Here is a 72,089-nt window from a genome sequence, read left to right on the forward strand (position 1 = left end):
GCCCTCAATAAAGCTGAATTTTTTTTTTTTTTCCTGCACCGTGCAGCATGTGGGATCTTATTTCCCTGACCAGGGATTGAACCCGTGCCCCCATGCAGTGGAAGCACAGAGTCTTAACCATTGGACCAACAGTGAAATCCCAAAGCTGAAGACACTTTAAAAAAATAAATGTGCCTTGTGCCTAAAACAGAAAAAGTTTCATTCTTTGATTTGTTTCTTCAGTATTTTCCAGATTTCAGTGTTACGTAATATTTATCAGTGATAGATGATTCTTACCTCTTTACTTGAACATGACCTTATCTTACATACTTATTTCTTTTTAAAAAAAAATTAATTTATTTTTGGCTGCCTTGGGTCTTCATTGCTGTGCAGGCTGTCTCTAGTTGCGGCGAGCGGTGGCTACTCTTTGTTGTGGTGCGCGGGCTTCTCATTGCGGTGGCTTCTCTTGTTGCGGAGCACGGGCTCTAGGCTCGCGGGCTTCAGTAGTTGTGGCGCATGGGCTTAGTTGCTCTGCGGCATGTGGGATCTTCCTGGACCAGGGCTCGAACCTGTGTCCCCTGCATTGGCAGGCAGATTCTTAACCACTGCTCCACCAGGGAAGCCCTAAGTACTTATTGCTTAATTTTGAGTTGCTACGTGAACTTTAAAATAAATTCTTTTCTGATTCTTTAAAAATACTTAAAATTTTGCGTTTTAAAAATTTGGACTTGCCTGTTACGCAAAATTTGTGAGTTTTGTTTGGCAAAACAAACTGACAGCCTCAGTTTTCATAAACTTCGGAACTTGTGTGCTCTTTTCCAGTCCATCCATTCTGTGTCAGGGGCAACAGTTTGTCTGTTTTGATCATATGTTAGTTTTCGTTTCTGAACTTCATACTAATGGAATCTTACAATGTATACACTTTTGCCTCTGGCCTTTTTCACTGGACATAGTGTTTTTGAGATTCACATATGTTGTTGCATGTGTCTTATTACCACTGAGTGAATATGCCACACTCTGTTGAGTCTCCTGTTGATATATTCTTGGAGCAGTTTCCAGTTTGGGGTTATTAAGAATAAATCTGCTATGAACATTCTTCTACAAATCACACTTTTCATTTTTCATGGGGAAAATATCTAGGAGTGGAGTTGCTGAGTGTAGGTATGTGTATGTTTCTTAGAAACAGCCAAGCAGTTTTCCATAGTCAGCTCGGCCTCGTACCCCTCGAGCAGTGATGGATCCTTGCCAGCGTCAGTGTTGTCAGTCATGTCAGTCTTCGCCATTATTGTGTGTGGAGGCATATCACTGTGGTTTAATTTACATTTCTCTGTACCTTCTGATGTCGAATACCTTTTCATATACTTTTGGCCATTCAGAGACCTTTTCTTGTGAAGTACATTTGCCCTTCTCTTAGTCACCATGCTCTTAATTGCTGTTTATAACTAGGTTGTGTGGTTTCATTACCGGCTGATGTAAGACTCACCGATCTATGTATAACCTATGATATTTTTTTAAAAAGATTAGGTAGCTTTATTAGAATTCTGAAAAGCCAGATAATATTGGGAATCCAAAATTGAATGTTCATATTGTGGATTTTTGTATAATACCAGCTGAAAGACGGAAGTTATTTATTACATAATTGAACTTGTGATATCTGGCAACTTGCGATAACTTGGGTGGAAAATCCATGGATTTGATAGAAAATCAAAGCCTTAGTTTGTTATTTTTATTGCAAATTTTCAACCCAAAAGAGTCATGTGAAAATTAAACATGTTGAGAAAATGTGTCTGCCTTCTAATTAATTAAGTTGATTGGAAGTATATATATATTTTTTAAATTTTTATTTATTTATTTATGGCTTGGGTCTTTGTTGCTGTGCGCGGCTTTCTCAAGTTGGGGCGAGCGGGGGCTACTCTTCGTTGTGGTGCGCAGGCTTCTCATTGCAGTGGCTTCTCTTGTTGTGGAGCATGGGCTCTAGGCACGCGGGCTTCAGTAGCTGTGGCTCGCGGGCTCCAGAGCTCAGGCTCAGTAGTTGTGGCACACATGGGCTTAGTTGCTCCGTGGCATGTGGGATCTTCCTGGACCAGGGCTTGAACCCGTGTATCCTGCATTGGCAGGCGGATTCTTAACCACTGCGCCACCAGGGAAGCCCCGATATTTTCTTATTTGTTCATCAGTTTAAGTTGTATTACATTGTATTACATCAAAAAGCAGGAAGAACTTGTAGTTGTATTAGCATGGGTTTTACAGGTTTACAGCTTTCATGGGTATTTTTTCAAGTTTCCTTGGGAAATGATGACTTGAATTTTTGGCCTTAATCTTTTTGATGTATTGTTCTCTTAGTCACAAACTATTTCTCTATATTCTTTGTTGCTTAAAGAGAATCTGTTGGGTAACAGAAAAGTAAAATTATTCCAGTGCAAAGTATACTGCATATTTTGGCTGTTGTGAATTGCCTGTAGTAATAGCATTTGGTTTATTTATTATTTTAGCAGCCGCTATTGTGGTCTGTGTCTTTGCCGTCAAGGCAGAGGGTCACATTCAGTTGTGAACACTGTTGTGTGTTGAAAGATCTCGGATGGTGACTTTGATCATGTGGACGTCCCCTCCCCCATACCTACAAATTTCAGAACTTGTTTCTCAGAAGGAGGCCCTGCTGCAGAACAAGCTAATAAAGAATGTGGTTCCTTTATGGTTCGATATCACGGGAGTCTGCTCCAGAGGAGATCATTACCTTTTAGGCTGATTTCTGGCAAGGTATTTTTCAATTTGAGTCATTATTAAAATCCTGTTTCTTGGGTTTTTACAATTCATGTGTTGTAATTGGAAGAGCTTTTGTAGAGTATTCCTCAGCCTCCATACTTGTTGAATTATGTAGTATTTATCTTTCATAGTTATTTCTTAGAGTGTACTTCTGTTACTTATATATAATTTATATTACATGATACAGACTATGTAGTTTGTTAATGATTGACTTGTGTACTCAGTGGAAAATGAGATATTAGGTACATTGGTACGTAGTTGACCATTAAGAATGTGCCTTCTGTAGTTTTAATGTTTTATTCTTTCAGAAAAGTCATCAGAAAAGTGCCTGTGGTATTGGCCGTTCACGTTTCTGACTATATGAAAAAAGTCTCAGGGTGTGGTTGGAGGAGCCTTTTCTTTTTTCATTTTTACCAACTATTTCAGATGTGTTGGCATGAGAGGGTAAAATCAAACATTAACTCACACAGTTCTTACTCAGTTTTATCCTAAAATTAATTTAAAACAGACTACTTTTGCCACATAGATTTTTTACAGTTATGGCTTAAGATTTCAGTTGAAGTCCTTTTCTTAAGGAATTCCCTGGCAGTCCATTGGCTAGGACTTGGCACTTTTACTGTCGGGCCTGGGTTCGATCCCTGATCGGGGAATTAAGGTCCTGCAAGCTGTGTGGCACAGCCAAAAAAAAAAAAAAGAAAACCTTTTCTTTAAATGCAGTTGTTGGTTGATTTTCATATTTGGGTGTTCTTGAGGATCAGAAAATAGGAAAGTGCATCAACTTTCTAGGCCTTCCCAGATTCTTAACTCCATATTACGAGCATCACTGAATGGGTGTGTATCAGCACATCCGTAACTGTCTTATTAGAGTTGGTTACAACCCAGTGCACAATAAACCTGGCCCCTTAGTTATAGTACCACCTCTTTAAACAGAACTCTAGTGATTGTTTTTTACTATTAAAGGATTAAGATAAGCTACCCTTTTAAAGACTCTTGGCAACTAGAAGTTCCTCAGTTCTGGAGATTACCTTCCTAGGTTTCAGCGTAGTTAGTGCTTTGTAAAACTTTCAGGTTCACATTTTTGAAAAGTTGAGAAGACCATTACAATTTTTAGTAGACCTGGTGTCATTGTGTCTTTAAGAATTAAGTAATCCAGTTGTCCAGTTTGATTTATGGTTCCATTTATTCTTCTTGTCCGTCCTTAACTTTACCAAAGGCAAAGTATATATAAGTGATACAGTTATAAAACCAGTGTAAGAATGCTAGTTGCAGATGGAAATAATAGGCGAGATAATTTTTGTTGATTTATGGCATGCTTTGCTTGAAAAAATATTTAAGGTTTTTAAAGTGGGACCATGGATCCTATTGGATCATTGTGGCATATTAGTGGAATCTATGAGTCTGATTAATTCACATGCAGAATTTTGTGTACATAATTTTTGCACATACTTTTTGGCGGGGGTGGGTCATACTTCATCCAATTCTTAGGTGAATTTGAGACCCAAATGAGTTTGAAAACTGCCAATTTAGGATAATTATTTCCAGTATCTTTGGGTCATGTACCCTCACTTTAAAAATATTGAGCCCAAAGCTGGGTATTTATTTCTCAGTTGTAATTGTGTATTACTGCGCTGATATTTCAGGCATGTTACAAAACACATTTCGTAGGCATGAGGTAACAGTAAACATAAACCTGGACCTCAGCAGAAAACCTGGAGTGCCTGCTGTCTGGGTAGGTAAGCAGGTCGTCTTCTGATGGAGCACAGCAGACACGTTTGTGTGCCCTACCTTGGTACAAGCAGAGTAAAATTTTGTACATAGGATAGGAATCAGGATCCTATGTAGGATTTTGGATTATAAGGGTCTTGGGCTGTGGTGTGCTGAGGGACCAGCAGTCCAGACGAGAGGACCTATGGAAAATAAGAGGGAGACTTTCAGCGTCGTGGATTTAACAGTGTTTCCTCTGATGCTGAAACAAAATTTAGCTGAATTTTAAGTCAGTTGATGTTCTTAGAGGAAATGAAAGGAAAATCCTTACTGAATGGACATAATCAGATGAGGTAAAGACTAAACGGCATCTTAAGGGAACTTGATTCCTGTCACGGACTGTAGGAAGTGAGTTATCGCTTGTGTTTTTTAATTGATCGTTGAAACTTGTTTTTAAGAGGCTAAGTCTGATTTTATTGTAATCCTAGGAGAAAAGAAAACATGGATGAAGCTACCTGAAATTTGGTTTCCGGGGTGAACCGAAGTCGAGAGACAGGAAACGCTGGAGTCTCCCTTCAGGTCAGCACCTGTTGTAGCAGCTCCCTCTGTCCTTCTTCCCGGTCCCCGTGTCAGAGTCAGTGGGATAACACTGCATAGCTCATGGCACAGTTGAAACCTCTGCTTCTCTGCCTGTCTTCTTATGCGGCTCCCAGTGTCACTGCCCTTTTCTTTGAGGAAGATTGGAGGGTATTTTTAGCTCCAAATTGCCCTTGTCTTTCCCCACTGGTAGTAATGTGTATATTGATTTGTCTTCTGGCAAAACTGGACTGGGAATAGAAATGATGTGTTACACAGGTCTTATGTATGAAGGGAAAAAAAAATCCCTCGTTTTTCAGTGATTCCAAGCCTAAAATTTTAGTCTTGTGGTCCTTTGGAAAGTGTGTGATCTTAAAATGGTTTAATATCATAAATTCAGATTCAAGCTAGGGACACTAGCTCCATTTCTCCTTTGCTGCTTCCCACCTTTTTAGAGGGTAACAGTTTTTCCATTTTATTGTTTTTTCCATTATTTCTTAAAGACATAAAATTCTTTAGAGTCATTTACACTATGTGATCTGTATGACAGAACTGTGATGATGGTGTGTTGTCACCCTAATAGATGCAAAAAGTATTATTTTATTTCTTCCCTACCCCCCCACCCCCTTACATGGTGATTCTAATCTATTCTTGTTACAGCTGTGGTCCTGGGAGCCAGGAGCATCAGCCTTTCCTGAGAGCTGCTCGCAAGGTGAGAATCTCGGTACACACAGGCTCATCGAATCAGACCGCCCAGTTTAACATGGTTCCAGAGGATGTGCGTCCACACTGAGTGAGAAGCACTGATAGGTACCATACCTTTGGGAAATGTCATCTTTTCAAAGTATCTGACGACTCATGGGCACAAAAATGTGACAGCTGTTTCTCACGCTATTATCCAGCTCTAGAAAATTAACGTTGGGTCGTGGCTCTCAAAGCTGGTCCCTGGATCCGCATCACTGTCACCTGGAAACTTGTTGAAAATGCAGATTCTTAGGTACATACTTGCTCTACTGAACAATAAAATCTTCAGGGGTGGGTGTTTGTGTGTGTGGGGGGGTGGGATCCAACAGTTTATTTTATTAAATTTTGGCCGTGCTGCACAGCTTATTGGATCTCAGTTCCCCGACCAGGGCTTGAACCCAGGCCACGGCAGTGAAGGCGCTGAGTCCTCACCACTGGGCCGCCAAGGAACTCCGCCCCCTCCAGCCCCCTTTTACTTTATCATGCTTTATTTTCAAAAGCTCTCCAGGTAATTCTGGTTTTTACGGATGAAATTATAATTGCCCTTTGAAATAGGTTTACAGAGAATCACTTTATATTCTTTGGACATTTTGTTGGTATTAAATTTTCCAAGTGTTTTGTTAAGTAGGTTCCTTACTTAAATAAAATTTGAAGAAATAATCTCAAAATATACGAATAAGGAAAAAAAACCCTAATGTACATAGGTGAATTGTGCTGTGATAGTGAAGCTGTGGTTTCATGTGGCCATCTTTTGGTTAACAGTATTCCGGGGTTTTTTTTGTTGTTTTGTTTTGTTTTTAGTTAAATAACTGCTTTTCATTCCAGATCTCATTTTCTGGTCAGTGAAAAGAAACTGTTCATTCCAGGAAGAGATTAACTTTATGAAAGTTAAATAAAATGCCAAATATATATTTAATTCTAGTAGAAGGAAGTAACTTGACAGTTTCCCCTTTTAGAAATCTTATTTAAAACGTTGGTTCTCATACTTTGAAGGTGCAGGAGAATCTCTTGTATCAGAACACAGACTGCTGGGCCCCCAGTCTGTGGTTTAAAAGCCCAGGAATTTTCATTTCTTAACAATGTGGTGCTGCTCTGGGTTGAGGCACAATGAAATACTAGCTGTAGAAGGTTTTATAGGCAGAATATACAAATTCAGGTCTTGAATATTTTTTAGGTTTCCTGATCAGTAATTCTAGCCCAGTAAATTATTTTCTTTATAACTGAAACCTCTTTGTTCTTCCTTTACAAAAATATGCAATATTACTTCCTGTTTTCTAACAATTAGTTTTTTCTTTTCAGGTCATTTTGTGGGAGAAAAAAATTTTTTTTAAATTATTTTTGGCTGCGTCGGGTCTTCATTGCTGCATGCGGGCTTTCTCTAGTTGCGGCGAGCGGGGGCTTCTCTTTGTTGCCGTGTGCGGGCTTCTCATTGCGGTGGCTTCTCGTTGCAGAGCACAGGCTCTAGGCGCGTGGGCTTCAGTAGTTGTGGTGCACAGGCTCCGTAGTTGTGGCTCGCGGGCTCTAGAGCGCAGGCTCAGTAGTTGTGGCGCACAGGCTTAGTTGCTCCGCGGCATGTGGGATCTTCCCGGACCAGGGCTCGAATCCGTGTCCCCTGCATTGGCAGGTGGATTCTTAACCTCTGCGTCACCAGAGAGGTCTGGGAGAAATGATTTTAATGACACAGGAGAAACAAGCCAGAAGAATCTTATTTTTTTAATTTATTACTTTATATAACAGTCTATGGATACATGAGCAGTTATGACACTTTGATCCAGGTTGTTTTCCTAAGTTATATACCGTCCCCCTGGCACACTTGCTGGCTAATGCTGGCAAATGTTATGGTCACAGAGCAACCAACCCTCCCCCCCCTCCCCAGTAAATGGAAACCACTGGAGGGTTTTCTTTTATCACCTCATGTAACCTGGAAGTTTGGGTCAGTCCTCAAGAAAGGAACTACTCAGAAGAAATTTGGCTTTGTTCAAGTGAGAAAAATCATGTTTTCGCTAACACATATAGCTTGGCCCAAGGGAATTAAATAATGGGGACATGAGTCAAGGCACAGACTGCGCGGTGGAGCAGCGGAGCTGATCGGGTTAGACTCCACCTGGGGCTGGCTCTCTGGGAGCTCAGATGACTGTTTCCCAATTTGTTTTAATTTGGTCCTGTCTGAATTGTGAACCTCATTGTTACTACCATTTTCCACCCCAGTAGCAAGGCTCTTCTGTACCAGGAGGGAGCAGTCAGGCCTGGAAATCCCAGATTTTGTTGGAAAGGAACACCGTCTGCAGGTGAGCAGAGGATGGAGGGAAGTGGTGTGGATTCCATCCGTTTTCTTCTGATCCTACTCAGTAAAGCTTTAGGATGTCAAAATAACTTCAGGGGTTTGTACTGTATTATGCTATGAAACATTAACTGCATGAAATATTAATTTTTTCTAAATTCTTACATATATGTTCTTGTACATATAAATTTATATACATTTTTTTTTGGCTGCACAGCATGTAGGATCTTAGTTCCCCAACCAGGGATCAAACCCACACTGCCCGCAGTGCAAGCGCAGAGTCTCAACCACTGGATCACCAGGGAAGTCCCCAGTTTTTCTAAATTCTTATTTCATTTTATAAATCACCTTGTGGTACTCTCCTTGTATCTGTGTCCTACTGTTACCTGGTCTTTGCTGATCATCCTCCTTGCACTTTTATGTTTTTCCCCGTTTTTATGCAAAGACACTGGAGTTTCATGGTTAATGCTTTACAAAGGTCTTGCTGTCAACGTTCTGGATGCTAAAACCTTGCCAGCAGCAGTAAATTACTACTAATGAACTAGTAAATTCTCATAAGGTAACTGAAAGCTCTCAGTGTAACCCTGCAGAGTAGAATTCTAAAAGCAGCACCTGAGCTTCAAACTGCAACCTCCTAACACTCCACTGAATACATTCTACAAATTGAAGAATTTAAGATGGGAATGACTTGAGAAGATAGTGTATGAAGTTGAGTAACTTGTATTCCTGGACTAAATCCAAACTCCTCATCCAACTGTAGTCCAACATTTATTGGCGGGTATTAGGTACTAGGCACTGCTCTTTGGTACTGGGTATTGTAGGCAAAAGGATGTGTAAGGTGCTTTCTACTGCAGCATACTAATTAGTGGTGACCAGATCTGGGTGGTATGGTTAGTAAGTTAAATTAATTGGATAACCCGACTACGCATCATGTCCTTACCTCAGTATACACCGGAAAGTAGTGATAGCTGAGGAGTGATGATTTTTCAGTGAGTCTGGATCAAAAGAGCCATGCATCCCGCTTGAAGTTATGGCCCCGCCCATGGCCTAGAGGGTGATGACGCTCGCATTCTGTACTGTGTGCCCGGTATAACTACACAAGCCACAAGGAGATGGCTTTGCTTTCCACAGGTAGTACTAGCCTATCTGCAAACCTTTGATAAGGTGCTGCTGGAGAATTGCTTTTTCAGGGCAGTCATTGTTCACACTTATTTAAATATCAAAGTAGCAGCATTAACTGAAGTATCTGATGCGATTGGCTGCCTTATCAAGTGGAGAAGTCCAAGACCTCATCATCCTGGTCAGAATTTCCCCACCCCAGGGCTATAGAGAAGCAAGTTCAGATGAAAAGACCTGTAATAAACTGCACAGCTCTACAAGGTTTTATTCCTAGTGCTCCTGTAAAGGTGTTACCTAGGCATGCTTTTGAGGTGATGGGAATGTTTTTTAAAAACCCATTTCTCTTACATGTATTGGACAGGGTGCACCACCGCTGAAATAGAGCTCGTGGCTGTGAGGTTAGATGCAGCAGGAGTACAGCATTCAGTATCGTTGAAAAGTCTAATCCCAGCCATTGTTTAGCTAAACTATACATTTCGTATCCACCTTGTTTTGAAGTCCTGAGACTTCAGAAAGAAACTAGCAAGACCAGCATTGTGGTATTTTATTGAGGAAAGTAGGAAAAGGCAGTTGTGCTCTGAAATACCTCTACAGTGTGTGTGGGTTAGCTCTTAGTATCCACAGACTCAACAAACCACAGATGGAAAATAACCGGGGAAGAAGAAAAATTTTCCAGCAAGTTCCAAAAAGCAAAACTTGAATTTGCTGCACACCAGGAACTCTTTACATAGAATTTACACTGTGTTTACAACTATTTACATAGCATTTACCTTGTATTAGGTATTGTAAGTTAATCCAGACATGAGTTATCAAGTATATGGGGTGATACTCAAGGGGTTAAATGCAAATATGACACAAGGACTTGAGCATCCTCAGATCTTGGTATCTGAGGGGGGTCCTGGAACCAATTCCCCATGGATGATGAGGGATGACGTATGTGACATTCTGAAATTTTTTCATTAAAATTGTAACTCATGCAATTATAAAACTAATCTGGAAATTAACAATTTTATAAATTTCCATAACCCAGACAGCTTGATTCATTAGTCTGCCAAATATTTCTTGAAAGAATATAAGCATTAGACCTGTGGGCAGTCACTCTTCTCAGGAGGCAGAGTGTGGCAAAGCCTGGCTGGCATTCCCAGTGTTCAAAATAAGTAACAAGATCTGGCTGTTCAAAATGACTTGATGGATTCCAAGAACAAAGATAAAGTCCACATGTAATATCCCCTTTTATGCTCATAATGTCTGGTTTCTGGGGTTTTTTTTTTTTTGCTATATCTCAGATTGATTTATTATCTTTTCAAACAATAAAGGGTAACCTGCAGATATATAAAGTTGTCACCTACTCGGGATCTGTGTCAGTGGCACGTTGGAAAGATCAGACCTCCTCCCTCAAACCCGCCTACCACCTTAGATTAGTCCTACTTCAAGGGATGCAAACTCACACATTAACTTAGTGCTAACATTCCCACTGGATTTTTTTTTTTTTTAAACACAAAAATTCACTAGGGCTAGTAAAAAATTTCAAGTTAAAAAAAAGTTTTAATTTTCTTAAATAATCCTCATATGAACCATTCCACACTGTGGAAAAACATACAGTCTGGACACAATATCTAGATTTCAGAACACTGGCACAGATACTTACATCTGTGTTTTATATGTTAGATGCACCATGCCCCATCTCTCAGACTGACAGGCCTTAAATGCAAGAGGCTTACAGAAGAAACTTTTAATTTGGAAGTGTGAGCTGTGCCAGAATTCCATACTGCTTTGAAGAGTGTTTAGAAATAGGTCTGAGAATAACTCTCTCCCAATTCTTTGGTCATTGCAGCTGTACTCTGTACGCACCTATTAGCAACTTAACCTGTTGAAAGAAAAAAAAGCATATATTTCAAGAGTTCCCCTTTGTTAGAAGAGGGGAAAAAAAGCACACACGGGCAAGACTTGTTTCCCTTCTTTGGCAATACTGTCAAATTGGTTATCAGTGTGGGTTGTTAGACTACCATTATTTTAATTAAAAAGTCCAATTGAGGGATTTCCCTGGTGGTGCAGTGGTTAAGAATCCACCTGCCAATGCAGGGGACATGGGTTAGAGCCCTGGGCCGGGAAGATCCCACATGCCGCAGAGCAACTAAGCCCGTGCGCCACAACTGCTGAGCCCACGTGCCACAACTACTGAGCCCACGTGCCACAACTACTGAAGCCTGCGTGCCAACTCTCGCCATAACTATAGAAAGCCTGCGCGCAGCAACAAAGACCCAACGCAGCCAAAAATAAATAAATAAAATAAATTTTAAAAAGTCCAATTGGGTTTTTAGGTTACTACGTTAATTGTACTGTTACACAGACTGTTCCGGTCCAGCTAGTGATCATACATCTGGCAATTAAATATCAAAAGCACAGAACATCACCAGACTGCTGCACACCATGGATATCAAAGAGGGTTGAAATCATTTCAGACCCAGGCAGGCACACCAGGAACATCCTGAAAACCTTCTCTAATAATGTGACCTGAAGGAACGACCTGAGCAGTGAGAGCAGATGCAAGGAGATTCTTACCTTAGCAGACGGCGCTTCCGTCAACCTTATAAAGAGTTTATTGAGGCCTGCGGCGGGGCTGAACGAGTAAACAAAATGACTGTCCTGGGGAAGAGACCAAAAAGATAGATCAGCATTTCTGCAGACAGACTTCTCCATCTAGACACAGCCAGACTGCAGAAACCTTTAAGACTACTGATGTAGAAGAAAATACAAGTTTGTCAGAATTTCTTTATAAGACAACATGCTGTGATTTCTTTACTTTTCCCTTGCATTAAAGAGATAACATTTATCTGGAAAGACAATATATAGATAAAAAGTCTTCAGCATTAGAATGTATCCAGCCATATATAGCATGCACGTTAAAAATCTTCATAACCAAAAAAATCTTCATAACCAGTTAAATTCATCCTAAGGAGAGAATTTTATATGTGGCAAAGGAAACATACACAACGATTCTTCAAGGGCATTTTTAATACTAAAGAATTTACATAGCCACTATTAGTTATTATATATTTATATTTTAAAATGTTCACAGTGGGGCTTCCCTGGTGGCACAGTGGTTAAATCCGCCTGCCAATGCAGGGGACATGGCTTCGAGCCCTGGTCCGGGAAGATCCCACATGCTGCGGAGCAGCTACGCCCGTGTGCCACGACTACTGAAGCCCACGTGCCTAGAGCCCGTGCTCTGCCAACAAGAGAAGCCACCGCACCGCAACGAAAAGGAGTTCCCGCTCGCCACAACTAGAGAAAAGCCCACGCACAGCAACGAAGACCCAACGCAGCCAAAAATAAAATTTGTAAGACAAAAAGTTCACAATGAATAAAAATCAAGATTATACTGTGATTACCTAAAATTAAACTAGGCATAAATACCACCAGTGTTATTCAGTGTTTATATTTCGGTTTTTTGAACCATGCACGGGCATGCTTTTCTTTTTGAATTCCCTAAATTTCCTTTAAGTGAACATTTGTAATTATAATGGCATTAAAAAGCATAATATTTAGATAGGATGTTTCTTGTACCTAAGAATTTATCTTCAAAATGTTAGTTCCAAGACCTGGTAAACATAATTTAAAGCACAGATACCAATTAAAACAATTTATGATTATGGATGATTGCCATTTCCAACAACTACAATTAACAGAAGAATTGATGTCATCTGTGCTTTTGGTTAGAAGGCTGTACTCCTCAGTAATGAACTACAGAAACTTACCAGGAAAACAGGGAGTTGAAATTTATCATTTAAAACGACAGCTTGTACACTACACGGTCCACAGAGGCGAGCAATGACCTCTTTACCCAGAAAGTTTGCGTGGAAAATAAACAGCAGGATGCCGGAGCCTGAAATGGGGAGATACAAATAGAGATTTTAATTCCCCGCCCAACAGGGCCACTTTGCAGAGCCTGAGGGAGGAGGCCCATGTGGGTAAGGAAGCGGCCCGGTACCCCACCCTCGTTTGTAAGATTTGAGCGGTCTTCCTGGTGCAAAACCTGCTGGTGTTTATCTAGTGCTTTTCAGACCACAGAACCCTTTTCACTTTTAGTCTGAGTAGCTACTGACAGCTCATCAGCAGGCTTTTTAAATATGCTTTTTCTACACTGAAGTTATTTTTTTTAAGTGGTATTTAAAAGTTCCAGCTGAATGTATAAATGTCAATGGAAGCGAAACCTGCAGACTGTGGTTTCTTAGTGTGGGTTTGAGGAATTTTCCACTGTCTTCCATATACTATTTTGCCTTTTCTGAATTTTCTTATAATGTGAAAAAAAAATTATTTTTTGGGAAAAAAAAAGTTTGGGTAAGATTTGAAGCTTTTGAATATGCAAAATATTCTGCAAGATTCATTCTCTGAACAAAAACTTTACTTTTGATAATATATAAAACAGATACATGAGTTGTTTTTTAATATGACGTTAAAAACTTGTGAATGAGGAGACTTCATAAAAAGAACCCTAAGAACGACTGGCTTTAAAATTTGTCCTGGTTCCAGGAAAAAAGGGCACACCAGGTCCCTGGCTCTTTTATCTCCTTTCAGGCTATGTGAGGTTTGACATAGGGTTTTGCTCTCTGTTTTATGCCACAGCTTCCCTGCAAAGAGCACCGAGGATGAGAGGAGAAGAAAAGGTCCGCGGAGGACAGAGGCTCTTCTTGTTTTCCCCTCAGCTCCACTGTGAAAACGCGGCTGTGTCCCCGTGACTGGAGAGCAGAAAAGGCAGTAGAACCTCGTCAGACAGCCGGTGGGGATGGCCGTCTGCAGTGAAATCCTATTAGAGAACACTTTGACGAAGGTCATGTTTCTATTCCTGCCGACCACAGTGAGTGGTATCCAGCAGAGGAATGGTTGTCCTTCGTCAGCTCTAGTCGGACTGAGAAATACTTGATCCATACGGAGAATATGACACAACGGACCCTAATCAAGTTCCTGGTGCTTGTTTCATGGTATCAGTATAAATTTGTTTCTCTTCATTTCTTAAGAGCCACACACCCCTCAACAGACCAAGGTCAGTGTTTGTCAAACTTGAGTGCTTTCAGGTCACCCAAGATCTCACCAAGGTGTTGGCTGAGAGTCCTGGTCTGGGTGGGGCTCTGAGAGGAGACCACACTCTGAGTCTCGAGGGTCAGGAAAATCTACCAGGATCTCACATCTGAGGACGACAGGGCATCTTTGGAAAAAACCGCTAGTGGATGCAGACATTGTGCAAGTGCAAAAACAGCCATACGTAACCCAGGACTGTCCAGCTGAACCGAAGCACTGGTGTGGAGGTGGGTGACCGGCCAGTTCACGGACTCAGCTCACCAGCTCATGCCTGGCGGTGCAGACGGTCCACTTGGACTGTCAAGACCACAGTTCGCTATTACTGAGATGTTGTGAATGGCTGGCTTTGACTGGTAGAGCTGTATTTTCTTCAACTAAATTTCCATTAACAAATAGGTATTTTTTAAACAGGTGGGTTGTTGTTTTTTTTAAATAAAACAAGCCAGAACCCCGTTTCCTACCTTTCCTCCACTCTGTATACGGAGCACCCGTGTCCTGGAGGAGGGGCCATGGCCATGGTCTCTACCTACCAAGTAGCTGTTAAGCAGAAACTAGGAAGCAGAACTGAAGTTCTCATCTCTTGCTACTAAACTGTACTATGGGACAAGACGTTTTCATTTTTCTTTGTCTTTTTAAAAGGGCAAGACTATTAGTGATAATAAAATTCAGGGAAAATATTGATTTTGGGCATACCATCTTGAAAGCTAAATTTTAATAAAAGTCAATTTTAATAAAAACTAGTATAATTATTAAGACTCAACTTGCATACTTCTAAAACAAGTGCTAACACGCTGCTATGTGGACCCCTCGGGGTCACCTGGGATGGTGAGTATCAGCTGCGTTTCTTTTTTTCTGCCAGAGCAGCAGTGCTGTTAACTATTGTACATAATTATTACACATAATGGAATTTGTTAAGGTTTTATTAAAAGAATAAAGAGTTCTGCCTGAAAATCAGTTTATAATGTCACATTTAAAAATGAGAGAAAACACAGGCTTACCTTCTGGTATGTTCTGTGGGATCCTGTAATTGAAATCCATTGAAAAGTCTGGGCCCTCACAGAGACGATGACATGCTATTGGGAAAACTGGTTCTAGGAGAGCAAGACGTGCTTCAAAGTAATCCTTTATTGTTTCTTCTGCTACTCTTGAAAGTCTAATAAACAAGTACAGTAAACGCTGTTAACGTTTGTGTAGGGAAGCACCATGAGCTACAACGTTATCAGACTGTTGAATACAATGAGGCTTTCCCAGATCAACCTTAAGGGGGAAAAAAAAGGCAGCCTCTCGCCTGCTTCCCTGCTTTTTTCTTAGCTCTCACACCTGACACGTCACATGCCTGTCTGTCTGGAGGCTCCGAGTGGGCAAGTCTGTGCCCCGCTGCCACCCCTGCCCAGTGCCCAGCACACGGACAGAGCTCCATACACACTCCTCAGATGAGTCAATGAATCAGAAATAAGAATTCTGTCGGAAAATAAACCCAAGAACGGCCACACACAGAAAAGTCTTGTTACAGCACTTAGTTTAGCAAGCAGTCAAATAAGGTGATTACTGCTAATTCCAAAAGTCTTTTCAAACGACCCTGCTGGGAATGTAACCAACCCACCCCATCCCAGGATGCTCTGCTTCAAGGAGTGTACAGTCCCAAGAACCCTTTCGTCACAGATGTAAAACCAAGCCCAGCGTCCCAGGAAGCCCTCAGCCTTGGGCAAACCAGGCAGGTTGGTCACCCTGCTTGCTGGCCGCCGGTCACTGCCACCCGGGTGGGCGAAGGCTGTCTGCGTGGGCAGAGTCCCCAGGCACACACTCCCTTTTCGGCCTTTGCCTTTTTTGTCTCCTGTCTGAAATTTACCTTATTTTCTGCTTAGAAAATGGATCCTACATCTGGAAGGGGAATAACCATCTTTCAGGTGTGAAGATCCAAGTCATGTCCTATGTTTGGTGGGTGAGGAGAGGGGAAGAGTGGCTGCTGACCCAGGACTCTGTTACATGAACAATAAACACCTTACCTGCATTAGCTACTGTTCCTGAAGCTCGTGTTGCCAAAATAAGCAATAAAAAGCTAATATGAACTTCCAATAAAATGACGTAGAATTCATTTGAAAAAGCATGAACTTGAATGCGTGAACTGTGGTAGTTTCCAGACAATGTAATTATTATTCAGTACTAAAAGGAAACGAGCTCATCAGGCCATGTAAAGATACGGAGAAAACGTAAATGCCTATCAAAGAAGCCAATCTGAAAAGGGCGAATACTGTATGATTCCAACCAAATGACATTCTGGAGAAGACAGGAAAAGTATCAGTGGTTTCCAGGGTTTGGGAGAGAGGAACAGGTGGAACACAGAGGATGTTTAGGGCAGTGAGACGACGATGTGGAGACACGTCATTACGTTTGTCCAAACCCACAGGATGGACAACACCCAAGGGGAACCTCAGGGGAACCAGGGGCTCTAGGTCATGAGCACATGTCACTGTAGGTCCATCAACTGTAATGGACACACCACCTGGAGAGGGTATGCACATGTGGCGGCAGGAGGTATATGGGAAATCTCTACTTTCTACTCAACTTCGCTCGGAACCTAAAACCTGCTCTAAAAAATTATCTGTTAAAAAGTTTAAATGGTTTTAAGAAAATGTTTGGGAGCCAAGTTAAGAGCATAATTAAGATTTTAAGATGATAGTATAAGTTTGACAGTTTCTAAGTCCTCAATAACTTGCAGAAAAATAATTCATACACCACTTTTAAAATTCTTCATCTTCTGAGACCACAGACCCGTCAGGTCTTGTACTTGACAATCTTTTTCCGAGCAGTTACACACAGGCCACTCCAATTATGTGTCCGAATCGGCACCGGGCACATTCACTCCACACTTACGTCTCTAAGTGATTCTTCAGCAGGTCATACACCAGCACGTTGTTACACTGCTTTGCGAAATGCAGCGCACTGTTCTGGTGCTTTGACAGAATGTTGCAATCAGCCCCGCACTCAATGACAAGGCGGACGATGTCTGAATTTCCCCTTTTACAGGCCTGCGTCAGGAATAAAGGAGCAATAATTACTCGACTGTGCTTGCTCAGTGACCCTCTCCACGCTGAGCGGGGAGTAAGTTCTCCGTGACGGGAGGGAAAAGAACCACTGGGGTCGGAAACTGTCTGGGAAGCGTAAGTGCTGTGGTCCTTTTCCTCAGTGTGCAGTACAAACAGGGCCGCCTCATTCAGACCGCAGTCAAACGCCTCTCCCTCCTGGCCCTCCTCCATCTCCGGCCTTTTCCGACCCTTAACGGGTGACCTCTTTCAAAGCCAAATCTGAGTTTCCCACCTACCTCTCTCCTGAGCTTAAGATCCACGTGTAAAACACCTAAGCATTTCCAGGTCCAGTGCCTGTAAAAATCTTCCATTTGTGCTGCCCGTGTTCTCTAACTTAGGAAATAGGGGACCAACCATCACCTTCAATTACTAAGTCCTGTGAATTTGACCTCTTTAAGACTGGTCAGTCTGTCCACTTCTGTCTCCACTGTCACTACTTCCGTGCAGACTATTATCATCCCACTTAATTTTAAGAACCTCCCTACAAGTCTGCAAACCAATCCATTCCCCGCACTGTAACGGGGGACATTAAAAACAATGCAGCGAAACCCAACCTTTATTCTGCTTCTGTCTTTCTCTAGGCTGGCCCTTCAGATGGCTCCCCGCTGCCGTGAGGGTTAGCCCCTAGCTGCCTGGCACAGATGCAGAGAACCTGCCCCACACCCCCGTCTCACACCACCCCCCCATGCTTCAGACTGTGCGAGCATCTGCTGTTGAGAATGTGCCTGGTGATTTCTCAGTAAGATGGAAGTTTTAAATTCATGCTTCCACGTGCGACCTGTGCTCTAAACATACTTCAGTAGAAACACACAAGGAGAGTTGAAATTCAAAAGGAGGGCTCCTGGACAAAATAAACATTTCCATGAATCAAAAATGAAACAGAAACACCAGCAGTGAGCAAGGTTTAACCCCCAAGTGTGGAAGGAGGCCGAGGAGCAGGTGACGCAGGCCTTAAGAACTGCACGGTCAAGCACAGACTCAGGGCCAGGGCCCCCGCCAACCGGGGGCTCTGACCAGTCTGCCTTCCTGACTCAGGAAAGAAGGTAGGGAAGAGGTACCACAGACACACACCTTCTTGGTGAGCAGCTCACACAGCTGCACGTAGGGAGCAGGCAAGTGAGCCTCAGCCTCCACGCACGGTACAGGGTCATAGCCTGCTGTGTGGACAGCATATCAGGCCAGAAACCTGGAGCTGCCACAGGAAAGTGCTGGACTGGGCGGGGTCCCCTAGAAGCAAATGCAAGACTGCTAAACAGGGAGGGGGGGCTTCAACAACCTTCCACTCAAAACTGTCTGCAGGGGTCTTCCCTGGTGGCGCAGTGGTTAAGAATCCGCCTGCCAATACAGGGGACACGGGTTCGAGCCCTGGTCCGGGAAGATCCCACATGCCGCTGAGCAACTAAGCCTGTGCCCCACAACTGCTGAGCCTGCGCTCTAGAGCACGTGAGCCACAACTGAGCCCGTGTGCTGCAACTACTGAACCCGCGTGCCTAGAGCCCGTGCTCCGCAACTAGAGAAGCCACGGCAGTGAGAAGCCTGCACACTGCAACGAAGAGCAGCCCCCGCTCGCCACATCTAGAAAAACCCCGCACGCAGCAACAAAGACCCAACGCAGCCAAAAATAAATTAAAACAAAAAAACCCCACTGTCTGCAAACCACAATTCTGAGCACAGAAGATGAAGTCACCAGTGAAACAGTAACGCATGCACATCCCTCTTCTCCACACCCAGGTCTGCGCACGGCACAGCCTGCTTCCCTTCCACTCACACGTTTCATCCCTGCTGACCTGCATCTTGAGGATGTGGCTTAGCCACCTGCCAGGTCCATCCCAAGGCTGAGCTCAAATCCACACGACTGAGCCTGGTGTCCACTGTACACAAGCTCAAAGCTCCCTGTGCTATTCCCACCACATTGCTCATCACACCGAGTAACTGCCTCTTTGCAGGTCTGTTTCTCCCACTCAGCTGTGACCTGTAGGTCCACAGACAGTCTCGTCCCCATCATACACCAGCCCCAGCACAGCAGCAGCTGGAGACCCCAGCAGGACCATGTTGCATCTGAGGGGAGGACTGCTCCACGGGAGGCATTTACCTTCATTAGAGCCGTCTCACCATTGCTCTGCTGGACGTTTACAAAAGCTCCTGCTTCCAAAAGAATAGCCACTGTCGTTAAAAAGTTCTGTTAAAGAAAAAAAAGTAAATTTAATTCCCCAAATTCTTTACAACTAAGATATTTCTAGACGTTTTAAGATTTTTATCCACCAGGAAAAGTACTCAGATTCTATCCCAAGCAGGATGGTGAACACGATATGAACAGCTCCCCCGTGCAGGGTCCTGGGAAAGCTGGAGGCCGCGGGGAGCAGGCCCAGCACAGGTACCCGAACAGCCGCGCACCGTCTGCCGGAAACTCCAACCTCAAGTTTAACCACTGGTTTCAGCATAAGAAACTCTGCATATCGATCTTTTAATAATATATGGGAACATTTTAATTAAATTATTAAACAAAAGGGACACTTAATTTAGATTGGAAAAGATTTTTAAAAGACCTAAGAATTAATATTAATACCTTAATCAGAAGTTCTTTTTCAATATAAATCACTTCCAACTAGATAAATGATTTTGCAAATTCAATTACAAAGTATGACTGTCAATAAAAACATATCCATTTATGACAAGTTACAGATGAACTGAACTATGAAAATTTAAAGTTACGTGACTGTAGGACCGGTACATTTCCCTGCAGAGACAGACTCTGTCTTGGTCCCAAGACCATCGAACCAAAGCCTTCTGAGTGGCCGACCTTCTCGGCAGCATGGATGAGCGCAGTGGTCCCGTTCTTCTGCCGACCGTTCACTTTTGCCCCCTTCTTGAGAAGCAGCCTCAGCAGGTCGTCCTGCCCCCCAGCTGCCGCAAGCATCACCAGTGTCATCCCGCTGGAATCCTGTATTGGTTTTGTTTATGAAAAAACACGTCAATTTTTAATCAGAAAAATTTTAGAACTAAGTTTTTTCATTTACTATGTTTCAATGCGAAATCACTGAAATACATTGATTTATGTATCGACGTACTTAGGTTTTTCATTAAAATACCCTAACAATCAGAAACTAATCATCTTTAGAATTTTTCCATATGTGTTACCAAAAAATTTGACAACTTCCACTTATTAAGTTCTAAAGGTATATCAACACTCTGAATGATACAAAATGAACAGTGAACCATGAGCCACATAAATGGCAAAGGTACTTACTTCCCTCAAAAGTCTCCTGTGTTTTAGGTAAAACAGGTGAAACGCACATATTCATTATACTCATTTGGTTGGCCCAAAGACAGAAGGCTAGAAATGACCGTGAGAAGTCACACAGGTCCATTCTATTGGTTACAAACTAAAATGAATGCTTTCTGGATGAGACAAATGTTGGCCTATGTAAATATAACCGTTGGGAAGTGAGAGTTTGAGTTCTCTAAGGATACAGAAGGAAATTCAGAAGTGGCAAACAGGACACTGATATGGTTAGTTTCTGAGAGTCCATAACAAAATAGAGAAATTAAAGAAAAGTTCTTTTAATAGAGATAAAACTACAAAAGGCTGACAAAAGATAAAAAGGTAACTATTAGCTAAAATATTTCCGATCACTAGTTCAAACAATCACCATATGAGAAAACCGAACAATTTATTAAATAACATTTGATAAAACCAAAATCCAGTAGTATGAATTAATTTAGCTATAATCTTAAAGTCTAGCAAAATTTGCGTGTCTGAGTAATTGGAGAGAACACAAATATAAGAAAAATGATTCTTGGCCGTAGTACTTTAGACAGACTCAACAGGATTCACTTAAATTGAAATAAGGGGACTTCCCTGGTGGCACAGTGGTTAAGAATCCGCCTACCAATGCAGGAAACACAGGTTTGAGCCCTGGTCTGGTAAGATCCCACATGCCACAGAGCAACTAAGTCTGTGCACCACAACTACTGAGCCTGTGCTCTAGAGCCCGCGAGCCACAACTACTGAGCCCACGTGCCACAACTACTGAAGCCCACACGCCTAGAGCCCGTGCTCTGCAACAAGACAAGCCACTGCAATGAGAAGCCCGCGCACCGCAATTAAGAGTAGCCCCCACTCGCTGCAACTAGAGAAAAGCCCGCGTGCAGTTTGAGAAGGATGGGTGCTAGCTCTTCTCTAAATGTTTGACAGAATTTGCCTGTGAAGCCATCTGGTCCTCGACTTTTATTTGTTGGAAGATTTTTAATTAGTTTCAATTTCATTTACTTGTGATAGGTTTATATTTTCTAATTCTTCTTGGTTCAGTCTTGGAAAATTGTACCTTTCCAAGAATTTGTCCATTTCTTTGTGGTTGTCCATTTTATTGGCATATAGTTGTTTGTGGTAGTCTCTTATAACCCTTTGTATTTCTGTGGTGTCAGCTGTGATTTCTCCTTTTTCATTTCTAATTTTATTGATTTGTGTCCTCTCCCTTTTTTTCTTGATGAGTCTAAGGGTTTATCAATTTTGTTTATCTTCTCAAAGAACCAGCTTTTAGTTTTATTGATCTTTGCTACTGTTTCCTTTGTTTCTATTTATTTCTGCCCTGATCTTTATGATTTCTTTCCTTCTACTGACTTTGGGTTTTCTTTATTCTTTTTTCTCTAGTTGTTTTAAGTGTAGGGTTAGATTGTTTGAGATTTTTCTTGTTTCTTGAGGTGAGAGTGAATTGCTATAAACTTCCCTCTTAGAACTGCTTTTGCTGCATCCCATAGGTTTTGGGTCGTTGTGTTTTCATTGTCATTTGTTTCTATGTATTTTTAATTTCTTCTTTCATTTCTTCTGTGACCTCTTGGTTATTTAATAGTGCAGTGTTTAGCCTCCACGAATTTGTGTTTTTTTACAGTTTTTTTCCTGTAACTGATTTCCAATCTCATCACGTTGTGGTCAGAAAAGATGCTTGATATGATTTCAATTTTCTTAAATTTTCCGAGGCTTGATCTGTGACCCAAGCTGTGATCTAGCCTCAAGAATGTTCCGTGTGCCCTTGAGAAGTGTATTCTGCCACTCTTGGGTGGAATGTTCTATAAATATCTATTAGATCTATCTGGTCTATTGTGTCATTTAAAGCTTGTGTTTCCTTATTTATTTTCTGTTTGGATGATTTGTCCATTGGTGTAAGTGAGGTGTTAAAGTTCCCTACTATTATTGTGTTACTGTCAATTTCTCCTTTCATGGCTGTTAGCATTTGCCTTATGCATTGAGGTGCTCCTATGTTGGGTGCATAAACATTTATAACTGTTATATCTTCTTCTTGGATTGATCCTTTGATCATTATGTAGTGCCCCTCCTTATCTATTGTTAACAATCTTTATTTTAAAGTCTAGTTTATCTGATATGAGTATTGCTACTCCAACTTTATGATTTCCATTTGCATGGAATATCTTTTTCTATCCCTTCGCTTTCAGTCTGTATGTGTCCCCAAGTCTGAAGTGGATCTCTTGTACACAGCATATATATGGAAAATGATTTAAAAATTATAAAATATGTATGAATACATCTAAAATAAACATACAAGAACTATATGAAGAAAAAAGCCCAAAGAACTTTGCTTAAGGGAATAAATGAAGAGTGGAATGAATATACAGTTGTCATATTCCTGGATGGAAGACTCAAAATGTCCATTCTGAGCTAAAATAATCTATATATTTCATGTGGTTTTAATGAAAATCCCAATAATCTTTTTACTGCAGTCGTAAAGGATTCAACCTAACAAATCCACTATTAAAGCAAGAAAACGAAAGAAGAAAATACAAGAATCTTTTCTAAGCAAGGTAGGACACCCAAAAGACTTAAAGGAAAAGATCAACAGATGTAACTACCTAAAAATAAAAATCCCTCCAAGCAATAAGACTCAAAAAATAAAAATGTAAAAACAGAGAATGGGTTAATATGCTTCCATTAAAATCTTTACAAATCAGTGTGAAAAAACCCAGCAACAATAGAAAGCTGGGTGATTTCCCTGGTGGCTCAGTGGTTAAGACTGTGCTTCCACCACAGGGGGCACGCGTTTGATCCCTGGTCAGGGAACTAGATCCTGCAAGCCTCACAGCGCGGACACACACACACACACACACACACACACAAACAATAGAAAGATGGGCAGTTGTTGTAAATAGGGAACTACCAATGAAACACAAATGGTGACATGAAAACGAGGAGTCACTTTCCCCTCAAAGTGCAGAGGTTAAACCACAGACAAAACCAGGCAAATCACGGCTAAAACTAATGGTCATTATACAGGGTTGGAATTACGGGACCTGTAATTTTCTTTCATTTTTAAAAAAATAATAAATAATTGGCTGTGTTGGGTCTTTGTTGCTTCACGTGGGCTTTTCATTGCAGTGGCTTCTCTTGCTGCGGAGCACGGGCTCTAGGCTCGCGGGCTCAGTAGTTGTGGCTCACAGGCTCTAGAGCGCGGGCTCAGTAGTTGTGGCTCACAGGCTCTAGAGCGCAGGCTCAGTAGTTGTGGCACACGGGCTTAGTTGCTCCGCGGCACATGGGATCTTCCTGGACCAGGGCTCGAACCCGTGTCCCCTGCATTGGCAGGTGGATTCTTAACCACTGCGCCACCAGGGAAGCCCTGTAATTTTCTATGTTATACATTTCTAGAATGTTTGAATCCTATAAAGTGAACATGTATCACTTTTATAGTTAGGAAAAGAAAGAATAAAACTGAATTATTTTAAAAGATTTACTTTCAAAATAAATAAATAAATAAATAAAAGAGTTACTTTCCATCTTCCTTTCATGAGATTTTTACAAAGACACTTTACCTCTTGGTCCAGGTTATATTCTTCACTTGAATTAAGTGCAAACTTCACAGTAATATAATCCCCGTTTTTCACAGCATCCCTCAATAAATCTAAAATGAAAGGAAAGATAAATTAGGTTTTACATACCTAGATTCATGAAGGGGATCCCCGTAATTCCAGAACTACTCACTGCTTGGAATTGCTTCTGCTGTTGTAAAATTCTCATCTTCCCCATCAAGATGTTTTTGAAAATCCTCTAATTTCATCCATTCCAACTGCAAATCCATGCCGAAACTCAAAATCTGTTGTCTGCCATCTGGAACACAGAAGAGCCTTATTAAGATACATTTTGCTGGACTATAAAAAAAATACAATGCTGTTTTATTAAATATATGGTGCTCTAATCAGAATGTTACACACACTTTGAACATACGTCACTATGTAACCGAGTCTCTAGTTAAATTTCTGATTTTCTTTGGGAAGTAACATGAATTATCCACTTTTAGAGGTCACACACAAAAAGGCATCAAGACGAATAGGTATACTATTAACTGTAAAATAATAACATATGAATTTTGGAAGCTGAAAGGCAGCGAGAAATCAAGGATTCAGTAAGAGGAAGCTCTAACGTTTCTTCCTTCGGCCGTTCTTCTTGGACAGACGCTCAGCCCTCCTCATCCGGAAGGGCCAGATGCAGAGCATCAACTGCACTGCGCCACCTTACAGGAGGGGCAGCTGTACACTGCTCCCCGCCTCCACGTAGGTACAGGCATTCTGAACGCAGAGACCAGACCCGTGAGTTAGGAAGAGCCACTGCCTGAGGCCATGTCGCACTGGGCTGGGTTTCTCCCCCTGGAAGCGCCACCATGACGCCCCCAGCGCCCTGGGCTCCGAGCCACCCCCCCGCACGCACGAAGCCAGCGCTCATTCCCACCCTCATGTGTCTGGTCCACGGGCTCGTCAACACCACGGCTGAAAACGTTTATTCTCTACGGGCAGTGCAGTGGAGGGGATCTGGGGATAATTCAACATGACCGCACTAGTTTAAAAAGTGAAAAGCACATCAAATATTTGATGGTAGGAGATAAAGGATTTAAACACAGATGGCCAGCAGGCACATGAAAAGATGCTCAACACTGCTAATTTTCAGAGAAATGCAAATCAAAACTACAATGAGGTGTCACCACACAATGGTCAGAATGGTCATCCTCAAAAAGTCTACAAACAATAAACGCTGGAGAGGGTGTAGAGAGAAGGGAACCCTCCTACACGGCTGGTGGGAATGTAAGCTGGTGCAGTCACAATGGAGAAGAGTATGGAGGTTCCTCAGAAAACTAAAAATAGGGACTTCCCTGGTGATCCAGTGGGTAAAACTCCGAACTCCCAATGCAGGAGGCCTGGGTTTGATCCCTGGTCAGGGAACTAGATCCCACGTGCTGCAACTAAAGATCCCCCATGCCGCAACTAAAAGATCCCACAAGCGGCAACGAGATCCCACAAGTGGCAACAAAGATCCCGTGTGCTGTAACTAAGACCAGGAGCAGCCCAAAAATAGAAAAAACAAAACACTAAAAATAGAGCTACCATATAATCCAGCAATCCCACTCCTGCGCATATATTCAGAAAAGACGAAAACTCTAATTTGAAAGAATACACGTACCCCTATGTTCCTAGGAGCCCTAGTTACAACAGCCAAAACATGGAAGCAACCTAAACATCGACAGATGAATGGATAAAGAAAACATGGGGGCTGCCCTGGTGGCACAGTGGTTGAGAATCTGCCTGCTAATGCAGGGGACATGGCTTCGAGCCCTGGTCTGGGAAGATCCCACATGCCACAGAGCAACTAGGCCCCGTGAGCCACAACTACTGAGCTTGCGCGTCTGGAGCCTGTGCTCCGCAACAAGAGAGGCCGCGATAGTGAGAGGCCCGTGCACCGTGATGAAGAGTGGCCCCCGCTTGCCACAACTAGAGAAAGCCCTCGCACTGAAACGAAGACCCAACACAGCCAAAATTAAACAAGTGTGGGGTTAAAAAAAAAAAGAAAATGTGGTACATATGTACAATGGAATATTACTCAGCCATAAAAAAGAATGAAATAATGCCATTTGCAGCAACATGGATGGGCCTAGAGATTATAATACTAAGTGAAGTAAATCAGAGAAAGACATATATGATATCACTTATATGTGGAATCTAAAAAAAAATGATAAAAATGAACTTACTGACAAAAGAGAAACAGACTCACAGACATAGAAAACAAACTGATGGTTGTCAAAGGGGAAAGGAGGGGAGGGATAAATTAGGAGTTTGGGATTAAAAGATACAAACTACTGGGTTTCCCTGGTGGCGCAGTGGTTGAGAGTCCACCTGCCGATGCAGGGGACACAGGTTCGTGCCCTGGTCCGGGACGATCCCACATGCCGCAGAGCAGCTGGGCCCGTGAGCCGTGGCCGCTGAGCCCGCGCGTCCGGAGCCTGTGCTCCGCAACGGGAGAGGCCACAACAGTGAGAGGCCCGCGTACCGCAAAAAAAAAAAAAAAAAAGATACAAACTACTATATATAAAATAGATTTAAAAAAATAATAAAATAAAATAGATAAACAACAAGGACCTACTGTATAGCACAGGGAACCACATTCAGTATCTTGTAACAACCTATAATGGATAAGAATCTGAAAAAGAATATATATGTATGTATACCTGAACCACTTTGCTGTACACCTGAAACTAACTCAACACTGTAAATCAACTATACTTCAAAAAAAAAAAAAAAAGTTAAAGGATTTAAAAGCGTCCCATCACAGAAACAGCACAGCCTTTGTTTCTTTGCTCCACGTTACATGCATGGCTCTAAGTCGCATATATGCTTGTACCTCACTTCCTGAACCCACCTGCTTTCGGGAAGACTGCTAAGTTTGATGAACTCTTGCATAAATTTGTAAGACTATTTTAAATTACTATTTCACATTCTTTAATAGTAATAAGACTATCCAATTTATTTATTTTTTTTTTTTGGCGGTACGCGGGCCTCTCACTGTTGTGGCCCCTCCTGTTGCGGAGCACAGGCTCCAGACGCGCAGGCCCAGCGGCCATGGCCCTCGGGCCCAGCCTTTCCGTGGCACGCGAGATCGTCCCGGACCGGGACACGAACCCGCGTCCCCTGCATCGGCAGGCGGACCCTCAACCACTGCGCCACCAGGGAAGCCCAGACTATCCAATTTTTGTATTTCTTTTTGGGTCAGTTTTGTTAAACTGTATCTTTCCAGGAATTTCCCATTTCAATCAGTTTTCAAATCTATGGTAAGAAAATGCTCATAGAATTATCTTTTTAATCTGGATGCCATCTATAATCACGTCTCTTTTTTCCCTGGAAATACTGTTTAAGTCTTCATTCTTTTTTCCCTTAAACTAACGGTGCCCCAGGCTGCTCTATTCTATTAGTCTTTCAATGAACCAGCTTCTGGGCTTTACCAACACTCCACTGTGAGAGAAGGTCCGAGGTGCTCACCGCCCACACCCTGGCCAGGAGGGGGCCCCTCACATCCTCCCCTGTCCTTGGGCTGTATGTTGTGCCCACTGTTCCCACAGTAGAAACAGTGTCAAGGACACAGCCTGGAAAGAGTAAAAGCTGCTAAGACCACCTGGACTGAACTAAGGCCTCTTCGTAAACTGTTAAGATTCTGCTGGGTGGGCGCGAGGTCTACTCATCCTGCGGCCTCCAAGATGGGCCTCCTGGAAGTTCTCTGCCAGTGCAGCCTGCCACCTCCCCATCTAGGGTGGCTGCCTCTTTCCTGGGTCTCTCCCTGCCCTCTGTGAACGGGGATAGTTTCAGGGTTCACCCAGGAGCTCCCCAGGTGGCTGGACCAACACCTACTGGACCTAGTGTTTATTGCTTGGTATCTCAGCAGCTGTGCTATTTGGTATTTGCCCTCTGGGCAACCCACTGCCCCCACCCCCACCGCACTGTCCCGGTCTCCTGAAAGCTCCAAAACGGTCTCCTGCAAGCTCCAAAACGTGCCACAGGCCTGTCTTGTCTGTATCCCAGAGCCTAGTTGCTCTGTAGTAATAGGGCCCCCAAGCTACCTGCTTTGCCATATATACCAAATATTTCAGAACTTCTCTTCAGCTGTTTCACGAGTTATACAAAAATGTATCAGATTAACCTCTTTTGTTTATTCTGTCCTATCCCTTTATTACTCTTCTCCACAGCTACTGTCCTATGTACTCTATACACGGCCTTCCCCATCTCAGCTAATTCCGGTATCCTCAGGATAGCACTTACAATCTAACCTCATTTAATAAGTGTTATTTACTGCAAAGTTAAAAGGGAAGAATACAAATAAGTTTGTATTTGATAGTTTTCTGAAAGAAATCTAGTAAGATATACCATCAGACTGCTTGGCAAGAGTAGGTAAGGCAGCAAACCAGAAATCTGTATAATTTCTAAATGTGCTGAGCATACTACATCAATTTCTGATTAATTCAGAAATCACAGAATAATCTAAGTCTTCAATACAAAATGTTATTTATTCAGGAGATTCAAATGGTTTTCTACTCCATCCTGAGATCAGAATGACCGTGGGAGCAGAGAGGAAGGTGAGGGAGACAGCTCAGTGCACAGAACAGAGAACGCTCCGCAGAATGACTACGGACACACCTACCAGAATTCTCGTCCGCTTGGGGCGTGCTGTCCACAACCTCTTGACCACCATCTGCAGCTATATATGCCCATGTATCAGTCTCATCTCTCGTACTTCTCGTTTCTTTAAGTAGCTGCTTGTTTTCCTTGCTCCTGTGGTCTCCTGTGACTTTACAATCTGGTGGTACTTCTTCTCTTTTCCGATTATTCTCAGGAAAATCATTTTTTTCTTCTGGAGTTAATTTAAATAAATCAAATGCATTTCTGATTTCCTTAAATGCTAGTGACAAAAATAAGTTGATAATAAATGAGTCACAAATTTCTGTTGTAACCAAAAGAAAATCTGGGTTAGTGTTAAAAAAAAGAGATATTTTCTTAATTCTTACTAATATCTGCCTTGGTTAGAAAGTCTGGTCAGGTTGACTATCACAGCCATGAAGTTCTTTCCATTCATCTTTCTACTGGCCGCTCCATATTCAGAAAGGACGTCCAAAGTAAATGGTTATTCTTCTGGGGCTCTGAACCACTCCCAGTTTTGACAAAGGCCGCTGCAGACAGCAAGCCTCAAAATAATCCTAGTCACACCACCAACTGTCCTTCTGCTGAGACAGCTGCCTCCAGTTGTATCCTGAAGGTAGTAACCTTGTACAAAAAGGACTTCTGGTGGAGAGTGGGAGGGGTGTAAGGGTGTCAGCACGCTGACTGTGGCCTGGCAACACTGCACCTGATGCCTGTGGAAATCCACTCGCTTTTAACTAAAGATATGAGAAAAACTCTATTATAAACTTTGGGTACATAGCGGATAGGTTTTTTTACTCAATTCTTTCATGTTAAATAGGGACATCTTCTCAGTAGCACTCTTAAGTCACTTCTCATTTATCTTCCTCAAGAACTGCACAGGCTTGTTTCAAATAGCTTAAACACCTGTGATAAACTACAGTTTGCTAAGAGTACAGGTACTCTGGTTAATGCTCAAAATGGTGTGGCCAGCAGAAAAGCAAGCATTATTAAATATGAGTGCAATCCTTACCAACACAAACTTGAACCTTTTATTTTCAATAAAAAAGCTAGTCCAAAAAAGGCTCTCTCTCGATAAAGATTTACTGTTTCCAAATCACAGTGAAAGGAACTTAAGTAATTTACCAATTTTGTTTTCTACTATGTGCCTTAAAGATACCTCACTAAAAACTAGTACCTGGGGACTTCCCTGGTGGTCCAGCGGTTAAGATTTCACGCTACCAACGCAAGGGGCCCGGGTCCGATCCCTGGTCAGGGAACTAGATCTCGCATGCCGCAACTAAGAGTCTGCATGCCACAACTAAAGATCCTGCGTGCTGCAACTAAGACCCAGTGCAGCCAAAAAAAAAAAAGGTATCTGACACCAGAGAATGACATACGCAGAAGGTAATATTGTATAGTGACAGCACTGAGGTTGATTGTTACAGACATATTTAAACTCTGAGTATTAAATGGTGACATCCTAATTATTTATACAGAACATTGGTCCAATAACAAAAATACAGAACAGCAGCTAGAAATTTATCTCATTCAATGTTCAGAGATAAAAGGGTTAACCATTCTTTCCATTATTTTCTGCAGATAAGTCCTTTTTTCTCGTATTTAAATCTGATGGCAACTGAATCCTGGCATTTTCCCAAGCTACTGTATGAAGAGGATGCTGAAGGCCACCACACCACAGCATCTGCAACGTAAGGACTCTCACGTTCACCAGTTCCGGCACACTTCCAAAGTATACCCAACAACCCAGCTTTATTTCTGTCCAGGAGGCTGGGTGCCAAGCATCAGATATAAGCACAGGTACACATAAGCAGCAAGATTACGGTCAACACTCTGAAAATTGAAAATGGAAGACACAGTGAGGCCCGTGAAGCCACATCACCCTACCAGGCCTGGATCGGAAGCAGATAGGTTTTAGTTTCAGGGATACTAAAAATCAGACTCCCTGGAGTGCCCTTATGAACTTAATGAATAGTCATTTAAGACTAAACATTCACAGTAAAAATGTACCTGAAACTGACAGATAAGATACTCGGAGGAAGAAAAAGCTATTAACCAGTTCTAAGCTTACAATATTTTGAATCTCCAATCACTCTCTAAAGAAAAGATGCTTAAAGCTGTTACATCGCTGTGAACAGGTACAGTCTTTACACTATACTCACCTGCACACAACCCATCAAAGCACCACTGCTCCTTCCCAGAGTCCCTCAGCCGGAGGCTTACTGCCAAGTCTAAACTGAGGTCTAGAACCCAAACCCACTTTTAATATTACCTCAGTTACACACAGCTTTGGGGAGAAAACCCACAAGAAATCATCCATCTCTTAGAAATCACCGCTTCCACGAGAACATGTGTTCCAGGTACTTTCTGGTGTGTGAACTAAAATATCCAGTTTTATTCAAACACTGTAATGGTGAATGTCTTATAAAGTACTTGTTCCAGTACTAATATGCACTATGGATCCTTAATTGAGCTATATCTTGATGTGATCAAATGTACATTCATTATATTTATACAAATGACACAGAGCTAAATAAATATATAAATATATTAAACAGTAGTTTACCTCAGCATCTACTATAAAAGAGATACTTATTTACTTTTCTGTCATAACTAATCTCCTATCTTTCTAAAGATAATGTATTCCCAACCTGAAACTAAAACATTGTAAGTTGACTATATTTCAATAAAATAAAAATAAAAATATATATATATTCTACCTCATATCCAAAAGGAAAAAGAACAAGGTGAACAGAAGGAGGGGGAGTTAATTATATTAATAATATAAATTATTATGTAAGTAACTAAGATAACTGGTAAACAAAAAGCATAAGGTTCTAAATTCCCCAGTAAACGTATTCTCTAGCTCTATGACCCTGCAGCTTAGAAGAGAGAGTCGGTCTTTACAATGAACTAGACTCATTGTCTGAAAGACCCATGTAAATGACAAATGTCAGTATTCACACTCACTCTTTAATGCCTTGGGCTCTTTTCGGCCTTTTTCTTCCTTGTCCAAATCATGCTTTTTCGGGTATTTTTCTTTGGGTTCATTTTTTTTGGTCTCTTTCTCCTGAAAAAGACACATGTAAGACCCAAAACAAGAACAGACAGAGCTGACACTGATTCTGAAAACTGGAAAACAGGTTCCTGGCATCAGGTCCCCCTTTTATGCACTGTGCACATGACCCCTGATAACTACATCTGCGCTCACATCAAATGCTTCCTCAGTCAAGCCTACCCCTCAACCTTGACAATTTACAAAATATCACATTCAAAAGCCAACACCAAGTTTCCTCACTCTCTTTGAGGAATTATTAAAACTAAAACATGTAAAATTATTTTTATAATAGTGAGATAAGCTCTATTAAATATATCTTTGCAAGAATTTAAAGACTCAGAAGGTTAGCGCACTCTGTGCTATTATTTAAGGAAAAAGTGGTATGTTCGTCTCTCTTTTTTTTGGCCGTGCGGCGCGGCATGTGGGATCTTAGTTCTTCAACCAAGAATCGAACCCACGCCCCCTGCACTGGAAGAGCGGAGTCTTAATCACTGGACCGCCAGGGAAGTCCCACAAGTGGTATCGTCTTGAGACAACAGGGGGAACATACAAGTAGGATGTGAAAAGCTAATAAAATAAGCTGAGGAAGCTATAAGCTTTACTTCACAATGCTACATAGTAGCTGAATACCTCTAAAAACCCCTGACTTTTGTTCACAAATTAGCCCCCAGTTTTCTAGTTGCGGTCAGTCCAAAAGAAAGCAAGTCTGGAGACTGCTGGGGCGGTTCAAAAGCTGGATGATCAGCATTTATAACTGCCTCTCACTAATCAGGCTTGAAGGGGAGCAGAATTCGCCTCCCCAAGTATGCCTCTTGGGCGTATTACTTCTTTTAAGCTGCTTATTTTCCAAGAAACAGCAGGCATGGGGAAAACTCTGAAAACCAAGTAGGAGCTGCCCTCTTGTGAGAAACATTTGCATCTGTAAGGGAGATCTCCGTTTGTAAGGGTGTCTCCCAAACCTCCAGAGACATCAGTGGAGCAGCAAGGACTTCCATCTGTGTGACCACCCTGCCCTTGTCTACTGTGCTTTGCCTGGCCGCTGCCCCTGCTTCCCCATCTTCAACATCCTCTTTGGTCTTTGGCTGAGGACGGTACATGAGGTGAGGACTTCGTCCGTTTTGGCGAGTTACTCCGTTTTCCTGGGTCTCTTCCATGTGTACGCGTTATTAAACTTGTTTGATCTTCCCCCTGTTCATCAGTCTCATGCCAATTCAATTCTAAACCAGCCAGACAAACCTAGAAGGGAGAGGAGAATTTCCTACTTCTGATACACTATTATCCCCCTAATGGTAGAAAAGCTTCGTACACAGACACACCTCAGAGATACTGCGGGTTCGATTCCAGACCCCTGCAAATAAGGCGAACATTGCACTAAAGTGAGTCACAATTTCTTTTGTCTTCCAGGTCATATAAAAGTTATGTTTTTACTATAGTATTAAGTGTGCAACAGCATTATGTCTAAAAAACCGTACATACCTTAATTAAAAAAAATACTGCTAAAAAATGCTAGCCATTATCTGAGCTTTCAGCCTTTTTTGCGATAGCAACATCAAAGATCACCGATCACAAACACTGTAACACCTACAGTATTAACCTCCCCAGTGGTCCAGTGGTCAAGGCTCCGCACTTCCACTGCAGGGGGCCCGGGTTCGATCCCTAGTTGGGGAAGTTCCATATGCCGCGTGGGGTGGCCAAAAAACAAAACAAAAGTTTAAAACACTGCAAGAATGACCAAAATGTGGCACAGAGGCACGAGGTGAGCAGATGCTGTTGGGAAAACGGCGCCGATAAACCTGATCGACGCAGGGTCCCCACAGACCTCCAATCTGTAAAAAAGGCACTATCTGTGAAGTGCAAGAAAACGAGGTTGGTCTGCTGCGGCTTTACCGTCTCCTCTTCATTACTTGTGGAGCTTCCTGACCACTCAAGAGTGCTAGCTTGATCTGAACATCTGTGTGTTGTGTGAGATGCAAGCTACAGCCCTTCAATCAGATCGAGCCATCCCCTCCACCCTGCCCCAGTACTCACCTCCGCACTCACCTCCCCCGAGGAGTCTGCGGGCCTGGAGCCTCTCTCCTCCGCACACGGTCTGGAGCTCTTCTGTGCTGGGGCGGAGGCAGCCATTGGCTTATCTAACTCAGCGCTACTTAGGCCTTTGTCGGGATTCCTCTGCTTTTTCTGTGTATTTTTCTTCTCTAAGAGGCTCTTGTTTTCTAGCTTTTTGCTCTCTTTAAGTTCCTCTGTCCTTCTCAGTTTCTTTTTCTTCCTCTTTGCTTTGACATCATCCTCATCAGCGCTCACAGTGCCATCCTGCTGTTTATCAGAAACAGTATCTTGAATTGCCTCCGGCTCTGCTTTATCTTTTGCACCTTTAATTGGCTGCTTCTCGTTTCTGTTGTCAGAATGCAAATCTTCACTGTCTTCTTCCTGAAAAGGAGAATCACTAAGGACACTCAATTCGGAGTCCACCTGAGATTCAACACATTTCTCTTTTTTTGTTTTTCTGTTTTCTTTGGAATCTTCTCTTTTTTTAGTCTTTAAATCTCTTATTTCACCCTTTTTAACTTTCTTTAACTCCTTAGTTTCTTTTATATCATCTTTTTTGGGCTTTTTGGATTCCTTTAATTCTTCTTTGGCTTCCAAAATTCTTTTCTTTGTCCTTAAATCAAAAACCATACTTTCAGAGGAGCCCTCTAGGTCTGGTTTGGGTTTATCTTTTAGTTTCCCAGTCTTTGCTTTTTTCTTTTTCAGATCATCTGGGCTTTTCTCTTCTTTTTGCCTTAGTTTTTTCTTTTTCTTCTTTGAAGAAGTGTCTTCTTTGGTCTCACTTTGTTGATCACTATCAGAGTTTGCCTCAAATATGTCATTATTTAAGGGCAGTCTCTATAAAGTATAAAAAAGATTTAAGTACTCATTAACATAGTAATTTAAAAGGTTTTGAACAGCAGTACTAATGAAATCTGGTAGGAATTTTTTTCTCCAAGCAGTTTCTCAACTCCTTAAAATTACTTACGTGAGTTAACGTTGTACAATATTACTTATATTTCTGATTTAACAAATAGGTCTTGGTGGTGACAAAAAGGGTCAGTTTAAGGGAACAGATAAACACAGAGGGACAGAAAATGTCAACGCTGCTGTAGGTCCCAACAGTCATATGTATGGTGGGTTGCACATGATTCCAACTTCAGAATTTCCAGAAACACCAAGGAAGGAATTTGTACAGACTTTACTGGATGCCAAAATAGTAGTTACAAACCCAAATACAAAGATTTTTTTAAGACTTTGGATCCCAGAATATCTTTAAACTTGCTGTTACATTTCACAGTTTACATAAGAAACTAGCAAGACTGCAAAGAAATCTTACTTCCCCAATTGACTTGGTTCGTGTAATACAGTAATCTGAAATATCCCCTCTGGAAAATATCTTTTCCTATTCTAAACAAACAAACAAAACCCCTTAAGAATAAAGTCTCTGTATAGATACAAAAACACTATGCAAAGCATTTTCAGTTCCCATTTCCCCAAATTCTCTTCTAAATGACTTGGGGAAGCAAAGGAGGGAGAGAAAGGATAGGTGTATTTTTAGAAGTTAAACGACCACCACCAAGGTTACTAAGGCAGCAGAATGCGGTGGCATCGGCAAAGCTTTCTGACTCCTCCTACAGCGCTTCATAAAGACAGAGCAACTGGAGAGCAAAACAAACCCCCCACAGACGACATCCATAACCCAATTAGGTGGCCAAGTATCCCAAGGAACCCCAAAATATAAGCTGGTAGGGACAAACTACTAACAGCCGTAAGACCTCTGTAGCATGAATATCTCCACAACAGCGAGCAAAGGCAGCAATGAAAATGGGAGAAACACTGAAAAGTCTGGCAGGTGACCATGTGGGGAGCAGCTGAAAGGGGAGGAGCTTTGGGCACCAGATGGCGCAGGGCTGGTCCAGGCCCTGGGGATGCTCCCTGCCAGGATGGCCGAGACAAGGTCCACAGTGAGAAGCAGCAGAGACCAGATTCCAAATAAAGCAGGACAGAGAAACAGAAAGAAAATAGAAGATTCAGACGTAAGTGGTGGTGCTGGCGGCGGGGCGAAAACAGAGCCGGAAAAGCCCTCACAGAGTCTAAGACTAGACTGTCCAACCCTCCGAAAAACAGTAAAGAAGGTTGCCCAGCAGCCACGAAGCTAAACAGATTATCTTGTTCTCCTCCTCTGCCTTCTAAAATTTCAGAAAAAGAAATTTCACATAAATATAAGCAACAGAAATTGATTAGGATAGAATATTTTACTAAACTGTTATAAGAAAAAACAGACTAAGGAAAAAAAAAAAAACAGACTAAGGAATAGAGTAACTAACCTAAAAAGGACAACAGCATGTCCGAAAGACACGCCTACTTTAAAAAGAACCAAGAGGCCCCAAATGTAGTCACTCATTGTAAGCCCACCAAGACCTAATGCCTAACCTCTCCCGTGATTGGAATTTTAAACGCTTCAGTCTGGAATTTCCTGGTCAGGACTGGTGAGGTAACTTCCCTAGTAAGACCCCCAGTCTCCCCCTAAGGGAAGGTGACCCAGCCTGAAATCATCCACTCTTTTAACCTCCTTATCCCACCTCCTCTGCCAAAAACAACCTTCCCTTTTATACAGCTCCTGGGAGCAACCTTCTCTTTGTTAGACGGGATGCTGCCTGATCCATGAATTGGATAAAGTCAATTAGATCTTCAAATTGCCTCAGTTGAATTTTGGTTTCTACAAAGCAGTGAAAATAAAAAAATTTGAGGCATCAGGTAAAAAGACTAAGTCATTTATAAGAGAAAGAAAACTCAGATTTGTCATTAGAGAGCAGTGCTTCAAACTGGGTATGGAGGGAAGGGAGGGCAGGGAGAACAGGTCCTAATTAACAACAAACAAATAAACCTCTTTATCAAACTGATGACCACACAGAAGAAAAAAAGAATTAATCCATGTAACTTTTGAACAATCAACAACCGAAGTGAATATACTGTAAGGACAAAAAGAACTGCAAATAAATTTGGAATTTTACAGTAGAATGGGCATAGCAAACCTGAAACTGATTTCTAATTATTGTAGGACTCAGTAAATGAGTACATATAATGTTGATGAGAACCAGAGTTCTCATGGAAGAAAAGGGAGACAGAACTGCGGACGGTGAGAATGATAGGAGGACGCTGAGGTGATGGACCGAAATTACAGACGTCGGTGTGAACTTGACTTAAAACAAATAAATGTGTATTTTTTCCCTTTATCTCTGTCTAAAGGGCCTGGAAATAATGATGTCCCAGTAGCAATAAGTACATCTTGGTTTCTAAATTCTATTCTCCTCTAAAAAGAATCAGGATTCCCTGGAAAATAGGTGATATCAGGGCCAGAACAGGAAAGTACATGCTACTGGGGAACCTTGCGCCAGAGAGCAAAGACAGACAGGGACATAGCAAGAGGACACAGGAGCTGGCCTAAAGGGGCTCTCACAAGCCAATGTGGGACCGTTTTAGCATTAATGTAAACAATAACAGTAATTAAATAAAAAGATTCCATGAATGTGTACTGGTATTTAAAAAATTTAAGGGGGTGGGAGGAGCTGCTCTTTATAGGATACAAAATGAAAAATATGGAGTAACAGGATTAGAAAAGTCATTATTTGAAGCCACCACAGTAATAACTAATTAAGGCAAGATTCTTCAAAGTATTTTATGGAACAGATGAACTTATCTGCAAAGCAGAAATAGAGTTGCAAATGTAGAGAACTTACGGTTACCAAGGGGGGAAGTGGAGGGGTGGGATGAATTGGGAGATTGGGATTGACATATACACACTGTTGATACTATGTATAAAATAGATAACTGAAAAGAACCTACTGTATAGCAGCGGGAACTCTACTCAGTGCTCTGTGGTGACCTAAATGGGAAGGAAATCTAAAAAAGAGGGGATATATGTATACGTATAGCTGATTCACTTTGCTGCACAGCAGAAACTAACAACATTGTAAAGCAGCTATACTCCAATACAAATTTTAAAAAAAGAATAAAAGATTCTTCAAAGTATTTGAAAATCATGGATGAGAGGTTGTTGGGGAACAAGTGATTCTCACCATCTCAAAGATTACTTATAAGCAGGTTGCTTACTATCAGGTTACTTATTATCATATTACTTACTATTTTACAAGGGAAAAAGGTACCTTTAAAAGGGGAGAAAAACTGATGCACCTCACTTTATCACATAATTATAATTTAACATCAGCAATGAGATAACGGACACATGGCTCATCTCTTGATGTCACGTACCTTTACCTACAGAATACATTGGCCAGAATGTTTACACTAAATCTACAAATCATCTAATTCCAATTTAAAAAATACTATTTGTGATTTAACATTAATTACCATTCATCTAATTCCAATGTGAAGAACCTTCTATAAAACAACTGGCCTGGTGTCTTAAAAGGGGGGCAAAGGGCTCTGGAGTGCTCTAGATGAGAGGAAACCGAAGACGGGAGACTAAACGCATGCAGGACAGAGAGCGGTGAAGGACACCCCAGGACCTCCAGGAAACCCACACGGTGTCACCAGGCACCAGCTGTGTATGGGACAACAGCACTGCTGCTGTCATGCTGCTGAGGTATCACCAGTCCTGATGCAGCAGAGGGTCTGTGTTGCTATGATACACATGGTCAGGAACACAAAGGCAAAGTCTGCAACTCGCTCAAGGCTCACCTGAAAGCTACCCCTTTGGTTTAAGCAAGTTCTGTAAGAGAGACTTCTCAAATTTCCCTCAATCCTGAAGAGTTTACAACTGACTTCCACCTTCTTGAAAACCATTTTCCTAAAGACTAGTGTTGACCTCCTTGTTTCCAAGCAGAACAGCCTGATTTTACTTAAATTTTCTGCATTGGTAAAGGGGAAAAGGGGGGAAAAAGAGGAAGAATAAACGATGCTTGCTAGGTGCAAGACTAATATTACTTCGAAAAAATTTTAAACAAGAATTTTAAAACTGAATTATTTTTTCAAAATACTTACAATCCATCAGATTCTTAGTTGGAACACAGTAATAAGAAACACTATCCTGCACACTCCACCAACTCCCCACACTCCACATTTCCAGCCCAGATCTCCCTCCTTCAACTCAGACCCATGTTGCCAATGCGAGACTGGCCATCTTTACTTGGATGACAAGTAAGTAACTAAAATCTCATGTGTTCAAAACTGGAACTGTTCCCTGAATAACACCATCACTTACCTAGGTTCCCAAGCCAGTAACCTGAGACATCTCTGACACCACTTCTTCCTTCATCAGCTCAGTCACCGATCCTATGTGCATCAATTCTCCAACCTCCCCACCTCAGTTCAGCCCCTCACCTCTCCCCGCCAGCAGCCTCTCCCCACTCCAGAGTCAGGTCAGGACCACAGCGTCTCAGAATCACCTTCCCAGTGATGTTAGTAATAAAGGCAGAAGGAATGTCAGAATTAGAAAATCACTATTTTCCAACCTGCAATGAAATAATAGTTCTAGGCAACAATCTTCAAAGGCTCCTAAAATACACACGAAATGTGAGGAGTTTTCTCATGGTAGATAAGACTGAAAACACCTAATCTCAACGATCCTGTTAACTTCACTGGAAAGGAGTCAGCTAGACAAGATGGGCCTTCTGATGTGTTATAGCACCACTCATGACCATCCTTGCAAAATAAATAAATCAACCAATAAACTTGAGAGCAATCCTGCTTCTACATCTAGCTACCAGTTCATAAGAACACGGGACAGAGGAACATGTTATAAGCTATCATGTGCTCATCCAAACCCAGAATATGGGAAATTCTACAGAAAAACAATGTGGTCTCTTCATCAAATAAACATGATGGGGAAAAATAGGGGAAAGTTAGAGGGAGAAGCTGTTATAGATTAGAAGAGATTTAGAGATTACTGATGATATACAACATGCAGACCATTTTCACATCCCAATTCAATCAAATCAACAAAGACATGTTTTGTTTTGTTTCTTTGAGACAGCTGGGGGGAACACATTATTAGATAATAGAAGACATTAAGAAACAAGTGTAAACTTTTTTGGTACGATAATGGTATAGCGGTTATGTTTTCACAATGTCTGTAATTTAATAAAGTTTTGCAGGGTAGAGTGATATGCCATCTGGAGTACTAAAGTATTTGCCTTAAAATACTCCAGCAAGTAAAAGGGGAGAGTGGGAGCCGCAGACAGGAAGAATGGCGAAGTCCTGATAGTGACTGGAACTGGGTGATGAATTCTCAAGTCTCACGATACAGCCTTCTGCATTTTTATATGTCCAAATTTTCCTAATAAAATTCTTCAAAAAAGCAAGTTCCTAAAACATAAATCTCATCACACAACTTCCCTCCAAACTTCTGCTGGCCCTTCTACTGCCCAAACGGTTGAGTTTAAATCCAGGTGCATATAAATTTCTTCCCAATTTCTGCCCCAGTGTCACTCCTGCTCCTTTCCAAGTGACAGCTCTGGCACTTCTCACCATTACCCCAAAATCTGTGCTTTTGCAAAACTCTGCATCTTTGTACCTGCCTCCCCTCCTAGGACCCTTGAATTTCTCATCTCTTAGGGCTTCGGCCAAATGACGAATCTTCTGTAATGCACCTTTGATGCTTATCCTCTGACTTTCCACAGCGGCCTCACAGCTGCCCGAGATCGTGTCTCACTCCGTGTTTCAGGTTCCGTCCACCTGGCCCTCCCCTTCATGTACCGTGAGCGCCTTGAAGGCAGAGGCGCATCTTATTCTTCTTCCTCCTAATGACTTACATATGAGAAATGGATTTTTTGAATGAATGAACATGAAATAATTAGCAAACAAGAGGCTGGACTCATCCCTTTCATCAGGTAAAACAACTTAAAAGAAGTCTACAATTCCAAAGACTCTAGCCTGTACACAGAAAGACCCCCGGGGTCCCCCCCCCGAAATCCACAGCTGGGACCCCACAGCGCGAGGTCAGCCTCCTCTCGGCGCAGCTACTCGGTGCCTCCCTGTTGTCTCACCTGGTCCTGGCCACCAGCCAGGCTGCTGGCCCCATGTGGTGGCTGCTGGGTCGCCTGTCGGCTGCTGCCCAGCGCAGCTGATTTACAAGGCCGCGTCAGCTTCTGGCGCACAGCGAAGCGATTCAGTTACACCTCCACACTTATGTCCTTTTCCATGATGGTTTATTACGGGTATGCAGACAGTTTCCTGGGCTCCACAGTAGGACCTTGTTGTTTATGCACTCTATAGATGATAGTTTGTATCTGCTAACCCCAAACTCCTAATTCATCCCCACCCCTTCCCCTTTGGTAACCATCAGTTTGTTTTCTATGTCTGTGAGTCTGTTTCTGTTTCGTAAATAAGTTCATTTGTGTCATATTTTAGATTCCACATATAAGTGATATTTTATGGTATTTGTCTCTGACTTACTTTGCTTAGTATGATCATCTCTAGGTCCATCCATGCTGCTGCAAACGGCATTATTTCATTCTTTTTGATGACTGACAAATACTCCACCGTATATAGGTGCCACATCTTCTGTGTCCATTCACCTGTCCATGGACACTTAGGTTGCTTCATGTCTTGGCTACTGTGAATAGAGCTGCTGCTACCTATCCTAATTCCTCAGTCACCTGGGAAGAGCTCTAACGCTGACTCCTTAGCACAAAACTTTGAAACAAGACTTTTCCTCTGGTCATTAGACTACTCCCAAGATAGTTACAACCCGTATGTTTTAAATAAATGGGTTGATGCAAATAAATAATAGAGCACTTTGGCTTTAGGCTTCAAAATACTCTGTGTGAAATTATTATTTAGCATGTATCAAATGAATCAGTAGGTTAGTTGCACCAGGGTAATCCAGCCCTGGAGTAACTGGCCAGATTGAGTGAAGTCAGGACATAAAAAATAGCTACCATCTGATGAACAGTTGTTTGCCATCAAACAACAGGTATTAGATGATACAAAGGAATTAGTGTTAACTTTTAAAATAACTAAAAAATAGTCGAACAAAATTAAAACCACACATATCACAAGTCTGAGCACTTTCAGTATACTAGTAATCTGTCTTCTTACTCATTTTAATAGTTTCACACATAAAATAAACATATTATTTATTATCCAAATTAGGACAACTTTGAAAATGAACGGGACTCTGATCACATTCACACCAGGTCGACAGGCTTTTAAGCTGGGGCTAGCCCGGGCAGGTCAGGGTCAGTCACCCTGCCCCACCTGCTCAACGCCCAGCCTACAGGAATGGTGATCAATACTGTGCAGGAGGTGTGGCGGCAAAACAACTGAACAAGGCACGCACACCCCAGCATCACTGCCTCTACCTAACCACCTCTGGAAACCATGAGCTTTTCAATAGTGCAACCGCTGCTCAAATAACTTTTGGAAGTTCACCCCTGCACTTTTAGAACCATCACCGCACTTTCCTTGGGTACAAAGAGGAGGCGTTACTAGAAATTTTCTTGCATGACATATAGATTCTTATGAAGACAATTCCAAAATAAATAATTTAAAACCATTTTGGGCCATGGAACTATTGGAATAAATGTTTACTTCACAAAATGTACACTCAAAAATAAAGCTTATTTGGGTGCACAAATTCTAATTCATTTTACATTAAAAGAGTACATATATTTATTATTTTATAGGCAGTATTTCAAAAAGCAAAAAAAAAAGCTATCCTCAGACAAACTTTAAAATAAAGGCAAAACTATCTCCTAGCTGAGTAGCAGGGACACAAATGATTATTAAAAAACACAGTTGTTTGCTGGTTAGAATATGTATTGATAAAAAATTATTTTAAAAGAAAGGCAGGGGCTTCCCTGGTGGCGCAGTGGTTAAGAATCCACCTGGCAGTGCAGGGGACACAGGTTTGAGCCCTGGTCTGGGAAGAACCCACATGCCACAGAGCAACTAAGCCCGTGCGCCACAACTACTGAGCCCGCACTCTAGAGCCCGCATACCACAACTACTGAAGCCTGCACGTCTAGAGCCCATACTCTGCAATAAGAGAAGACACCACAATGAGAAGCCCACGCACCACAACGAAGAGTAGCCCCCGCTCACCACAACTACAGAAAGTCTGCAAGCAGCAACAAAGACCCAACACAGCCAAAAATAAAATAAAATAAACAAATTAAAAAAAAAAAGAAAGGCAGAAGGCAAAATCCTTTTATATGGTACTACTCTTAAAAGTAAGATCATACATGGACAACTTGTAAGGCCCCTCAAGAGCAAAAGATACATATGATCTATCTTCATAAAACTGTGACCATTTAAGGGTCTGGCCCATTTAAGACACTCTATATTTACTTGGGGAAGAAAAAAAAAAAAAAAGAACCAAAAATGTAAAAACAATAAAGTGTTGCCATGACAGGCCAGCAGAGGTTCTTCTGTGTCATGTGACATCCATCATCAAAGCTCAAGCAGACCAGCGGCCGCCTTGTCCGTAGATTTTCAGTCACTAAAGATGAAGGTCTGGAGTGTCTCACACAAATGAATGTTAAATAGCACCTCAGTTTTTCTTTTTAGCTTCAAATACCCGATGGTCAGCAAAAAGGTAAAAAGGTATCTGAATGCTAAATGACAAAAAGTATTTTAATGAACAAATACCATTTCTGCATCATGTATATTTTCTGGTGAAGAGTATCAACAATCACTTTTTGGGGTATTTTAGAATCCATTCCTAACTTCTGTGATGCTTACTAAGTCCTAAGCAAGCAGTGCTCCCAGATTTAAGTAGATAAACTGACGAATCAAATAGTCTTAAATACTGCTGTAGTAAAACCTCTCCACAAGACAAAGATTTTGGTGAATGGGAAATATCACAGTTTTCACATAGGTAGCAAATGTTTGTTTCTTGCATGAACAGAATGATGAGATGAACAAAGCATTTCCTCCTACTGGCTCTCTACTTCTATACCTACAGTGAAAGAATCACAAGAACTTATGAACAGCAAAACTATTTTGCTGGGCTTCCCTGGTGGCGCAGTGGTTGAGAGTCCGCCTGCTGATGCAGGGGACACGGGTTCGTGCCCGGGTCCGGGGGGATCCCACATGCCGCGGAGCGGCTGGGCCCGTGAGACATGGCCGCTGAGCCTGCGCGTCCGGAGCCTGTGCTCCGCAGCGGGAGGGGCCACGACGGTGAGAGGCCCGCGTACCGCAAAAAACAAAAACAACTATTTTGCTAAAGTGGGAAAAGGTTAGCGACCAGTGCATTTTTGCCATATGCCTGTCCACTGATACTACTCAATGATTAGGTCAAAAAGTCATAGCAGTATAAATACTGGAATACTTTATAAAAGACAGAATTCAGGAGAAAGTTCACCTGACATAAGAAATAGAGGTTTCAGTCTTATAAAAATTCAAAATGTTGTTAGTGCCTAGAATTTTAAGTTACTTATAAAATAGTAAGGATAGCTTAGAAAAAGACACTTCCAAGTGGACAAGTGTCTTCCTAAAACTAGGACAAGGATTAAGAATAAGCCTCAGGGGCTTCCCTGGTGGTCCAGTGGTTGAGAATCCACCTTCCAATGCAGGGGAAGTGGGTTCGATCCCTGGTCGGTGAACTAAGATCCCACAGGCCAAAGGACAACTAAGCCCACTCGCCGCAACTACTGAGCACCACAACTAGAGAGAAGCCCATGCACCACAACAAAAGATCCCGCATGCCGCAACGAAGATCCGGTGAGCCGCAACTAAGACCAGATGCAGCCAAATAAATTAAAAAATTAAAAAAAAAAAGAATAAGCCTCAAACAGACCAGTCGATCAGGAATCATTCTCATTCAGACTGTCATCAATAATTTTAAATCAAGAGAGTTGCAAGTTGGGTTTAACCAGAGCCTTGGTAAAGTGAAAGGGCCAATAAAGCCAGTATTCTATAAGTCAAGACTTCTTGGGAGAAGTTTCAGCAAACTTATCTCACTAATAAAAGCAGGAAAGTTAGAAATAAATTTAAGAAGATTTCAATAAAAATGTCTAAATTTTGAGAGTAATATGAACCAATCACTTAGTAAGACAGGTGCATTTGTATTTGTATAGTGTTTTTAGTGAAAGAAATAGGGAAGGAGGGAGTAGGCACCCATTCTAGAAAAGTGAAGTATAACTGCAGCAAAAAACTAAAGAAAACATTCTCTAATCTGAACTCATCTTGTAAAGGATTTCCTTTACAAAAATTTTAAAAGTACTGAAGGTTTTGCTTAGTAATTTAAAAACTGTATTTATTAAAGACCCTGCCACTACAGCATACAATTAAAAAACTGGTAATTCCACTCTTCTAAATGGATTTCAAACTACAGCCCAAACCAAAAGAAAACCTACCATAGTGGTTAAGAGTGTGGCTGCCTGTCTCTGTCACTACTAATGGGTGAATCTGGGCTGGCACTGAATTTACCTAAGCCTCCGTTTTCTCATCTTAATCCATGAAAGTGCTGGCCCAGAATTTGGCACAGACAGAGGACACGTGCTGGGTGAGCAGAAGCTGCCTCTATCACGGCTATTATTGTTAACAACCGCTACACACAGTCAAGTCCCAATACTGTTTTTGTCATTTAAAAAATACTAAGTATGTAGTTGAAACTCAAATTGTAGGGAAAGAAGGGATCAATATTCAGCCCTTAAAAAATAACTTCAACTAAGACTCTTTATTGTGAGCAATTTTCACTATATAGTTCTAAGTTCAAGAACCTCTGTCAGTATTCTAAAAAACGATAATTATTTCTAATGAAAAAGAAAACTAAAAGCAAAAGCAATAAGTTGAATTAGAGTCAGTTCAATTTATAAATAGAAGCTATAAATGAAACTTACAAAGAAAAGTAAAATGGGAAATTCTTAGAAGATTCATAAATAAAGCCAATTCAATAATGTGTGGAATATGAGAATCAAGGATAAAACAATGGACAAATCCATAGAAGGAAACTCTTAAACCAAGTTTGTGCATTAGTTTTAATGTTATCCCACTTTAGACCACCATCAAGTCTTTTTTCAAACTGCTGATGATAGAAGTTTAACTCATCTGAGTTCCTTTGAATTCTTTATCCTTCCTTACCACCAACAAGAGCTACTAAAAAACCATAAAGTGGTTAAAAACTGAAGTGGAAAAAGAAAAGAAAAATAGAAGACCCGGCGATAATCAGACCTGTGAATAATCTGAAACGGATTAAAATTTATAGCTTTATAAAGTGATCTAAGAATTGTTTGAATTAGCAGGAAAGTCAGACTTAGAAATATGTTAATAATGCTGATTAAATACAAGAGTATGTGTTGTATCTGTAATAGTAACATAAATTTTCCTCAGGTATACAAAAACATGATGAATATGATCATATTTAATGTGACCATAGTTAATAATAATAATGTGACCATAGTTAATAATACTATGATGAATAGCATAAAAAATATTCCTCAGGTATACAAAAACATGATGCTCACATCATGGACGAACAAGTAAAGTTTCAACACATCTCTTTTCTCCCCACTATCATCTTACTCTTAACTTAAAGGAAAATAACAACATGCCCCAACTACACCTGTATGTCACCTGCAATCACAGCTTGGCTACAGAAAAAAGAGCCTGGCAAAAATCAATGAAAGCATTCTATGAGAATCAATTGGCTATACAGAACTTACAATAGGAATGTTGTATATTTTATTATTATTTGTAAATTCCTTACTATACATTCTGTATATTATTAAAATTTATAATAAACTTATTATACTAAAAACACCCACTATGAGATAAAACATAATACCTGGACATCCTTCTTCACTGGTTTAGCTTTGTTATCCGCAACTTTCTTCCTAAATTCAAGAAGAACTTCTTTACAGTCCTCAAGGTGAACCTCAGGCTCCCAGGTATCATCATCTGATGTGTATCCTTTCCATCGAACTTTATAAACGATCTTGCCCTGTTATATAAAGACAGGCAAATAAAGGATATTAGACTTGACTATAGTTCCAAAGCCATACAGTTGCTGAGAATACATGAACCAACCTGAAATGGAGATTAAAATCATGGTAAAGGCTGTTCATCTCCTGAGATCATTTGTGAATTCCTTAAAATACATAATGAAAGTCCATCCGATCTAAGTACAGCTGTAGCTTCTCCCTCTGAGGGCAAGTGCTTACTGTAGTGGAATAATAAAATATCAGTCATATTTTAATCTGTCCCCTCCAAATGTGAATCAGCCTAAAAGCCTCTCTTAAAATGTTCTCTGCAAGACATGAGAAGCTGGTAATGGTAACAGTTTCTGGGGAGAAGGAAGGAAGGAGAGTCAATCTTCAATCTATTTTGCACGTATTACTTTTCACTTAATAACTAATTTTTAAATTAAATAACCACAATAAAACAAATGCAAAAAAAAAGTTCATCTCCTGAAGCAAGTGGCAAAAACAAAAACAGTATCACACCAAAAGCAAAAGCAACAAAAGCAAAAGTAAACAAGTCATACTACATCATACTAAAAAGCTTCTACACAGCAAAGGAAACCATTAATGAAATGAAAAGGCAACCTACTGAGTGGGAAGATATTTGCAAATCATATATCTCAGAGTCAATATCCAGAATACACAAAAAACTGATACAAGTAAAAAGCAAAAAACAATCTGATTAAAAAATGGGCAGAACTGAACAGTTTTCCAAAGAAGACATAGAGATGGCCAACAGATAGCTAAAAAGATGCTCAACATCACTAATTATTAGAGGAATGCAAATCAAAACCACAATGAGTTGTAACCTCACACCTGTTAGAATGGCGATTATCAAAAACAGAAGAAATACCAAGTGCTGACGAGGATGTGGAGAAAAAGACCTCTCTTTTGCACTTTTGGGTGAGACTGTAAATTGGTGTAGCCACTAAGAAAAACAGTATGGAAGACCCTCAAAAAATTAAAAACAGAACTACCATATGATTCAGCAATCCCACTTCTGGGTATTTATCAAAAGAAAATGAAAATACTAACTGGAAAAGATACATGTACCCCCATGTTCACCGCAGCATTAGTTACAATAGCCAAAAAGTGGAAACAATCCAAGTGACCATCAATAAATGAATACAGAAAATGTAGTATGTATATATAGACACACACATATATATCACATACATATATAATCATATACATCACAATATATGTATGTACACACACACACAGAGAGTATTATTCAGCCATTAAAAAAAAGAATGAAGTCTTGCCATATGCAACAACATGGATGGACCTCAAGGGCCTTACGATAAGTGAAATAAGCCAGAGAAAGATAAACACTACATGATCTCACTTACACATGTAATATAAAAAGAAAAACAGGGCTTCCCTGGTGGCGCAGTGGTTAAGAAATCCGCCTGCCAATGCAGGGGATGCAGGCTCGAGCCCTGGTCCAGGAAGATCCCACATGCCGCGGAGCAACTAAGCCCGTGAGCCACAACTACTGAGCCTCCGCTCTACAGCCCGCGAGCCACAACTACTAAGCCCGCGGGCCTAGAGCCCGTGCTCCTCAACAAGAGAAGCCACCACAGTGAGAAGCCCGCGCACTGCAAGGAAGAGTAGTCCCAGCTTGCTGCAACTAGAGAAAGCCCCCATGCAGCAACTAAGACCCAAGGCAGCCAAAAATAAATAAATAAATAAATTTTTAAAAAGAAAAGAAAAACAAAAAAACCCAAGCTCACAGATACAGAAAGCAGACCGGTGGTTGCCAGGGGCAGGGGTGGGGGTGGGAAATGGGTGAAGGGGGTCAAGAGGCACAAACTTCCAGTTACAAAATAAATATGTCACGGGGATGTAATAAATGTACAGCATGTGACCATAGTTAATAATACTGTACTGCATATTTGAAAGTTGCTAAGAATGCAGATCTTAAAAATTCTCATCACAAGAAAAACATTTTTAGATGTTAACTAGACTTACTGTGGTGATCATTTCACAATGTATACAAATATCAAATCATTATGTTGTACACCTAAAGCTATTATAATGTTATATATAATGTCAATAATACCTCAATTTTTTTTTTTTTTTGCGGTACGCGGGCCTTTCTCTGTTGTGGCCTCTCCCGTTGCGGAGCACAGGCTCCGGACGCACAGGCTCAGCGGCCGTGTCTCACGGGCCCAGCCACTCCGCGGCATGTGGGATCCCTCCAGACCCGGGCACGAACCTGTGTCCCCTGCATCAGCAGGCGGACTCTCAACCACTGCACCACCAGGGAAGCCCAATACCCCAATTTTAAAAAAATTAAAATAAACAAATAAAACCACAATACCATCAATCCATTTTTTTAATAAACCAAAGACTGAGGTCTTTTTCTGATTATATAAGCAATGTGCAGTCTTTGAAAATCAATGAAAAACAGGAAAAAACAAATAAAAGTCACCTCAAAATACTGATAACAATTTGATCTATTTCCTTCACCTTTTGCATTTATAAGTATATATTTAATGTATATATACTTAAAACACTGGGATACTATCAGTTTTATCTTGCTTTCTCACTGATATATCAAACATTTCTTGCTTTAATATCTTCTAGAAACATAATTTTTAGTGACTGAACATTATTCCATCATATAAATACAACAAAAAATACATGGGCTTCCCTGGTGGCGCAGTGGTTGAGAGTCCACCTGCCAATGCAGGGCACGCGGGTTCGTGCCCCGGTCCGGGAAGATCCCACATGCCGCAGAACAGCTGGGCCCGTGAGCCATGGCCGCTGAGCCTGCGCGTCCGGAGGCTGTGCTCCGCAATGGGAGAAGCCGCAGCACTGAGAGGCCCGCGTACCGCAAAAAAAAAATAAATAAATAAAAATAAAAAAGAGTAGTACAGTTGAAATCCAAACCCAGGACCTGGGCTGCATGCAGAAAGTCAGCCCACACTGTTAAGGCAATACGTGTAAATGCCAAAGGCAGATGCGGGTAACACGTTCTAGTGAGTTCCCAAGAAGGAAGATCACCGTCTTTGAGAGAAGTTTTTTAGGAGAATGAGGTCACATTTCTACCATGACAAAGAACACCAACTCTAAGCCCCCAAATTGTCTCTCAGCCTACAAAGTCTAAAATGTTTACTATATGGCAATTTACAAAAAAAGTTCTGCCATATTCCACATCCACTTACAAAATTATCATTAAGCCATTTACATTTTTTCTTTGAAAAATTACCTGCTATGTGCCCACTTTCACCACTGCTATTCAACATTGTACTGGAAGTTCTAGCCAGAGCAATTAGGTAAGAAAAAGCTATAAAATGCATCCAGGTTGGAAAGGAAGAAATGAAACTATATTCATGGATGGTATGATTCTATTTATAAAAAAATCCCAAAGAATACACAAGAAAGTAACCAGATCTAATAAATGAATTCAGCAAAGTTGCAGGGTACAATTCACACAAAAATTAATTGTTTCTATACATCTGAAATGCCCAAACCAAAAATGAAATTAAGAAAGCAATTCCATTTACAATAGCATCTAAAGTATAAAATACTCAAGAATAAACTTAGCTAAGGACATAAAAGACTTGCATACTAAAAACTACAAAACACTGCTGAAAGAAATTAGAGAAGATACAAGTAAATGGAAAGACATCTGTGTTCTTTGGTAGGAAGACTTAATACTGTTAAGATGTCAACACTACCAAAGTGACCTCAGGTCCCTATCAAAATTCCAATAGCCTCGTTTGCAAAGGTAGTAAAGACAAACCGCAAATTCATATGGAATTGGAAGAAGTCCTGAATAGGCAAAACAATCTTGAAAAAGAACAAATTTGGAGGACTCACACTTCTTGATTTCTAATTTTACTACAGAGCCACAATAATCAAAACAGTATGGTACTGGCATAAGAACAGATTACATGGAGTCCAGAAATAAACCCACACATCTAAGGCCAACTGATATTTGATAAAGGTGCCAAGTCCAATGAACAGGGACACAAATTGTGCTGGGACAACTGGATTTTCACATATGAAAGAATGAAGTTAAATCCCTATCTCACACCATACACAAAAATTAACTCAAAATAGATCAAAGACCTAAATTTAAAAGCTAAAACCATAAAATTCTTAGAAGAAAACACAGGGGTAAATCTTCAGGACCTTGGATTTGACAATGAATTCTTGGATACAGGCATACCTAAGAGATATTGTGAGTTTGGCTCCAGACCACTGCAATAAATATCACAATAAAGCAGGTCACACAATTTTTTCGGTTTTGCAGTGCATATAAATGTTATGTTTATATTTATACCTTGGTCTACTGAGTATGCAGTAGCATTATCTAAGAAAACAATGCACCTACCTTAATTAAAAAACACTTCATTGCTAAAAAATGCTAACCATCATCTGAGTCTCCAGTGAGCGGTAATCTTTTTGCCATAGTAACATCAAAAATCACTGGTCACAGATCACCATAACAAATATAGAAATAATGAAAAAGTGTGAAATATTGTGAGAATTACCAAAATGTGACACAGAGACATGAAGTGAGCATGTATATATGAAGTGAGCAAGGTATATATACATCAAAACATCAAAAGCCCAAACAAAATTAAAAAATAGGTAAAATAACTTCGTCAAAAACAAAAACTTGTGCGTCAAAGGACATTATCAATAGAGTGAAAAGGAAACCCATGTAACTGGAGAGAATATTTCCAAATGACATCTCATAAGGGATCAACATCCAGAATATATTTTTTTAAAAAAACTCCTCCAACCCCAAAACGAGACAACACAGTTAAAAATGGACAAAGGGGGGCTTCCCTGGTGGCGCAGTGGTTGGGGGTCCGCCTGCCGATGCAGGGGACACGGGTTTGTGCCCCGGTCCGGGAAGATCCCACATGCCACGGAGCGGCTAGGCCCATGAGCCGTGGCCGCTGGGCCTGCGCGTCCAGAGCCTGTGCTCCGCAACGGGAGAGGCCACAACAGTGAGAGGCCCGTGTAGCGCAAAAAAAAAAAAAAAAAGGACAAAGGAAGGACATGAATAGACATTTCTCCAAGAAGATATACCAACGACCAATAGCACATGGAAAGATGCTCAACATCATTAGTCCTTTGGGAAACGCAAATTTTAAAACCACAAGTTACTACCTCACACCCACTAGGTCAAACAAAAACATAGAAAGTAACAAGTGTTGGTGAGGATGTGGAGAAATGAGAACGTTCTCACATTGATGGTGGGAATCTGAAATGGTACAACTGCTGTGGAAAACAGTTTGGCAACTCCTCAAAAAGTTAAACAGAATTACCTCATAAAACAGTAATTCTTCTCCAAGGTATATACCCAAAAGAACTGAAAACAGAGACTCAAACAGATATCTGAACACACATTTCAGGGCAGCATTATTCACAATAGCTAAAAAGTGGGAAACAACCCAAACAAACAATCAACAGATGAATATATAAACAAAATGTGGTGTACACATATAATGGATTATTCAGCCTTAAAAGGGAAGGAAGTTCTAACACATGCTACAATATGGATGAACCTTAAAAAACATTATGCTAGGTGAAATAAGCCAGACACAGAAGGAAAATGCTGAACTGGCCAAAAAGTTCGTTCTGTAAAAACCCAAATGAACTTTTTGGCCAACCCAGTATTTATGATTCCATTTATATGAAGTACCTAGAATAGGGAAACTCATGAAGACAGAAAGGAGAATAGTGGCTGCCAGGGGCTGAGGGGAGGGAGAAGAGGGAATTACTATTTAATGGGTACAGAGTTTCAGCTTGGGAAGATGGAAGAGTTCCAGAGCTGGATGGTGATGATGACTGCACATCAGTGTGGATGTACTTAATGCCACTGAACCACACACTGAAAAATGGTTGAAATGAAAAAGTTTAAGATACACATATAAAATCATATATATAAACTACATCAACAATATTTTAAAGTTACCTGTTGTATCTTTTGCCCATTTTCTTGCTCATTTATGAGAATTTTTCTCTTTAATACTTCTTTTTTTGGCCTTGCCACGCGGCTTGCGGGATCAGTTCCCCCACCAAGGATTGAACCCGGGCTATGGCAGCGAAAGTGCCAAGTCGTAACCACTGGACTGCCAGGGGATTCCCTTTCTTTTTAATACTTGATGGCTATTAAATCTTTGTCATATATATTCCAAATTCTTGCTTTTCCAGATTTCTGATTTTTCTTTTCTGCTCAATACCCAATCTCACTGAGAAGCAAGAACATACTCATGCAATAGTTTTCTGCACGCACTGCAGAGCACCATTCTAGCTATACTCTTAACACTTGTCTGATTTTATTCATACAACCACCAAGGCAATAAACTTTCGAAACTGACTGCCAACCACTGTTCCCTCCCATTGCACCCTTCCATCATGCCCACACTGCCTTTCTATCATTCTGCCATCTGTAGAAAGACCAAGCATTAGCATCTAACAGGATTAGAAACTAAGAAATAGTGGGAAAAGAGTAGCCTCTTAACTTTCAGAAATAATCCTGAAAATCTTTATAATTTTAAAATAATAATTAAGAGTCTATGTTGGGAATTCCCTGGCAGTCTAGTGGTTAAGACTCCGAGCTTCCACTGCACAGGGCGTGGGTTTGATCCGTGGTCAGGGAACTAAGATCCTGCATGGTGCCCCCCCCCCCAAAAAAGAAAGAGAAAGCATGTCAGTTTAACGGTTCAGCTGTATAACTGGGTGCAGGGCAGTGATTATAACAACTGAAAATGCATGCGTATGCTTTTTAGCAAAACAGTGTGGAAAGAGAAAACTATTAATACACAACCTTGTAAGAGCTTCTATGAAGGCGCAGTTAAAACTGGAGATAAACCAAGGTGAGAGAGCGGCTTGCTTAGGTCCTCGTGGCGGCACTCCTGCTCTTGGCACAAATACCACAGGAGAAGTTACACCGCTACAGGGGAGTGGAGGGATGCCTGAATGTACCCAACAACAGGACTCGGAGACCAAAGATCCTTATCTGTGGGCCACCTTAGTTTTGTGTGCATAAAAATAGTGCTAAATGTGTTACTCAAAGTTGCTTTTAAAAAACACTATTTACTTTCAAATGGGCCAGAAAAAAATGTATATAAATAAAGAGAGAAAAAAATAAAGCCAATATCAACAACTGGGGGATCCGGGTAAAGGCGTATGGGAGATTCTACACAATTCTTGCAACTTTTCTGATGATTAAAAAAAAAAAAGGCAGAAATGAACACATATAAATTTAATACTTGTTATCAATTAGGTTTGACCTAGTCAATGAGAATGAGGGAGTATTAACAATCATTCTCAAGTACAAGGAATACATCTCAATTTTAGCTCCAGATTTAACTGACTGATAATTGTTAACAGCCTTCATTTCAGCAGTTTTGCTTCATTCATTCATTCAACAAATATTTACTGAGGGTCACTATGTGTATAGCAGTATACAAAACAAATGAAAACCTGAATTACATGTTTTTTTTTATAGGACTAATGTCAACCCAAATATTGCCCAAGACTTTGCTGTATATTAAGAAATTTCATGATAGCCCTGGGATCTATAAACTTATCTTCAAAATTCCCCAAATGTCTATTTTCTTGGTAGCCACATTTTCTTTTCGCTTAATCAGTGGGACAAACTAAATGGCAGCAGATGGTCCATCCTCTTATCCTCTTAGGTTGTATATACTAGATAATTAGCTAAAAATTTTTGTTGGGCTTCCCTGGTGGCACAGTGGTTAAGAATCCGCCTGCCAATGAAGGGGACACGGGTTCGAGCCCTGGTCCGGGAAGATCCCACATGCCACGGAGCAACTAAGCCCATGCGCCACAACTACTGAGCCTGTGCTCTAGACCCACGAGCCACAACTACCGAGCCCATGTGCCACAACTACTGAAGCCCGCGCGCCTAAAGCTCATGCTCTGCAACAAGAGAAGTCACCACAATGAGAAGCTGGCGCACTGCAACGAAGACCCAATGCAGCCAAAAATAAAAAATAAATAAAATAAATTTATAAAAAAAGAAAAAGCAGAAATAAATGAAATAATAAAGAAATATATAATCTAACACTAAAAATGGGTAACATCACAACAAACTTTGGTTTATTCTATGAACACAAAGTTGATTTAACATTAGGAAATCAATGTAGTTTATCACATTAGTGATATAAGGGAGAAAAATTATGCGATCGTCTTAACAGATGCAGGAAAAAATTTAATAAAATTCAACATCCTTTCGCAATAAAAGTATTTAGCAACTAGAAATAAATGGAATTTCTTTAACAAAGGGTAAATACACAAAAATTAACTGTATGAGCAACAAATAAGACAATGAAACTTTTCAAAAGACCATTTACCACTGCATCAAAAATATCAATTATACCTAAAAATCAACTTACTAAGACCTCAACACAGAAAGCTATAAAACATTATTGAAAGAAATTAAATTGATCCTAAATTTACCCACAGATTCAATGCGAATCCCAATAAAAATTCAAAGTTTTTAATGTGTGCAAGGAAATTGACAAGTTGATTCTAAAATTTATAAGGCATTATTAAAGAATAAAAAGACAGATTTGCTCAATGAAACCTGATCCCTACATTACACTATACACAAAATCAATTCCAAGTGAAATGTAAATATAAAATCTGAAAGGCAAAACAACAGAGCTTTCAGGAAAAAAAAAAAAGAGAATATTTAGGGTAGGGAAAGATTTCTCAAACCAGACATAAAAAGCACTCAACATTGGGCTTCCCTGGTGGCGCAGTGGTTGGGAGTCCGCCTGCCGATGCAGGTGACACGGGTTCGTGCCCCGGTCCGGGAGGATCCCACGTGCTGCGGAGTGGCTGGGCCCGTGGGCCGTGGCCGCTGGGCCTGCGCGTCCGGAGCCTGTGCTCCGCGACGGGAGAGGCCACAACGGTGACAGGCCCGCGTACCGCAAAAAAAAAAAAAAGCACTCAACATCAAGACAAAGATTAAGTTTTTCTACATTAATCATATGAACTTCTACTGACCAAAAAAGACATAGCAGGAAAAGAGATATACATGACATCACCCACAAAGGATTTGAATCTAGAATACAACAAATTAATAAAGAAAGACAAAGTAGAAAGAGATCTGAACAGGCACTTCATAAAACATAACCAAATGACCAAAAAATAAGTATTGGGTTGGCCAAAAAGTCCGATTTTTGGCCAACCCAATATATGAAAAGATGCTCAATGATTTCAACACTGATTACTAGCACAGAATCCAAAGAAATATAAATTACAAGTAGGAAATACCATCAGATACCCCACCAGTACTGGCTAAAAGTATAAAGACTGACAATATCAAGCGCCGATAGGATGCTTAACAAAAGGAATTCTCATAAAACATTAGCAGTAGTGTAAATTGGTACAACCAATTTCAAAAACAGTTTCCACTTAAAGCTGAAGACACATGCATCCTGTCTGAACAATTCCACTCCTAGGTGTATACAACCAAGAGAAACATTTGTGCACAATACACCAGGAGACATGTTCAATAAAGTTCACAGAAGCATTATTCACAATAACCAAAAACTGGAAACCCAAATGCCCATCAACAGTAGAAAAGAGAGACTGTAATATGTTCATACAACTGAATACGGTTGACCCTTTAAAAACATGGGTTTGAACTGCGGGGTCTACCTATATGCAGATATTTTTCAATAAATATATTGGAAAATTTGGACTTCCCTGGTGGCACAGTGGTTAGGAGTCGGCCTGCCAATGCAGGGGACACGGGTTCGAGCCCTGGTCCGGGAAGATCCCACATCTCTTTTGATGTCCATTTGATGTTTCACTTTTGATGCTGCGGAGCAACTAAGCCCGTGCACCACAACTACTGCGCCTGCACTCTAGAGCCCGCGAGCCACAACTACTGAGCCCATGTGCCACAACTACTGAAGCCCACACGCCTAGAGCCCGTGCTCCACAACAAGAGAAGTCACTGCAATGAGAAGCCCACACACCGCAATGAAGAGTAGCCCCCGCTCACCACAACTAGAGAAAGCCTGCGTGCAGCAACAAAGACCCAACACAGCCAAAATATATATATATATATGTATATATGTATATATGAAAATTTTTTGGAGATTTCCGACAATCTGAAAAAAGTCACAGACGAAACACATAGCCATAAGTACTGAAATGATTAAGAAAAAGGTATGCAATGAATGCATAAAGTATATGTAAATACTGGTCGATCATCACAAAGACATAAGGTGTGTGATATTTAATGTAAAATTAATGTGTTAGTTTTCTTAACGTTTTATAACTCTGCTTTCAAAGAATTGTATTACCATATTCTTTTCTAATTGGAGAAAGTGAGTATTAGATTATTACAGGTAAGTGACTTCTTTAAAAATGTAATAATGTTTCTGATACTGTACTATGAATATGACTGTAATACCATACGCCACAAAAATTTTCTAACAATTCATTCATTAGTGTCTAAGCTAGGCTACTGGGAAGCAATTTTATCGATTATACTAGGCTACCATAAAGTATGAATCAATAAACTTTTTCACATTATCTTTTCATTTTTGATGTCCAGTGCTGGTAATACATATAACATCTACAGTGTTTTGTATCATATAAGACAATATTGATGTAGGTTCTGACAAGCAATTCATCTCATAAACAGAAGATGTATACTTAGGGTGTAAATTACTGTAAATACATTTTCTCTTCCTTCTGATTTTTTAAATATTTTCTTTTTAGTTTACTTTTTAATTAAGGATACAGTATACAATACACATAATATACAAAATATGTGTTAAGTGACTGTTTCTACTATGGGTAAGGCTTCCCCTTCTGGTAGCAGGCTATTAGTTAGGTTTTGGGAGAGTTTATAAGTGGCTTTTCAGCTGTACAGGGGTCAGGCACCCCTAGGCCCCAAGTTGTTTGAGGGCCAACAACTATGCAGCAATGAAAAGGAAAGAAACTATAGCTCCAACAACATGGAATAAATCTCACAAAGATATTGTTGAGCAAAAAATGCAGACACACACCAAACAAATATAGTGAGATTCCATTTAAATGAAAGAAAAAAAATTTTTTTAATGTGGGGCTTTAGGTACAGTGCCTACAATTCTTTGGAACTGGCAAAATTGAATATTGTAAAAGAAGTGAATCAACAATTCTGAAGATATTACCCTCCTAACCAAATATTTTCTGAATATCTTTCACCTGCCAAGCATTATGTTAAACGCAGGTGATACGCCTATCACCTCAAGGTGCTTACAAGGTATCTGGGAAAATTATACATAGAAATGTCCCTATCTTTACTGCAACTAACAATAAGATTGATGACGCTGGATTTCGGTTATTTATCCCCCACTGTACAGGAGAATGCTCCGGACACGCAGGCTCAACGGCCATGGCTCAAGGGCCCAGCCGCTCCGCGGCATGTGGGATCTTCCCGGACCGGGACACGAACCCGTGTCCCCTGCATCGGCAGGCGGACTCTCAACCACTGCGCCACCAGGGAAGCTCCAGGAGAATCTTTAATGTCAGCAACTGTGTATGCTACAACTCATCTCTATATCCTCAGGACCTAACACAGCACCTACCCATGCAGTAGTTGAAAACAAAAAAAGGCTGCTGAATGAATGGACAAAAAAAATTAATATAAGGTAGCGTATGACAAATGGGAAATAACAGACAATAAAAAGAACACAGGGGGACTTCCCTGGTGGAGCAGTGGTTGAGAGTCCGCCTGCCGATGCAGGGGACACGGGTTCGTGCCCCGGTCCTGGAAGATCCGACATGCCGCGGAGCGGCTGGGCCCGTGAGCCATGGCCGTTGAGCCTGCGCGTCCGGAGCCTGTGCTCCGCAACGGGAGAGGCCACAGCAGTGAGAGGCCACAGCAGTGAGAGGCCCGCGTACCGCAAAAAACTAAAATAAATAAAAAGAACACAATATACAGAACGACCACCGTGTAGGGCCTTTGGTCATCTTACACCTATTTACTAAAACAGATTATTTTCCCATTGCCCATCCTCCCACCCTCTCACCTTCCCCCAGCCTCCAGCCCACAATTCATTCACTCAATCTGATATACACAAAGCAATCACGGCATGCTAGGCACTGGGTTAAAGTGCCAGCGATAACAAATTAATAAAAAGCATAGTCTACCAAAGGAGCCTACAATCTAGCAGGAGACAAACATGTAAAGAACGATAAGCTTGAAGGGCATAAATGGGGAAGCACCACACTCTGCGGGGACCAGGGTGAAACACGGCTTTCACAGAGACACTGAGCGGGAAGCGCCGGGCTGGGCGCGGCGAGGAACTCAAGGCTCCTGCGAGGCTGCTGGCACACGCCGCACAGGGAGAGCGGGCGAGGATGCTCAGGCTCTCAGACCCGAGACGCCGTCCCCCGGGGATGGGGATGGGGATGGGGATGGCGCGGACGGGGCCTAAGAAGGAAGCCTCCTCTCAATGTCCCCGCGCCGTGGACATCCGTCTACACCGCCTCCAGCGCCTCCTGAGCGGGCAGCACCACCCCGGCCGCGCCGACCGCCGCGCGTGAGCCTCCCCCCGGCCCAGGCCCCGCACGTACCCCATCGATCTTCATGTCCAGGATTTTCTCCACCTCGAACACATCCTCGCCGTCATCCTCACTGTCCCCGACGGCCTCCGCTCCTTTCGCGGCCGCGTCCTTCTCTTTGCCCACCGCTCCTCTTCCCTCTCCTTCGACTCCGGGCGACTTGACACTGCCGTCGGCACCCGAACCAGGAACTGCAGCCGCGGTCGCCCCCTCCGCCTCCGCCGCAGCCATAACGGAGCTCTGCCAGCCGCGGGGAGAACGGTTGCGACGCGCGCCCCGCGCTCGGCCCCGAACCCCCGCCAGCAGGATGCCGCTGACTAGAAAACGCCAATGGCGGGCTCGGGCCCCCAGAGCGACGCGCGCGCACAACAATCACGTCAGGCGGGCGCGCCGGAGCCCCGCACCACCCACAGGAAGCGGGTGGGCTGGCCGAGAGGGGGTGCCCCGGGCGGAAGGAAGAGCAGGCCGATGGAGGCGCTAGGAGAGGCCGCGGTGTAGCGCCGGTGGGCGGGGCTTGAGGAGCGTGGGCGGGGTGTGGGCTGAGGGGAAGAGAGCTGCGGAGCGGAGGCTGCACTGTAGCGCTAGTGGGCGGGGATTGCGGGACTTGGGCGAGAAGTGGGCGGGGCGAGAGGGTCAGCGCGCGGGTCAGGTTCGTGGCGGGTTCTCTTCGTGCCGCCCGCTGCCCAGAGCAGGTGACCCTTATCTGGGTGATTTTGATTCGATTAACGCCTGTGAAGGATCCAATCAAACACAGCTCATAGTGCTGTTATATTTTAGGGAGTGCTGTTTAAAGATAAGGAAAACATTTATTTTCCAATTTCTAGTAGGGTTTTGTTTTGTTTTTTTAATTCCCACTGAGAAAAATCAGAGGAGGTGATAAAAGTAATTTGTACACGTTATGAATGATTGACAAAAATAGTCACCCCTCAAAATGAATTGTCGCCCAGAGTTGCTAGCTGAAATATTTCTGTTTGAATTGCAAATAAGCAAATAAAGTCTTTGTAGCAGCGAGCTTTTTATTTAACAGTGAACTTTGTCGACTGAAAATAAATGCACAAGGTGAGAGTTGCGAGTTGGGTTTTATTTGGGGCAAAATTAGAGCTATGTCCAGGGGACAGCGCCTTAGCAGCTCAGGGCCTGGGTGACCAGCCAGCAGACGAGCGGTCAAGCACGCGCTGCTGCTGGCCACGAGGAGCGGACGCCCCGTTAATGATTTTGTGCCTTTCTAGATGTGAGGGGAGGCGAGAACCGGGCTCCTAAAACCTTCTCCAGCTTTTCCCAGAGCACAGAGCGCCTCACTCCTGATCTCCGCCCTGAGCTCCTCTCAGGGGGCCTTGAAGGTCCGCAGCTGTGGTGGCTAATGACCTCATCCTCGAGTGACAATTTTCACCTGGCAACTTAATTTTCAAAATTAACTCTTTTAAATGGGCTCCCTGAGTTCATTTAAGACTATGATCTGGCAGGCGCCTCTTGAGAGCAGCGCCAGATGTTTTGAGTTGGCTCACAGAAGGCATCCTAGGCATTAGGAACACAGCGATCGCTACACCATAGCCTGCCCGCCAGGCACTCTCATCTCTAAGGGAAGACACAGCAATTCTAATGCTTCCATACTTTTTTTAAATAAGTTTAAAAAATATTATAAAGCAACGTTAGTTGATGGGGGACAGCTGATTGTTTCACAAGAATTCCAGATAACAAGTATAGAATAAAAAATAGAGAACCACAATATTTCATAAAATGATTCAGACAACAGAATCGTTAGCTGAATGAAGAGAAACTGGATGCCAAAGTATCTGTCCACAGGTGAGTGTTGGCTGCAGGCAAACAACTCCACAGTGGAAACCTGCTGATCAATGTTAGCATTATTAAAGTAGAACAACCAGCCTTCATGGCTCATGTTGACAGAAATGCTGATCCTTAATCTACTCAGGACTTTAGATCTAATTTCCAGTTTACAAGAAATATGGGGAAAGAGAAATGGAAACAGACATGTCCAGAATGTGGGACATCGTGTAGGAGAGCCAACCCGTTTCCTCAGCAGCAAAAGAAGAGGGAAAAGAAGGCTGTTCTAAGCGTCCAAAAACTTGACAAAGCATTTTAAGTCTTGAGGGAGTTAATTACACTATTTACTCTGCTTTTATGTATTTTTGAAATTAAGTATATATGTTCATTGTAAAATTTTTTCAATTAATTCAAAAATGTATAAGATAGAAATAAAGTTCCTGTTCCTCAAAGGTAACTAGTTTGGAATATGACCTGACGGATTTTTATCTCATACATATATAAACACCCATTTATACAACTTTTTTTTTTTTTTTTGCGGGCCTCTCACTGTTGTGGCCTCTCCCATTGCGGAGCACAGACTCTGGATGTGCAGGCTCAGTGGCCATGGCTCACGGGCCCAGCCGCTCCACGACACGTGGGATCCTCCCGGACTGGGGCACGAACCCATGTCCCCCGCATCGGCAGGCAAACCCCCAACCACTGTGCCACCAGGGAAGCCCTTATACAACTTTTGAAATGAGCTCTATTGCACATGCTCTGCCACTGCACTGTGTATGTATGCACATATAATACATGCATGTGTTGGTGTGTCCATATTTCTGTAAGATGAATTTCTAGAAGTAGAGTTCCTACTAGCGGAATTTATATGTCAAAGAGCGTAGTGATTTAATTTTTTCTTCCAGTTTTATTGAGATATAATTGACATACAGCACTGTGTAAGTTTTAGATGTACAGCATAATGGTATGACTTACATACACGATGAAATGATGACCACGGTAAGTCTAGTGAACATCCATCATCTCAAATAGACACAAAATAAAAGAAAAATATTTTTCCTGTGAAGAGAACTCTTGGGATTTAGTCTCCGAACAACCCTTTTATGTAACACACAGCAACGCTCATTCCATTCGTCATGCTGCACATCACGACCCTAGTACTTACTTGTCGTATGACTGGAAGTTTGCACCTTTGGACCACCTTTGCGCACTCTCCCCTTCCACCACCCCCATCTCTGGTAACCACAGGTCTGATCTCTTTTTCCATGAGTTTGCTTGTTTCTTTTGGAAGCATAATTGACCTACAACACTATATTAGTTCCTGGTGCATAACATAGTAATTCGATATTTCTATACATTATGAAATGACCACCACATTGTGATTTAAATTTTGATAAACATTGCAAAATTTTGTTTTACTAGTATACGTCTCCAGTAACAATGTAAGGAGGTACCCGGTTTGTCTTCTGTAATTACATCAAGCAAACAAGCAGGGCAGGCCAGGGCCAAGACCTGACTGATTTGGCCAGTAAAGATATAACAAGCCCGTTTCAGATTTAGATGGTTTATACACATATAAACAGCAAAAGGCAGAGTAGTCAAAGATGCCAGCTCCCCTTGGCCTTGGGCCCACGGCCCCGAACGGAGCCGGATGTCTGCAGTGTGAGTAGTGGGACAGGTCCTGAGCTTCTTGCCTCATCGGGGAGGAAGGTGGGAGGAGGCCTTTAGGCAGCTCCTCACAAGCCTCCCATTCCCTCGGGCACCAGCAGGCTCACAGGGTCCCTCATCAGGGTGTTGGGAGCCACTGGAGAGGCAGACGGGCAGGCCCCGCAGAAGGAAGGAAACCCTGCACCTGTGTGCGTGAGGGGTGATGGGCAGGACGGGTGGGAGGACAGCCAAGACTGTATGTCAGTCTTGGCGCAGTGGTTGAGAATCTGCCTGCCGATGCAGGGGACACGGGTTCGAGCTCTGGTCAGGGAAGATCCCGCATGCCGCGGAGCAACTAGGCCCGTGAGCCATGGCCGCTGAGCCTGCGCGTCCGGAGCCTGTGCTCCACAACAAGAGAGGCCGCAATAGTGGGAGGCCGGCGCACCGCGATGAAGAGTGGCCCCCGCTTGCCGCAACTGGAGAAAGCCCTCGCACAGAAACGAAGACATAACACAGCCAAAAATAAATAAATAAATAAATATTAAAAAAAAAAAAGACTGTATGTCAAAGACACCGGGGTTGTACGTAAAGACAGAGCGGAAATGGGCTGGAAGGCATCGTGTGGAGTAGGCTGGACAGAGACCTCACTCCCTTCACAAGAAAAACTCAAGATGGATCAGAGGCCTAAACAAACAATGCAAAACTATAAAACTTCTAGAACATAACATAGGAGAAAATCTAGATGGCCTTCGTTTGGTGATGAGATTTTTAGATGCAACACCAAAAGCAAGATCCACCAAAGAATTGCTCGGGACACCTAGTTTCTCTAAACAATAAGAAAGGTGTCCAGGGACTTCCCTGGCGTCCAGTGGTTAGGACTCCGTGCTTTCACTGCTGGGCCGGTTGGATCCCTGGTCAGGGACCTGCGATGCCACAAGCTGTGTGGTGCAGCCAAAAAAAAAGCTGCACAGGGATCTGCAGATGAGGGTCCACAGCAGGGAGCGTGCACACCAAGTGCCAGGTGGGCCCAGGTTCAACACCCGGCCCAGAAAAAGGCTTGTTTCCTCCCAGCTTGCTCAGCCTGGCTGCACCGGCTCCCTGCCAGCCTCCTGAGAGGGGAGAAGGAAATAAGCTTCCAGCACCACCCCGATGCATCTCTCATCACCTTAAAGTATTCAAACACAGAAAGTCTGTAATACTGGAATTTTAAATTTTTTTATTAAAAAAACTTTTTTTTTGGCTGTGCTGCTCAGCTTGTGGGATCTTAGCTCCCCAACCAGGGGTGGAACCTAGGTCCCTGGCACTAAAAGCTCGGAGTCCTATCCACTGGACTGCCAGGGAATTCCCTGGAATTTTAATTTTATAATTGCTTGTTCGTTCATTAAAACAATAGACTGCTTCCACTTATTTTAAAGTGATTGCTACACTGAATAAAATCATAATTAGATTTCATTATAGGTATCTATTAGTATCTGATTATTGTATACATGGAAGCATGAAAAAAGTTTAAAAGACAAGTTCATGTGCTTCAACCTTGACTATACTTAAGAAGTCTGTGAAGAGGGGAAGTGGTGTATCCGGGTTGGGGCCCCAGCAGCTGTTTGGCGGCAGAGTCCTAGTCTTTCCCCAGCTCGAGCCGTTGGCAGATAGATGGATACTGCCCTTCAATTCTTCTCAGCCATTCACTTGCTTTCTTTATTTTCTCAAAATCCCAGGGAATATTCCTAGATTAAAAACATTTTTCCATCAACTTCAGAATATAATTATATATGAAATGTAATGTGGTACCAAATCCAGCACATTATATCAGACAAAATCTGTCAAAAATTATGATACTTAGTAAAAGCAGTTCTCTCTGACTTTTTTCTTTTCCTTTCTGACATTTTATGAAAGTTCTTCCAGTGGCCTGACATGGTGCTTTGAACTTATTCAAAACATTTGAAATATAGTAACCTCCTCGCTGCCCGGCTTCCACATGCTTCGCAGACGTTCTTGTTGCCTCCAGGACAACTCAAGCTTCTTTTTTTTTTTTAATATCTTTATTGGAGTATAATTGCTTTACAATGGTGTGTTAGTTTCTGCTTTATAACAAAGTGAATCAGTTATACATATACATATGTTCCCATATCTCTTCCCTCTTGCGTCTCCCTCTCTCCCACCCTCCCTATCCCATCCCTCTAGGTGATCACAAACCACCGAGCTGATCTCCCTGTGCCATGCGGCTGCTTCCCACTAGCTATCCATTTTACATTTGGTAGTGTATATATGTCCATGCCACTCTCTCACTTTGTCACGGCTTACCCTTCCCCCTCCCCGTGTCCTCAAGTCCATGCTCTAGTAGGTCTGTGTCTTTAGTCTGTCCTACAGAGTGAAGTAAGTCAGAAAGAGAAAAACAAATACCATATGCTAACACATATATATGGAATCTAAGAAAAAAAAAAAAAAAGGTCATGAAGAACCTAGGGGTAAGACGGGAATAAACTCAAGCTTCTTCTCCCCTTCATATGTTTGTTTGCTGTCGCCCCCTTTCCACTCTTTGAGTGCAGGCTCAACGCTACTTTACAAACTGCTTTCTACTGTCCCAGGAATTCTCAACTGGATTCTTTACCTGTAAAGTACCCGAGAGTCACCCAAGAAACTGGCATATATTTAATTTTAGCACGCAAACCACGAACAACTTACTAGTAAAATGTGCATAACGTAAAAACTTCAAATTTGTGTTCAGAAAATGGTGTCAAATATTCAAGTCTACTGAAGACTCAGAAAAATTCTGAGATTTTTCATTAATATTAATTAGCTACTTCCTCATTTGTTTTGTTATCTGCTAGAACCTGTTAGCAAACAAATGGTAATATATACTAAAGAATATGGGGGGAAACTGAAAATTTGGAGAATTCTCTCCATCTTTGATTTTTTTCCCCTGTGAACTGGGAAAGGGCCATCAGAGTAGTGTGGTGGTTAAGAGATGGGTTCAAATCCTGCCTCTGCAATTACACAATATTGCTTGTGTGACATTGTTTGTTTTTTTGTTATTTTTGGCTGCCTGTCTTGTGGGATCTTAGTTCCCCGACCAGGGACTGAACCTGAGTCCTCGGCAGTGAAAGCCCGGAGTCCTAACCACTGGACTGGCAGGGAGTTCCCTGGGAGTAGAGAATTTAATCAGTTCTTGTGAGAGGGTACAAATAGACCTACTAGTTTATTTTAATTTCATCTGTAAGTATGTTATCTCTAAGGGATAAGAACTTTTTCCTAAGCATGAAACTTAAAGATAGTAATGAATAATTCTTTAATATCACAAAATATCCAGGTGATGTTTAAATTTCTGTAACTGTTGGGGTTTTTTTAATACAATGGGTTTTGTTCAAATCAGGATCCAAACAAAGGCTACATATTGCCTCATTTCAAATATCCTTTAAGTTATAGGTTTCACCTCTCCCCTCTTTTTTCTCTTTTTTTTTTTGGCCCCTCCCGTTGCGGAGCACAGGCTCCGGACGCGCAGGCTCAGTGGCCATGGCTCACGGGCCCAGCCGCTCTGCGGCATGTGGGATCTTCCCGGACCGGGGCACGAACCCGTGTCCCCTGCATCGGCAGGCGGACTCTCAACCACTGCGTCACCAGGGAAGCCCCCTCTCTTTTTTCTCTTGCCATTTATTTCCTCGTATTCCAGACATTGCTGACTACGTCCCCATGGCATAATTTAACATATTCAATCTCCATTCCCTGATATCTGATCTTTATTATGTAAAATATTTTCATAGTTTCAAAGTCAAAACCATAAAACAATGTACATTAGGAGAAACCTAACTTCCATCCTTGTCTCCTCCCCTTCCCCCTCTAGATAATATTTTATTAGTTTTATTAGTTTTCCCATTATCTTGCCTTTTGAAAAAACATAACCAAATTACGTGCATGTGTGTGTGTGTGTGTGTGTGTACCATGCTTAACCACTGCGCCAGCAGGGAAGTCCCTCCAGATGGATCTTACGTTTCTTTTTTTTCTTCGTTCTTTTTTTTTTTTTTTTTTTTGGCTGCATTGTGTCTTAGTTGCCACACATGGGATCTTTCCTTGTGGAGCGTAGGCTCAGTAGCTGTGACCGGCGGGCTCAGTTGCTCCGAGGCATGTGGGATCTTAGTTCCCCGATGAGGATCGAACCCGCGTCCTCTGCATTGGAAGGCGGATCCTTAACCACGGTGCCACCAGGGAAGTCTCTCTTTTTACGTTTCTGCTTAGATATTTAACTAAGGATACAGATTTAATCATGTTTTCCCCCTGCTCCTTGTGAATTCAGTTTCAGCCACAGTATTAAGTGTTATTCAAAGCAAACAGAAAATTAGAGCTATGTTTTGAATAGATATTTCATGGTATCTGGGCACTCTAATTTCTGGACTATCCCTAGACTAGATACACACAGAAGAGTCAGGAAATAGAGAGTCCCCGATTCGCATGATACTGTCTTCAAGAAGCAATTCATATCCATGCACTACACTTTAAAATATGTATAATAATTAATCTATGACTTAAACCACATACTTAATTATAATTTAAAGTGTTCAGTTTTCTCTGGAATTCAATAAGCTGGCTGATTTTAATGCAACAGATCCATGTACTATAGAAAAAAAAAAGCAAAACACTTCACATTTGTGAGGTTGAAAAATGCGGAAACTAAAGATGGCGTGCTCTTACCAGGACAGGATTCCTACAAAGCTCTGTACAGGGGACCTGTGCAGCAAGGGCGTCACATTGCCAAGGTGGCTCAAAAACGCTGTGGTTTCACTCAGTCGGCCAACTCGAAATATCTGCAAGACGCCCACTGGACTCTTACTGTAAGAATCAGAAGAAAACCTTGAGATTACGTAATTGAAAACAAAATAAAAAATTGTTATTAGCAGAAAACCCAAAACAACCCAAATGTCTATTATTAGAGAACTGATTCAATGAATCACAATGCAACATTTCTTGGAAATACTATGCAGCCCTTAAAAAATCACACTCTTAAAAATAAATAAGGGGGGCTTCCCTGGTGGCGCAGTGGTTAAGAATCTGCTTGCCAAAGCAGGGGACACGAGTTTGAGCCCTGGCCCAGGAACATCCCACATGCCGCGGAGCAACTAAGCCCGTGCTCCACAACTACTGAGCCTGAGCTCTAGAGCCCACAAGCCACAACCACTAAGCCCATGTGCCACAACTACTGAAGCCTGCACGCCTGGAGCCTGCCCTCCACAACAAGAGAAGCTGCTGCAATGTGAAGCCCGTGCACCGCAATGAAGAGTGGCCCCTGCTCACCGCAACTAGAGAAAGCCCACACGCAGCAGCAAAGAAAGACCCAACACAGCCAAAAATAAATAAATAAATAACTTTTTTAAAATTTAAAATAAATAAATAAGGGTATAAAGCAAAACTTATAGCAAAAAATAAGTGTTTGAAGTAGGTTATAAGGACTTCCCTGGCGGCGTAGTGGTTAAGAATCCGCCTGCCAGTGCAGGGGACATGGGTTCGAGCCCTGGTCCAGGAAGATCCCACATGCCGCAGAACAACTAAGCCTGTGTGCCACAACTACTGAGCCTGCGCTCTAGAGCCCGCGAGCCACAACTACTGAGCCCACATGCCACAACTACTGCAGTCTGCATGCCTAGAGCCTGTGTTCTGCAACAAAGAGAAGCCACTGCAGTGAGAAGCCCGCGCACCACAACGAAGAGTAGCCCCCGCGCACCGCAAATGGAGAAAGCCCACGTGCAGCAACAAAGACCCAACGCAGCCAAAAAATAAATAAATTAATTAATTAATTAAAGAAAAAAGTACATTATAAGACATTAAGCAAAATATGATCCCATATTTTATCGAATATATAATATATAGAACATACTAATTGAATAAGTTCATTCATTCAACACTCATGCATTTATTTAACAAATACGTCCCGTGCCTAGTACTCTACCAGCACTGGCAATAAGATAACATGGGCTCTGCCTGATGGAGCTTACATTCTGATGAGAGAGACAGAAGTCAAGGTGACAAACACCCGATCTTCTGTGCTGCTCAGCAAGCCAGCCAGGTTCAGAGAGACGGTGGCCAAGAAAGGCTTTGCTTTGGAGGTGACATTTATTGGACGTGGCCAAATGCGTGTGCTAAGATCTAACTCGTTGTTTGGGGAAAGTTAACTGGATGGGCAGGATGGAAGGAACATCAGGAAGGCTGCTGCTGCAGGGACGTGGTCTCTGCTCAAGGCAAGAAGCCAAGGGTAAACGGCTTTTGGAGGCAGAGCTGACAGAACGGGGATGTGCGGACGAGGGAGAGAGAATCGACGATGGCTTGGGGTGACTAAGATGGGGAGTGTGGGGACAGACCAGGGGGCTGCCGAGGGACCGGGCTTTGGGGGCTGGCTGGTTACCGGAACGTGCTGAGCAAATCGGCAGATGTTACTAACCACAACTTTTATTTCAGACAGTTGGCTTCCCAGCACCCTCTGGGTGCAGAGAAGCATCAGTGATCCAACTGGGAAAACGTTCTATACCAAAATGCTAACAGTGGTTATATTATCTCTGTGTTATCGCTGGGTGGTGAGATTTTGGGCGATCTTTAATTTTTTCATGTTTTCACATACTTTCTAAGCTTTTAGAAAAGAACGTGAATTTTATAACTAGAAAACAATTAATATGAAAAAGTCATTATTCGTGAAATGAAATGGAGAGAATCTACTTTTTCACAGCAGCAGAATCTCTCCCTAGGGAGAGGCCCACTCTTGATGTATGAATTCTTTAATACTTGGGGATGGGGTGGTTTGAGATCGCCAAGGGCTTGCTGTAGTTACATTAGATGGTTGCTGCTCCCTCCAAGGCTTGAAAATTCAGCTGCTCCTTCCCTTTGACTCCCTGGAAAAAGCTGGTGACTCCCCTCCTGATTCTACTGTCACTATTACTAGACTCCTCAGATACCTAGGGGAGGCTCAAAGCCAAATCAAGTTAAAACAATCTTGAGAAAGAAGAACGGAGCTGGAGGGATCATGCTCCCTGACTTCAGACTATACTAGAAAGCTACAGTAATCAAGACAGTATGATACTGGCACAGAAACAGACACATAGATCCATAGAACAGGACACAGAGCCCAGAAATAAACCCACACACTTTGGTCAATTAATCTATGACAAAGGAGGCAAGAATATACCATGGTAAAGGCCATATATGACAAACCCACAGCCAGCATCATACTCAATGGTAAAAAACTGAAAGCATTTCCACTAAGATCAGGAACAAGACAAGGATGTCCACTCTCACCACTCTTATTCAACATAGTTTTGGAAGTCCAAGACACAGCAATCAGAGAAGAAAGAGAAATAAAAGGAATATAAATTGGAAAAGAAGAAGTAAAACTGTCACTGTTTGCGGATGACATGATACTATACATAGAAAATCCTAAAGATGCCACCAGAAACTACTAGAACTAATCAGTGAATTTGGTCAGGTTGCAGGATACAAAATTAATGCACAGAAATCTCTGGCATTCCTATACAACAACAATGAAAAATCAGAAGGAGAAATTAAGGAAACACTCCCATTTACCATTGCAACAAAAAGAATAAAATACCTAGGAATAATTCTGCCTGAGGAGACAAAAGACTTGTACTCGGAAAACTATAAAACACTGATGAAAGAAATCAAAGATGACATAAACAGATGGAGAAATATACCATGTTCTTGGATTGGAAGAATCAATATTGTGAAAATGACTGTACTACCCAAAGCAATCTATAGATTCAATGCAATCCCTATCAAACTACCAATGGCATTCTTCACAGAATTAGAACAAAAAATTTTACAATTTGTATGGAAACAAAAAAGACCCCAAATAGCCAAAGCAATCTTGAGAAAGAAAAACGGAGCTGGAGGAATCAGGTTCCCTGACTTCAAACTATACCACAAAGCTACAGTAATCAAGACAGTTAGGGTATTGGCACAAAAACAGAAATATAGATCAATGGAACAGGATAGAAAGCCCAGAGATAAACCCATGCACATATGGTCACCTTATCTTTGATAAAGGAGGCAAGAATATACAATGGAGAAAAAACAGCCTCTTCAATAAGTGGTGCTGGGAAAACTGGACAGCTACATGTAAAAGAATGAAATTAGAACACTCCCTAACACCATACACAAAAATAAACTCCAAATGGATTTAAGACTTAAATGTAAGACCAGACACTATAAAACTCTTAGAGGAAAACATAGGAAAAACACTCTTTGACATAAACCACAGCAAGATCTTTTTTGACCCACCTATTAGAGTAATGGATAAAAAACAAAAATAAACAAATGGGACTTAAACTTAAAAGCTTTTGCACAGCAAAGGAAACCATAAACAAGACAAAAAGACAACCCTCAGAATGGGTTGAAGTGTGTGAAGGGATCTCTGTGAGGTGTGGACATTAGGAAAGTTTCCATAAGTGACTCAGAACAGGAGCAGGAAACTGCACCCCAGGGAGTGTTTTCCTTTGCTGAGAAATTAGCTATGAGCAAGGTGGATAAACACATAGGAGTCAACATGAAGACTGTACCTCGATGCCGTCGGCCAGGAGGAAGTGTGCGGATATCAGAAAGCTGTGGTCCCCGGGGTCCTTGGGGCTCTGGGGGCACCTCAGCTCCACCATGGCCGTCTCTTTACCTCCCTCTGTCCCTACCTGGAAAACAGGTTGTTCTTTCATAAGCTGCATTCATTAAATAACAAGCCATACACGCCATTTTAAAATGTTGATTATAAAACTGATACATGTTCATTTGCAGATATAATTTAGAAAATATAGAAAGTAAATAGAAAAAATAAAAATCATCTGAAGTCCTACTACAGATATATAATCACTATTAATATTTTGTTATATTTCCTTCCAGTATTTTTGCTATAGATACACCTGTATATGTTTAAACTGTACCACTTTTCATATTTTCTTAATCACAGAAGAAATGTTATTTTCAAGTAACATTTTATTAAAATATCTAAAAGATACAAATGGAACATCATTTTGAATGCTGGTGTTATTTTGCATTTGTATGACGTCGCAGGAAAAGTTTTTTGTTTTTCTTTCTAATGAAAAATAATGGAAATTCAACATAGTATAAATACTTGGTGTCAAAGTAGACTTGGTGCCTACTCTTAAAATACAAGAAACTGTTAATAACAGGGAGGAGTACCTTTATTTTTTAATGTCATATTAAGATTTTATACTGTTTACATTTTTATTATAAGCATGCATTTCTTTTACAATAAGCTAAAAATTAAACATTAAATTTTAAATGTAAAA

The 72,089-nt window shown here is 41.6% G+C and overlaps 1 protein-coding gene across 6 annotated transcripts; it reads right to left on the reverse strand.

Moving 5' to 3' along the window:
- Positions 1-10,695: 10,695 nt before the first annotated feature.
- MPHOSPH8 (M-phase phosphoprotein 8) lies at positions 10,696-59,716 on the reverse strand. 6 transcript variants are annotated; one of them, XM_029210149.1, is made up of 14 exons: positions 59,383-59,716; positions 46,626-46,781; positions 33,887-34,729; positions 31,759-31,858; positions 28,793-29,050; positions 24,320-24,445; positions 24,151-24,239; positions 20,132-20,272; positions 19,424-19,510; positions 17,120-17,274; positions 15,244-15,398; positions 12,925-13,052; positions 11,729-11,812; positions 10,696-11,033 (listed from the first exon to the last, which is right to left on the reverse strand). In XM_029210149.1, the coding sequence occupies exons 1-14, from the start codon at positions 59,599-59,601 to the stop codon at positions 10,992-10,994; spliced, it is 2,583 nt and encodes an 860-aa protein (XP_029065982.1). In that variant the 5' UTR covers positions 59,602-59,716; the 3' UTR covers positions 10,696-10,991. The 6 variants fall into 6 exon arrangements, with proteins under 6 accessions (XP_029065982.1, XP_029065981.1, XP_029065978.1 ...); XM_029210148.1 differs by having other exon boundaries at positions 33,875-34,729; XM_029210145.1 differs by having other exon boundaries at positions 10,696-11,812.
- Between the last annotated feature and the right edge of the window lie 12,373 nt (positions 59,717-72,089).

This window comes from Monodon monoceros, unplaced genomic scaffold (assembly GCF_005190385.1).
Source record: "Monodon monoceros isolate NGI ecotype Baffin Bay Population unplaced genomic scaffold, NGI_Narwhal_1 Super_Scaffold_8, whole genome shotgun sequence".
NCBI lineage: Eukaryota > Metazoa > Chordata > Mammalia > Artiodactyla > Monodontidae > Monodon > Monodon monoceros.

Coding starts and splice junctions, on each gene's coding strand:
- MPHOSPH8 (XM_029210144.1), bottom strand. CDS start 59,601: ATGGCTGCGGCGGAGGCGGAGGGGGCGACCGCGGCTGCAGTTCCTGGT. Junction 34,730..46,625: donor CAGTGAAGAAGGATGTCCAG/GTATTATGTTTT, acceptor TATACTTTATAG/AGACTGCCCTTAAATAATGA. Junction 11,813..12,924: donor TTCAACTCCCTGTTTTCCTG/GTAAGTTTCTGT, acceptor TCTCTTCCCCAG/GACAGTCATTTTGTTTACTC.